This window comes from Castor canadensis, chromosome 2 (genome assembly GCF_047511655.1).
Source record: "Castor canadensis chromosome 2, mCasCan1.hap1v2, whole genome shotgun sequence".
Classification (NCBI taxonomy): Eukaryota; Metazoa; Chordata; class Mammalia; order Rodentia; family Castoridae; genus Castor; species Castor canadensis.
The window spans coordinates 12,998,652-13,070,026 of NC_133387.1; the positions used below are offsets into that span (position 1 = coordinate 12,998,652).

Consider the following 71,375-nt stretch of genomic DNA (forward strand, 5'->3'; position numbering starts at 1 on the left):
GGCCAAGGACCCACTCTGTCTGGACAAGATCTCAGACCGCCCATAAAATCTTCTGGGTGGAGAACTTAGAAAAAAGGTGCTCAGACTTATTTACAGAGTGAGGGAGGTGCCACCATCTATTAGAGTACTCTCAGGGTTGGAACAAATTGTCTTCTGCTGCAGAGGTGGGTGGGAAAAGAGAGGGGTGAGGTTGGGTGGGCAGTGCAGGGAAATGGATAAGCAGAGGAGAGATGCTTCCATTCATATGCCCTTTGTCTTACATATGCCCTTTGGGTACATCCACAAAAGGGTCAGGTCCAGATGCCTATGGATTTCAAAATCTACAGACTACTGCTAGGACACCAGAAAACAGACATGTGCACACATACTCATGATCCTTCTAAAACATTGCTACAGCATATTGATTTATTTGACATGAAATACAACATCCATCAACTCATATCAAGTAACACACACATGTCTATATATGAAGGTAGAAGTAGCTGCATGGAGCTCTTTGTCATGGCCTCTGCCTCCTCTATGCCCCATGTCCTCTACCAATTTAGTCCTTCAAAATCCTTCTGTTGGCTCTCCCCAAGAGTTTTCCAAATAAGCATAGCATGGGATGCTCCATAATGTCCTTCATGATGTGAGACTTGGTAGGATCTGGACAGAGGCTGCAGAAAATGAGGGCTTGGGATAAAGGAATAGAGCTACCACTGCAACTGGATGAGGAAGGCAGAGGAGACACAATGTCACATTTTGAGAAAAGGTGCATGATGATTCTGCCACAAATTAGACCTCCTGACCTGTGAAAGCTTAAGTGACTTTGTGCACACATGAAACCACATGTAGCTCCATTTCTTTAGAATCACAGAATGGTTGAGTTGAAAAGGACTTTGGAGGGTCTCATCACAAAGCATCTTCCAGGCACAAAGGAGTGACAGAGCCAGTATTGGAGCCCCAACTCACTCACTCAGACATCAAAGCCCCTGGGTAGTGTGTATGTGTGTGTGTGTGTGTGTGTGTGAGAGAGAGAGAGAGAGAGAGAGAGAGAGAGAGTGAGAGAGAGAGAGAGAGAGAGAGAGAGAGAGTGACAGAGAGACAGAGAGACTGTGTGCATGCCCACTCATCCCACTCATCTACTGATCCTCTCAGGCTCCTTTGCAAGCTTTATTAGCTGGCACTCATGACTCAGGAACTTAGTGACTAGAACAAACTCTACTCTGATTGAGCACTGATTTTTGACTTCATTGTCCTCACTGCCCTGTACTGGTTCTATCCTTGACCACCTGTCCAGCCTCACTGCTAGTCACAGAGCCTAGAAGACACCCTCTAGGAAGGTCAGAAAGGCCAAGGGCACAGAGAGATGGAGTGGAAGTGGAAAGAGGAAGCCAGAGAGTCAAGGCTGCAGAGACCACTCAGAGTCTTAGACACAGGTACACAGGAACACACACTACACACAACTCACACATTCATGTACTATACCACTATTCCACACACACCACTCATGCACATCATCAAACCACACAACCCATACACACAACACAATGCCACACAACATACACGCTACCACACATACACACACGTGACACAGACACACACATATTTACACAATACACATACACACAATATACACACACACACCACATGCATACACCACACAATGCTACATGTATAGAAAACATACATACCCAAAACCACACCACAGAGGACACGTAACACACAAAACACATCCCATACAAATCACACATACACACATAGCAATGCATGCACACACTTCACAACACTACACACAACACATAGACACATAACAAAACATACACCTCCAACACCACACATACTATATGCACAACAGCTGCTGCATATCACACACACTATGCATCACACACACATCCTTCACACCTCCACACACCTCATTCCCCCCACACATACATACTTCATATGCCATGACACAACACACAGGCATAGACACACAATACACACTATATACATATTATATGTACTTACCAAATATCATACATCAGGCGAGCATGCACTACCACACACACTAGCAGAGATTAAAGTCAAGGGGGCAGAGACCTAATTGCAATGACAGAGGTTGTAAGAGAGAGAAAACTAAGGGAAACTTTGAAAGATACAGAACAAGCAAAAAGAGAGACAAACCAGAAGAAAGAGATATATATATAGATAGATAGATAGATAGATAGATAGATAGATGATAGATAAATAGATAGATAGATAGATAAATGATAGATGATAGACAGATGACAGATAGATAGACTTCTTTGCACTAAATTAGTGCTTCTCAGTAGAGGATGATTTTGCCACTTGGGAGACACTGGTAATATCTAAAGACTTTTTTTTTGTCACAACTGAGGGGAAGGAGAGATGCTGATAAGCATTTGGAGATGCCCATGTCAGGCTCAACAGAGAACTATTTGTGTCAGTATCAGCAGTGCCCAGGTCCATCAACTATGCCTGAAATGCAGAAGCCAGCATCCCAGGCTCCTGTACCCCAAACTAGGCTGTGTCCCAGTCACCCCTGCATAGGCACAGGAACAGGCACACATGTAGACTTTCATAGTCACCTTCAGCCCTTCTGGGTTTGGTTCTCAGAGGAGGACTGCCATGCTCTGGCTGCCTGCTGCCTGCTGAGGCCCCTCTGTTGCCTCTTGAGGCCTTCTCTCTGTTGCTTAGAGTTAGAGGTTCAGCCTTAGGCAGGAAGAACTGGATAGAACAGCCCCTCCTGTGCACTCAACCTGCTGTAGATCCTCAGCAACTCTGTCTCTCCCCAGCATCCTAACCCCTCCAGCTCTCCCCAGAGCTTGACCAGAAGCTCTCTTGCTTTTGGCAGATAGATGTCAGCCACTCCAAGCCACTGTACTCTCTGTGACAGATGAGACTATGGAGAAGACCAGTGTCACAAGTGTCAGTTTTGGAGTCTGGGCAAGGGACTAACAAATCTCACAAGCTAAGACAAGCTGTGATAGCCCTGCCATGAGGTCCAACCTCCCTCTTGCTCCCCTTGCACCAAGGCCTCCTCCATGTGGACACAACTTGCCTCTGGGTTGCAGAATAAATTCCAACCTTGTCTGTGAGAGGTGCTGATCAGAGTGGTGTGGGGACAGGGCCAGGCCATTCTCGGGGTCCTTCCTATCTCCTCAGAACCATCAGTCCAGGAGGCACAGGTGACATGCCTGTCAGAAGTGAGTGAACTGGAGTGGTGGGGGTGTTTTATCAGCTTTTGGGTACTGCCACCAGCCCAGAGCCTTCTTTCCCCCACTGTCTCTGGCACATGACAGATTTTGTCTGACAAGCCACCCCTCCACATTGTTTTGAGTCTAACTTCCATTCTTTCTGTGAGTGACCCATTCAAGGTAACACCAAGCGGAGGAAGCTAGGGTTGGGAAAGACTGTTGAAAAATAATTTCTTCCTCCTGACCTCTGCAGCCTCCCTTCCCAGCATGACATATTATCTCACTGCCCTGTCCCCTCCCCTATCAGAGACAAAAATGGGATCTTTTCCTGGAGCCGAAGAGGACAGAGAAGGTGGGGTGGCTCAGCAGGCAAACACAAGGGCACAAAGGTCCTGGGTTCAAGGTTTGGATTCTTGTACCTTCTCCCCACTCAACCTGAACACCCTGACCCCTGGGTGGGTGGGGAAGGCAGCTAATTGAACTGCACTGTTTACTCAGGGCTGTATAGCCTGCCCTTAGGCCCCACAACAGGAATGAAAGGCAAGTAGTTTTCCATTTGAAGGTGGGTCTTCTATACCCCAACCCTACACTAAGTACCTCCTTCTCCCCACACATGTGCTCATGCTGACCCCTCAGCCCATACAACACATACGACACTCACATACTACACAGCATATGTACATAACCAAACCCAGGCACTGGAAACAAACATCATACTCACACACACCATTAGTACACATATTCCAAACACAACACATACACAAGCACAGTGCATACTATATATCACACACCCTAAACATGCATGAGCAACATAAACACACAGCATATGTAACACACTGCACACACCAAGTATACAGTGCACACACCACATATCACACAAGCACAAACACAACATCCCCCACATAACATATACATGCCACACAGGTCATACACACACATACATACACACATACACCAAACACATCATAGGAACATGATGTACACATAACCTACAATACATCCCAAACACGCCACACATGTACATACATATCACATGCACACAACCATAGGCTACCTGTACCATATATACACACCACCGGCATACCACTTACCACACACACTCACAAACTACCCTCAGTGCATCCTACTGTTCTATGAATGACACACAGGAAAAGCAATCGGAAGCTAAAGAGTGACCCCATACACTGTGACTTCAAACACCCCACTGCCCACTTCAGCTGATCAGGTCTCTGGGTGGCAGTGGGACTTTGGGTAAGCCAGAGCCTCAGTTTCCCACAAGGAGAAGCTCAACCTGTGTTACCTGCAGTAAGCTCCTGCTGAGGTCCTGTGCTATAGGACAGCTGGCTGTGCTTCATTCAGAGTCTTCCCTGTGGCTGTGCAAGTCATCTTGCCTCTCTTGAACTCAGTTCACCTGTTAAAGTGGGCACAGTCAGGGGAGGCTTCAGAGTTGGGTAGGTTTGGACCTCCATTCCACCACTTCAGTGACCTTGTGTAACTTACTTTCCCACTTTGAACTTCATTTTTTTCCATGGGACAAATGCAGATAATAATACCTGCTTCACAGGTTTGTTGCGACTTTATGTGGACACACTCAATTAAAGGGCCCAGCAACCATAACAGGTAGCCAATGTTGCCACTGCTGGAAGGTTGTTGGGTTAAATACACTGGGGCATATTTAAAAAAAAAAAATCTTCGTTGTTTATCTGAAATTCCAGCTTAATTCAGCATCCTGTGTCTTTGTTTGTTTTTTTGGACAAGGCTTTACTATGTAACCCAGACTGGCCTTGAACTCATGATCTTCTTGCCTCAGCCTCCTGAGGACTGAGATTACAGGTACCACAGTATCTGGTCTATCCTGTATCTTATTTATCAACCCACCTACCACATGTATGCAGTGTTGGGGAAGGGCTCCAGAGTTCCAGAGTTGTACCCTGACTGGTCAGCTTTGAATGGATTTTGTATTTTTAAGTGAGTGAAAAACCAAATAAGAATGTATTTCAGAGCTTGTACTGGACTTGCAAAGCCTAAAATATTTACATTTACTACCTACTTCACGGAAACAACTTTCTAAGCTAAAGTTGGTGAGAACCAAGAATCTTTGCTATTTATATAACTTTTCTAGGACAGGCAGGAAGAGAAGAAAACCTTAAGTCTCCAGGACATAACAAAGATGGAGGAAGGCAGAAACAGCAGCTGAAAAAGTGGGCTTCCTTGTGGGGCCCTTCAATCCTGAGAATGGCCTCTTCTAACTCCTCCCCTTCCTCCTCACTACCTTGAGTACCTCAGGTGAGCCTGACCTGTCCAGACCTCCCCTGAAAAGGTCATTAGGTGTCCCAAAGTCCAGGGGAAGCTCTCTAATCTTGAAGACCTCCTTTGCTGTGACTGGCCTGGGGGCAGGGGAAGAGTCCCAGGGGGAAGAAAGAGTTGCAGTTGATGCAAGGCCCCCTGGTAGGCAGGACTTGGGCCCTGTCTCTTTAAATCTCAGGTAATTTGGGAGGAGGGAGGGAGTGTCCATATAGCTCCTGCACACTCCCAACAGGAGCTCCGACAGACTAGCCTGGCAGATTCCCTGCTCTGCCAAGTGTAACAAACCCGGAGCCCTCTGCAGACGGCTGGGCAGCCACAGGGAGCCTCCCAGGGCCTCACAGGAGAAGTAGGAGACGGGACCTCTACAGGGAGAGGGCAGGCCGGCTCTTGGGGGCGCTGATGAGGCCCCAAGGCCGAGCCCAGTCGGGGTCTGGACTCAACCTCAGGCCCACAAGGAGCTGGCCCTCCACCCCATGGGGTGGTCGCTGCCTAAGGAGAAGGGGTTAATTCTCTGCTTATGGAACAAGTTCTGCAGATGGTTCCACAGACAGGATTCCTGGGCTCAGAGACGAGATGAGCAGAACTTACTGCAACAGAAGAGGTAAGCCTCACATCTACTCTGTATCTATCCCTCCCCAGTCCCAGGCTTGTACCCCATCCCCTCCCCTGTAGCCTCTGGTCTTCACTTGGCACCCTGGCTGAACAGATGGTGCTCCTAGGCCTGGACTGGCTACTTGGGAGGGGAGCACTTTGTCTCCAGTGTTGGCCTGTGGGGTTAGCTGCCCAGGATGCTAGGTGGGAGAGGATGGATGCCTGGGCACAGGTGTTTGTTATCTTTAAGATCCCCTTCAATTCTGCATGTCCCTTAGGAGTAACTCCCTGATGGCCAGGCACCTACTTAGACTGTGTAAGGATTGCGGTATTGCGCTCTCTTTATGCAAAATACACTGGCAGCTTGAGACAATGCCCTGTATATCTCTACTAGAGATATACTCTACTGGAACAGTCTCTTTGGAAGAGACACATAGTATATACATACGCATATGTGAGAGTCATGAGGAACTGATCACATGAATAAAGTAGAAAGGGGACTGCAGATAGTAATCACCAGAAAGTAATACAAAATGTGAAAACAGATGTCATTCTTGTGCGTTTGTCTCAATCAGACCTTGACCAAGGCCACACTATATTCCAGGCACTGAGACCAGCAAAGCTCAGATCTGATCCTGAGTCTTTCTCTTTACTGGGTGGGGTGGCTTGGATACCTGGCCAAAATATCAGAGGTGCTAAGGATAAGTGCTCACCCATGCTCCCATTCAGGTTGAATGATCTGAGAGGCTCTAGAGTGTGAGCCCTAAGGAAATCTTCCTTTTGGCTTTCAGCTCCTGAAAACTTCTAAAAACTCACTTGACGCATCCCTTGTGGTAGTCTGGAGTGGGAGTAGGAGAGGAGGAAATCCATGGGCTCTTGAAGCTATCCCATGTGTGGTCTATTCTGTAAGATTTCCCTACCCACCCAGTTGGTGGCATGTTATGATTTCTGGGGCTTTCCCTGGGGCCCTAAAAAGGCAGATAATATGTATATTCATGGAAGGAAGCCTAAAGTTTTTTTTTAGGGTTTCTCTCTATCTCTGAATGCAGGAACCTGACTTAGGCTGACCGGAAGACTGCCTGGGATTTCCTCTTCTTTTGCTCAAGTATTCTAGGCTGGCTAGGGATGTGCCCCTTCCTTGAGCTGTGGCTTTCCTGTTTCTCACACCAGCCACCCACCTCTCCCCCCAGGCCTGTGAGAGTGGGGGCCGTAGCACATGTTTGGCTGATGACATGTTGGGGCAACAGAATGGCATTGTTACTAGAGAATAACTAGTCATTGGTTCTACTCATCCTCTTCCCACTCTTAGGACCCTGGGGCTGGGGGTACCAGGCACAGAGTGCAGAAAAGCCTGGGGGTTCAAAAGGGGTAGGTGAGGTTTTCTGTGTGCTGCTGAGGGAAGGACAGCATGGAGGACTTGGGCAGGATCAGAGAGCCTGACTGAAAATAAACTGTTTTCATGCAAAGGGAAGACATACAGACAGCTAGATTAGCACAGGATGACCATGTAAATAAGAGCAATATGGACAGGTGAAGAGTGAACTAGTGAGAGACAGCAGTAAACAATGAACTGAGAACCCAACACTATATAGTTACCATCACTCAGTTTGTTTCATGTAATCCCATCCCTAGGCTGTGAAGGTTGGCCCTGTTCTCCCCACACGATTGAGGCAGGCTCAGCACACTAGAGGGAGTAAGTGATGAGTGAGAATGTGTGCCAAGGGGCACTCAGAGGGGAGATTTGTGGTGGGTCCAGGCGAGATTCTATGGAGTAGGGGATGGCTCAGTGAGAAGTGATGGCTTTAAGGTCTCTGCAGGACAGTTGGGAACTCAACCTCCCTCTCTATGACAGATTTTTTTCCTGGGCCTTGGACATGCAAACCACCCCCCCACCCCACGATGACTTAAATCCACATCAGTTGAACTCCTAACTTTCTCCCATTCCCTTCTGAGTACCTCTCCCTCTGGCTTGAATTTCCTCATTTCCTGAAATTCAATGCTTTAAGCATTTGGTGAGCATAAGACACTTCCCTAGGTTGGTAGGAAGTGAATATGGCTCATTCTCTATTGTCAAGGAGTTCATGTTCTGATGGGTAAAATGTAGTAGTATGTCCATATAGTGGACTGCATTTGCAGTTTCAAACAACCTCAGGGAGAAAATATTTTTTAAAAAGTTATGTTGTTGCAGACATATACTTCATGGTTAGGTTGTGTCTGTACTGAACATGTACAGCCTTTTTTGGCCATCATTATTCCTAAACAATGGAGTATAACAACTATTGACATAGCACTTAGTATTAGGTATTATAAGTCACCTAGAGATGATTTAAAGTAAACAAGAGGGCCAGGTGTGATAGCACACTCCTGTAATCCCAGCACCCAGGAGGCTGAAGAAGAAGCAGGATCAGGACTTTGAAGCCAGGCTGGCCCTGGCTGAAAAGAGACCCTGACTTGAAAAACTCTAAATAAGTAAACACTACAGGAAACCTGTGTAAATTATATGCAAGTATATGCCACTGTGTAAAAGGGACTTTTACACAGTAAAGGGACTATGAATGTTGGCATGTGTGGGGGTCCTGGAACCAAGCTCCCTCAGATACTTGAGGGATGACTGTACATGGGTTAAAGGTGAGCTTGGGGAAGGTCAAGAGAAGGGTAAAACAAGTGTTAAGGGAGCAGAGGAGGAAGCTGCCATATCTGATTTTGGCTGGTATGGGGTGTGATGGGAGCTTCATGGAGGCTGCCCAACCTGACTCCACACCCCTCCCATGCTGGCACTTTCTCTTCTCAGGTGGAAAGGCAATCATGCTGGAGGTTTTCATTTGGTTCTATACATACCTGAATGATTCTGTGTGAATTGAAGTATCTGTGCAAATGAAGCCCTGGGACTCCTCTGTACACTGTGCACTCTCGTCCTCAGTAAACACATAACACTCATGCACACATCTACTTATGTGCACAACAGGAGTTGCAGCAGTTAAAAAGATAACCCAGTTCCAGATCTCTAAGCAGCCACTTTCCCCAGAGTTTGGCTTCCTCATCCTATTGCCAGGAGCCTCAGCTGGAGGGAGGAGGCCCACAAGTGCCCAGTGTATGCCACCTGCCCACACATGACTACTTTTTCCCATCTGTGGTCACTGCTCCAGGCCTGCCTCCCACCTCCCAGGAAAAATCAGGAGGAGTCATAAAACTAGAAGAACCACATAATTTAGTGGTAAGTGCCTCAGGTTATGTTCTTGGCCAAGCACTTTGTCTTTTAACCCTGTGTGATCTTTTGGCAATAACTTGACCAGGCTGCCTCAGTTTCCTTTTCTGAAAAATGAGAGAATTTCTCAGCTTGTGTTACACAACCATAAAGAACAAAAGTGATGTTAACTGATATGTTGCTGTGGAATCTGAAAGTCACGTCTAACAAAAAGGCAACTCAATAATTTCAAACTGAGAATGTCCTCTTAACAAAACTGAATCCATTGAGATCATGTGCTTAAGACAGCCACAGGCTAGACCACTAGCAAACTCTACCGAAAGGGCACACTTACTGAAGAGGGTACTTGCAAAGAAATCAGTAGGACCCATGTGTGTCCTTCACAGTCCCCTCTGTGGTCTCTAAGCCCTTGTCCAAGTCTGATGAACGTAAAAGCAGGGACAGAGAAATGGCTAACAGGTCACTTGTTCCAGCTTAGCCTCTAACTTGCTTGGGCAAATCATTTCAGAGGTCTAGGCCTTTGTCTTCATCTGATACATGAACAGATTAGAATTCATTCATAGGGACTTTCTACCCTTGAACTTATGATTTGAACTTTCTTCAAGACTCTCAGTAGCCTGCATTGTTTCCCAAGCAAAACTTGTACCTGGTATACACAGATTTCCATACGCATGAGAACTGGGAGAAGCGGGTGGTGGGAGCAGGAGTATGGAGGAAGGAAGTCAAGGACTCTTACTTGGTAACCCAGAGGTGGCCCTGAGCAGAACATTGATTGATTTTCTTAACGAAAATATGCATTTGTTTTTGTGCCAAGAATCCCATAGTTGGGTTTCTACTAAACTAATATTGAACTAGGCTGTTCAGTTTTATAATGAATTGCCCAGTGAAATAAAACATCCTAGAACATGCACAAATACCATTCATATTGTTATAATTTTAGATTTGCTCTATAATTCATTCTTGCTGTTTTATCAGTGGGAGCTTAAAAGGCTTTCTTTACCTTTTTGTTTGTTCCTTAGTTCAGTATTAAATAATCTGTTAATAAACATTTTGTATGTAAAGGGAATTTCTAATTCTTTTTTTGTGTGAAGAATCCTTTTTCGTTAGTGGATGGTGAATAATTGCACCTCTAAATCAGGATTTCTCCACCTTGGCATGGTTGATACATTGGATGGGATAACCCTTTGTGGTTGTCTTGTGTGGGACGTTTAGCATTCTCTCCTGTATTCATTAGATGACAATAGCACACCCTGTTGCTCAGTTGTGATCTAACCTCCCATGACAGGCTGCTACTGGATAATCTACAAGATTCCTTGGTGCCCTTTGCCCTTTCTTTATGGAGCCCAAAGATAGTCAGGTGTTCTGGGGTCTGCATCCTTACTACCAAGAACTCTAGGGCTTCTCTGCTGTCCCCTTCTGGCCCCATTATATTATTGCAAGTAATGGCTCTGATACCACCTGAACTCATCTGCACTCTGTCATACCATTGCACCTCCTTCCATTTTAGTGAATTTTGGAGTTTGCAACTAGAGGAGGCTATTTCTCTACATACCTGCAGGGTTGGGTTATAAGCTGTTTCTTTACCTGGGGTATGGTCTGTCTAGGTTGCTAGATAAAATACAGGAGATCTAGTTCATTTTAAATTTCAGATAAACAATGGATAAATTATTTGTGTAAGCAAAATATTTCATGGGACATACATACATACATACATACATTAAAAAACTAGCTGTGCATCTAAACTTCAAATTAAATGAGCAGCTTATCTTTTTACTTGATAAATATGGCAACCCTAGCTCTTCCCCCAGGTTCCCTAGCATATCAATACAGGCAAGAAAAGGAATACATAGGAAATGGAAACTAGCTTTGCAAGCTTCAGAGATGCATAGGACCAAAGGGAACTGATCAAGTCCCTAGTGTAGAAGAAGAAACATACTAATTACAACACACAGTGCAAGATGCTGGAATAAAAATAAGGAAAGAGAAGAGAGTGAAAAAAGTTCTGGGGAAGGCATGTGTGTCACGTGATTATATGGTAGGGGACAGGAGGAAGCTTTTGTTTTTCTTCCATTCCAGTGCTTTGGACAAATGGTTGGAGTAGTGGTAGTGAAAGGAGTGTAGTAAACTTGTTTTGAAGCTGTGTTTGCATACCAAGCATACTGTTTTTCACTTAGATTGTATGTTTGCTTAAGGTTGACTGATGGAGATAACAAGGAAGGCAGGACAACCAAACCACCTTTTGGCACAGCTGCTGATGCACCCGTTCTCTAACTAGTGTTAGTGGAGTATCCACTGCATGGTAGGCATTTCCCTACAGTATCAGAACGCAAAGTAGGCAATGAACAATTGCTGGGCTGGAAGAGTGGATTCTAGGAAGAAGGAGCCCCATGGGCTGCACGCACAGGGAGAACGGTGTGCTCTGTGGTGCTGAGGTGTGTGGTGTGAAGGAAATGCTGGGTGTAAAGAGTGAAGAGGAGGAGCAGGGGGTTGGAAAAATAGTTGCACAAAGTCTGTAAAGGATCTCTGTGTTCCTTCTCCTTGGGCATTGAAGCACCCAGTGGACTCTTGTAAGCTGTGATTGCATTTGCCATTTAGAAAAATTATTGAGGCAACTTCAGGAAATAGACTAGCAGTAGATAGGGTACAGGGAAACTAGTTAAGAGAAAATTTTGCTAATTTTGGTCTAGAGAATGAGGAAATAAATCAGTGAGCTGTAATATGAACATAAAGGAAGGGACTGATTGGAGACACAACTTTAAAGGTTGGACTGATAGGGCTTGAGGAGTGCCCTAGGCCTGTGGGGAGAGAGTGGAGCTATAATTGGGGAAGATGTTAAGTCCTTCTTTTCTAATCAGCGTCCCACCTCCAGTTTCAAAGCAGGTTTCTTGCCACTGCCAGCACTTCTGTCAATGTTTTTGGATGTTAAATAGGATTATTTTATTCACTCCTCTAGAAAGCTCTCAGCTCTAGGCTGAGAGGGACAATTAAATTAAAGAGATCCCTGGGTCTTATTTGGATTTTATAAGATAGTTTTAGTTCATTCTAGGACTAAGACTAGAGAGATGATCTGGAGAGACAATGAAGAAAATTTTGCTTAAAACAAGTGAAAACAGATAATAAGGAAAGACTAGAATAAAAAAAATTTATGATTCCAAAATTGGGTTAGCCCAAGAATGATTAAACCAAAAGATGGGACCATTCAGATCCACATGAAAGTCGCTGAGTGAAATCTTAAATTGGATTCTCTAGTTCCTCTGCATCTATCATTGTTGGCATCATCATTGTAGCATCTTCACAGGTAATAGTGGAAATAAAGTAGCACCTAAGACCTTATAGATAGCAGGTCTGAGAATGATGGAGAATTTTGCTTCCTAAGCTTTAATGTGTGCTGTTTAGAGACAGTGATTCCTGAGCTTGCCTTGCATTTATTACTTTATTTGTTTTCATGCAGGTACCACACTAAAAATAACTACTGGCTTGAGTAATGCTTCTCAAGTTTTAATATGCACAAAAATCAGTTGGGGGTTTTCTTAAACTTCAGACTGATTTTCCAGATCAAAGGGTAGGCTTCAGAACTGACATTTCTTATGTGCTCATAGAATGCTGATGATCTAGGGCCCATTTTGAGAATGAAGGCTATAGGGATTAAGATATGAAAAGAAAGAGAAAGAGAGAGAGCATATGAATGACCGACCACCTAGGAGGAAAGGAAGCCTGCAGCCAGGCTTTTTCCCAAGGGTCACTGTTGGTTTTGGATTGAGCCCTAAAGATGCTGTCATTGGGAGGAATTTTAATCAAAGGGCTCTGCTAAGATTGAGTAAGCAGAGCATCAAGCAACAGAAGGAAACCTGCTAGCATCTGCCTGCTGACTACCTCCACAAATATGAGAAAGAACTTTTATACCCCTAGTCCATGAAAAACAAGGCTTACCCTAGAGGGCAATCTTAGAGCACCTGTTAAAGACTACAACAAGACCACTCCAGAGGTAAGTGGGTCAGGAGGTGATACATGCTAAAAACTCCTCCCCTCATCACCTGATAAGCAATATTGCACACAATGAACATTCTGATCCCAGCACCAGGAGGATCGGAAACCAGTCACGACACTCTTCTAAACAGGCTAAATAGGCAAAATGTTGGTTGGGGTTAACCAACCAGTCAGAAAAAGAGCTAGGCTGACATTTGTGTGGCAATGAACCCACTTGCCCAGATCTGGAGCTGTAAGGTCCACTGCTGTGAGGCACATATGTCTAAGTGAAGTTAGCATGTGTTTAAAACTAGGCATAGTCACTATCACTTTCTTATCCCATTCCCTGGTAGGATCTGGGAGTCTCCTCTCCTTCTAGCAGCCAAAGAAAATGATGTCCAGGCTCTGAATAAGCTGCTCAAGTATCAGGGCTGTGAGGTACACCAGAGAGGTAAGGAGCAGAGCCCTAGCACTAGTATCTTGGTCAGTCCCCAGCACTAACTAAGAAGGCCTGACACGGGCCTTCTGAGGAGAGTACAGAACCTGGATTCTGTATTGTCCCGTGTCCCTGACCCATAGACGTCATATGACTTTTTTCTCTGAAAATGCTAGGAGCCATGGGGGAGACAGCACTGCACATAGCAGCCCTCTATGACAACCTGGAGGCCGCCATGATGCTGATGGAGGCTGCACCAGAGCTGGTCTTTGAGCCCATGACATCTGAGCTATATGAAGGTGAGGACCCAGGATGGAGAAAAACGGTAGTCTTGATATTTCCAGCAGTATCTGTGGTGGATAATTTGGAGAAACCAAAGAGGACATCTGAGAATCTCTACTCTTCATCTTTGTTACAGAAGTCTTTCTCCTTCCTTGTATATCTAGATTGTATATCACTAGAAAAACTGATCCTAGAAATAACAAAAGCCTAGAGAAGGGGTAGAAATGGGGAGGGGGTGCAGCTGGGTCTCCTGGGAACCCTGAATACTTAAATGTCTCCCTGTCTTCCATCCCAGATTGCCCTAGGGTAACAGAGCATGGGTACCAATGGGAAGGATCTCTATAGGGTCCTAAGAACAGACCTCTGACTCATGGTTCTCTCTGGGCTAGGTCAGACTGCACTGCACATTGCTATCATGAATCAAAATGTGAACCTGGTGCATGCCTTGCTTGCCCATGGGGCCAGTGTCTCTGCCAGAGCTACAGGATCTGCCTTCCACCTTAGCCCCCGCAACCTCATCTACTATGGTAAGAGCCAAGGCCAAGGTGGGAGTAAGGGGAGGTAGAAAGCTGGGCAGAGGCAAAAGAGGGCCTAGCCTTCAGCTTCATCTGTCAGGAAGTTGGGAGGGGAAGCCCTTATAGGACTTAAGGCCAGAGGCCAAATTCCTCCCATGACCCTCTGCATAATCCTTTCCTCCGGTTCTGCTGACTAGTGTCCCCAAACCCCAAGCTGAGATGTGGGAGGAGGAGACAGTCACCTGGGTGAGAATACTCCTCTCTTCTTATAATCCTGCCATGGACCCCTCTGTGTTGGCAGGGGAGCACCCTTTGTCCTTTGCAGCCTGTGTGGGCAGTGAGGAGATTGTGCGGCTGCTCATTGAGCATGGAGCTGACATCCGGGCCCAGGACTCCCTGGGTAAGAGCTGGGATGGGGAGAGGTCACACTGGATGTGACTGGGGTGTGAGGGGAGGAGCTGATTCAGGCCAACCCAGGGTGGGAGTGGGACCATGAAGAACTTTAGACCTGTGTCCACATGGCAGCCCCTGTCCTCCCCCAGGAAACACAGTGCTTCACATCCTCATCCTGCAACCCAACAAAACCTTTGCCTGCCAGATGTACAACCTACTGCTGTCCTATGATGGTGGGGACCATCTGCAGTCCCTGGAGCTTGTGCCCAATCACCAGGGACTCACTCCCTTCAAGCTGGCAGGCGTGGAGGGCAACACTGTGGTGAGGAGCCTTCTCTCCACCCAGGCCTAGAGTGTTTCTCTAATGCCCTTATCCTACCCTGTTGGGAGGAAATTGATATGAACACACATCTTCAACACTTAGGTCCCATTCTCAGCTCAGATTGGGATTTCTGTCATCTCCTGCCTCTGTTTCTTTTCTTGCTCACTTTCACTGAAGTGTTGGTGGCTTATGCAGTCTTCAGCCCATGCTGTGATTTTTTTGTAATGCCTAGACCCACCTGTCCTACCTAGAGCAATGACCCCTCAGCTTCTCTTATCTTCCTTTCCAGGTTCTAGAGGGCATCATGGGGAGGGATGAACCATAAATCAGTGTGAACATTAAGTGAAGGCTGCCACCCTCTACTGAACTATGGTGTCCCCTGCACTGTGACTCCTGACCATTTCCACCTTCTCTCAGATGTTCCAACACCTGATGCAGAAGCGGAAGCACATCCAGTGGACGTATGGGCCACTGACCTCTACCCTCTATGATCTCACCGAGATTGACTCGTCGGGTGATGAACAATCCCTGTTGGAACTTATCATCACCACCAAGAAGCGGGAGGTATGGGGCCTTCACACAGGCCTGGGGAAGGGATTCCAGAGTCTTGGAGTTTCCTATTCTACTTTTTCTGTTGCAGGCTCGTCAGATCCTGGACCAGACACCGGTGAAGGAGCTGGTGAGCCTCAAGTGGAAGAGGTATGGGCGGCCCTACTTCTGCGTGCTGGGTGCCATCTACCTGCTGTACATCATCTGCTTTACTATGTGCTGTGTCTACCGTCCCCTCAAGTCCAGGACCACTAACCACACCAATCCCCGGGACAACACCCTCCTGCAGCAGAAGCTCCTTCAGGTGCTACACTAAGAAGGGCAGCTGGGCAGATTGCTCTGTGCTCTTTCTAAGTTTGGTCTCACTTTGCTATCCTCACACCCAAACCTCTGCTACATGGGCACAGACTAAAAGTGTATACACACAGAAACAAACATACTCTTGAAATGTAGGAACAGAGCTTGAGACTAGCCAGACCTAGTGGTTTAGAAGGAATCTGACAGCGTGGTGGTCCTAGGCACAAGGGCAGGCAGGGCAGAGGTATGGATCAGCTGAGTGTTTTGACCAGCATTTTTCTCGCAGGAGGCCTATGTGACTCCCAAGGATGACATCCGGCTGGTGGGGGAGCTGGTGACTATCATTGGGGCTATAATCATCCTGCTGGTAGAGGTAAGGTGTAGATGGGATCCAGAGTAAGGCTATCTGTCCCAGGGACCCAGCCTGAGTTCTGGCCTACAATGTCTTTGCCTTCCTGACTTTTATCCAGATTCCAGACATCTTCAGGTTGGGGGTCACTCGCTTTTTTGGACAGACGATCCTTGGGGGCCCATTCCATGTCATCATGTGAGTCTCCTCTCTTACTCTCAACTCTTCCTTCACTTGGGCTCCAGTTTCCCTCCCTGGATTCCTGACCTTCAAAGAACCTTAACTTAGAGCTCCCTCTCCTGTAATGCATGCGATCATTAGTCACTTAAATGTGCTAAGGTTGAGTCTGATTGTGTCCTACAGTCCCTACTCTTGCTGTCAGGTCCTCTGGATGCTCCCAGTCCTCCTCTCATCACTGGCTTCCTATTCTCTCTCCAGTATCACCTATGCCTTCTTGGTGCTGGTGACCATGGTGATGCGGCTCACCAATGCAGAGGGGGAGGTGGTACCCATGTCCTTGGCCCTGGTGCTGGGCTGGTGCAATGTCATGTATTTTGCCCGAGGATTCCAGATGCTGGGCCCCTTCACCATCATGATCCAGAAGGTCAGTGCCTTCTCTTATGCTTCCTAGAAAAAAGTCCCAGCCCAAGGCTAAGCAAACAGAAACACTTATGTAGAGGTACAGACAGTAAAGATTTGATGATTTGTGAGCCATATGTAGTCTTTTGTGTGTTTTCTTTCCTTCCTTCCTTCTTTTCCTCCCTCCCTCCCCTCCATTCCTTCCATTCTTAATTAAAATCGCTTAAAATTTTAAAAACCATTCTTACTTTAAGGGCTACAAGATAGGTCAAGTAGATTTGGCCTGCAGACCACACTTGGCAAACCCCTGCTTTGGGGCATGGAGACCTTAGGCTTCTCAGGATTAGATCTGCAAGCATTTAATGAGGCAACTACTCTGAATGTGTGATGTTCTGACTTCCCCTTCCTCTAGATGATTTTTGGTGATCTGATGCGATTCTGCTGGCTGATGGCTGTGGTAATCCTGGGCTTTGCTTCAGGTATATCATCCATCCAAGATAGGGGGCATGGAAAGGTGGGACTGAAGGAACTTACAGGGTGCAGAATGGCTGTGCTTAAACTTGGGGAAGAGTGGAGAGGCATAGTTCAGAGGAGGTGTGCAATATCTGGGGATGGGATATCCCCAGATTCAATATCCAGGGTGAGAGAAAATCAGGAGTGTCAGGGAGAGGTGGCACTTGGGATCAGAGGATGAGTTTTGTTGAAATTAAGGAAGTATAAGACAAAACATGGGGTGATGAGAGGCCGATAAGGTGATACTGGAGATGACAGGAGCAGGATGGGAACGGGCAACAAAGAGCTGGGCTTGGGCTAGTTATGATACAGTTGCCATGGTAACTCTCACCCCTTGGGTGGAGCAGCCTTTTATATCATCTTCCAGACAGAGGACCCTGATGAGCTGGGCCACTTCTACAACTACCCTATGGCTCTGTTCAGCACCTTTGAGCTGTTCCTCACCATCATCGATGGCCCTGCCAACTACGATGTGGATCTGCCCTTCATGTACTGCATCACCTATGCTGCTTTTGGCATCATTGCCACACTGCTCATGCTCAACCTCCTTATTGCCATGATGGGTGACACTCACTGGCGAGTGGCCCACGAACAGGATGAACTCTGGAGGGCCCAGGTGAGCCCCCTGGTGGCTGGGAGGGTCAGTGCAAGTATCCTGTTCCAGCCCAGAAACTGACTGTGCTCAGAAGCAAAATATTTTGACCCTCGGTATGTTTGGATACTACACAGTATGCAAAATAATGCTAAGTGTACATAAAATCTGAATTAACAGAACAAGTTAGCAATACTGGAATTTCTGGAAGGAATTCCTCATAATTGTCTCAACAATTAAAGCCTCTCAGTCTTTGCTAGAACAATAAGAAATAAAGCTGACGGTGTTTAAAACTTCATTTAGTAAATTTTGGACCCAAGTAAGACTGGACATCCCAAGTTTTCTTGATAATATTTATGTTTGCAAAGTCTGACCTAGAAAAATGGAAGTGTTAAAAATAATGTCATAAAATCTTCCAGTAGCAGCAGAAGCAGTCAGATCATCACAATGGGCTAAAAGACAATGAGATGAATCAAATCCTCTTTTTAAAAATGTACTTAGACAAGAGTTTATCTCAAAAATAATTTCAACCAAATAAAAATGGAAGTTCCAAATACTGGAAGGCATTTAACTGTGCTGTATGGTAAATGGACTATGACCTGTGCTGGTTAAATGGGGTTTGCATAGAGAAATATTTTCTCCATGCAAATATACTGATATAGATTTCCAAGTAGAACGTTTACATTTATAAATGGTCTTTATGCATGGTTAAAATCTTCTGAGGCTCATAAGATCCCTTTGTATTTGCTTTGCTCTTATCTTTGTCCTCCTTGGAACAAGGCCTCCCCTTCTTCCAAGAAGCAGCTCCTGTGTTGCATCTGTATCCTGCCTGGCTTTGTCATGGTCATCAAGTCACTGGGTGTATAATTGTGAGGTTCACGTCCTACAGAGATGTTCCACAAAGCTTACACCACCATCTTGGTTCAGAGGTGTTGCTGTCCACCTTTGGGAAGCCATGAGTTCCTTGCAGTCGCTAAACTGTCGTTCCTCTGCCTGGCCACCCCTCCTCCCCCTGCTCCTCAGTTGCATTCCTCAATCTGAGCTCAGTCTTCTCTTTGACACCCCTTCTGTCACCACTTTCAGGTAGTGGCCACCACAGTGATGCTGGAGCGGAAGCTGCCTCGCTGTCTGTGGCCTCGCTCTGGAATCTGTGGGCGCGAGTATGGACTGGGGGACCGCTGGTTCCTGCGGTAAGTGATGGTGCTGGGGTAGATGTTCCCTGAGCAACCATCTTTGCACATTCTCCCTTTGCTCAGACAATCTCCTGCTTCCAAGGGCCTTACCAAGGCCTGTGTGCTCCCTAGGCCCCAAGTCCATTGACTGAGTGCAGCTACTGAGGAAGGAGCCCCATTAGGATCATGGACCCCTAAGCATCCTCAGAGCTGGTGGATCAGAGCCTGCTGCTTCCTAAGGCCTGACTGCCAAGGGGCTGGTGTCCCCTGTGCCCATATCAGCTGCAGAGAAGGAAAAAGGCCAACACTGGTGGGGCTGGATGGCGGGGAGTTGGATAGGAGACCCCAGCATTGTTTTTGTGTTCTTTAATTCCTGGTGTCTCTCAAGTTGTTCTCCTGTACTCTACAGGGTGGAAGACAGGCAGGATCTCAACCGGCAGCGGATCCGGCGCTATGCACAGGTCTTCCAGCAGCAGGAGATCCTCTGCTCTGAGGACTTGGACAAAGACTCGGCTGGAAAACTGGAGCTGGGCTGCTCTTTTGGGCCCTATTTGTCCTTTCCTACGCCCTCAGTGTCTCGAAGTACCTCCCGCAGCAGCACCAATTGGGAAAGGCTTCGGCAAGGAACCTTATGGAAAGACCTGCGGGGGATGATCAACAGGGGCCTGGAAGATGATGAGGGCTGGGAGTACCAGGTCTGAGTGCTCACTCTTGCTGACAGCACCAAAACCAAACCAAACCAATTGAGAAAACCAACAAAAACCTACAGGTCTCATTTCCCAGATCCAAGGGGGAAAGGGATATAAAATGAATGCCAAGGAATGCATGTTGGGAATAACCATTCCAGGTCTCTTCAGCTTGGGACAAAGGGGAGTGGGGACTGTGGTCGTCACCTCACCCCAAACATTCCTCATTCTCTTGTGGAAGTCCCACTGCACATCAGAGCACTTTAAGGGCAGGCTTGCCTTCTCAGGTACCTGTCACACCCCAGTGTCATAAGTGGGAGGGCAGACAGTCCTTCCCAGGGTGCTCCAGACAGTTGATGGGGGAAGCACTGGGCTTGTGGACAGATGTGTGAGGGAGGGAGACAGGCACCATGCTAGGGGTTGGGAAACTGAGTCTTGCCAACCTCCAATAAAGTCATTTCCTCTTCCTTGCCCTGCTGCATTTCTGCCTTAATGCACTGAAACCTGTCCACCCTGCCCACAACTCTGTCCCTCCTCCAAAGCCTCCCTAGCCCCTCCTTGTAGACTGAAGCCTGGACACACCTGAACTTGCAATTTCCCTTCTTTCCCTTTAATGTTGGGGAGACTGGTTGTGGGGAGGGTGGAGGACTGGGGAATGTAGTGTCCACAGCATTGGGTTTAGTGTGGCAGATGTGGAGGGTGAGATGGAGTCTGGCTCACATCTCATGTGTCCCTGTGTCCAGGGCTGGGTCATGGTATCGTTGGCTTACAGCTTTTTGCCCACGCCTCACTCACACCTCCACTGAACCTGGCTGCCTCAGGTGCTGCTGAAGGAGCTGGATATTGTGCATCAGCTTCTTCTGGTGGCCAGCCAGGGTGATGCCCAGGGCTGGCAGGTCTCTGGTGGGAAGGGAATGGATCAGACTAGAATAAAACTTACAGAACTAAGATCCCAGACATTCCCCCTCACCTGATACCCAGAGCGTCCTCCCACCCTCCTCTCCCTGCTTACTCCAGGTTGAGCTGAGCCACATCGCTGAAGGTACAGAGGCCAAACTTGGAGAAGTTGTCCTGATAGCATTCCAGTCCAATGGCCAAAAGCCAGGCCTGGGGTGAGTCCAAGCAAGGAAAGTCCAGGGCCACAGGGTTCAGGAGGGCCTGGGAAGGTCTAAGGCAGGGAGGGGCAAGCAGGTCAAGGCCTCTTCATCTTAGCCTTCTTGCCTCAGTTCTCTTTTTGGTTTGCATCTACCCTCCCTGGCTTTCCCAGGCTCCAGCCCCAAGCTCCAGACCTGTCCCCAGGGCCCCCATCAGCTTGCAGGGTGTCTGGCTTTCGGATCATCTTGTCAAATGCAGCCACCAACTGGTCAAAGTGAGGCCGCCTTGCACGATCCTTCTGCCAAGTGTCCAGCATCAGCAAATGTAGTCCAGGAGGACAACCTGGAGGTGGAGGCAGCCGGAACTCCTGCTCTATTGCATTTAGTACCTGGGGGTCAGGAAGCATATGATAATGGGAAGCTATTGCCAGTAGAGAGGAGTGTAAAGAAAAGGAGATTGGCTAGAATCAGTACAGCATGAGGCTGGACTGGGGAAGGAACCCAAAAGTATGGAATTCAGCCATAAGATCTAGGAATATGAATAGATTAAGGAAGGGAGGGCTTAGAATATGGAAACTTGGGAGTGATGCAGAGAGGATAAGCAATGCGTAGGTCAAGTGCTTACCTCCTGGTCACTCATGTCCCAGTAGGGCCGTTCTCCATAGCTCATCACTTCCCACATAAGTATCCCAAAGCTCCAGACATCACTAGAGATGGTATGCTTTCCATGTGCAATGACCTCAGGGGCTGCCCAGCGAAGCAAACAACTTGAGCCCTGAGGGGTGGAGTCAGAAGCAGCAATAGTACTGATGATAGCAAAAGTCACATTACTGAAAAACTACTCAGTGCTTAGTTGAGTGTTAAGGTCTTCACGTCAAGCATCTCCTTTGATCCCCTGCAGTTGTGTAGGGAGCATGATATCAGGATGCAGAAGCTGAGGCATAAAGAGTATGAACTTGTGCAAGCTCACAGGGCTGGGGAATGGAGTGTTTAGAATTTGTACACAGTTGCGTACAAATCATCCATGGCCTGTTCATCCTCTACATTGGTGGGAGAGGGAAGGAACTGCTACTAGAGTTTTGCAATCCCCTTTCTCTGTCTTGGTTGTGAAACCCCTCAGTCACCTCTTGCCCAGGGTTCTTTCTCCCCATCACCTGGGGAATATACCCATACACGGTGACATCCCACCTGAGGCATCCACCCCAGATTCCAGCTCACCCTCCAGTGCACCTGCTAAAGGATGCTAAGTCCCCTAGGCTCTGCACTCACCTGAGGACTGTGGCCAAGACGGGCCACCTTGCACACTAGGTGGCTATTCACCAGCACACTTCTGGCAGAGAGTGCACGGTGCACAAAGGCAAAGCTGGCAAGGTACTGCATGGCAGCAGCCACTCCCCGCTGCATAGCCACCAGCTGCAGGCTGCTGAACTGGCCCTCGCGCTGCTGAGGGGTGGGAAGTAGAGGTCAACAAGCAGTGAACTTTGACACACTGCACAGCAGTCACTGGTATGAGGGGCAGCTGGGAACAGGGGCATATTTGGGAATCAGAACATGGCCTTGGAAGGAAGAATAAAGCCCGTGATGAGAGGTAAAGTGGGGAGGAACAGAGCTACAAGGCCCTGGAAATGGTGGGCACCCCAAGCTTTCCTGGACCCAAGGACCTTCCCTCCTTTACCCAAGCTGTACTGACCCTGAGGAAGCTGTCCAGGGGACCAAGATCCATGAGCTCTGTGAGCACCATGAGAGGCCGGCTCTTGGTGACCACCCCCTCTAGCCTCAGGATGTTGGGGTGCTGAAACTGGCCCAGCAGTGCAGCCCGGCCTAGGAAGGTCATCTGCAGGCTCTCAGCTCCCCCAGCCCAAAGGGCTTGGATGGCCACAGCCTGTTCCCGCCGTCCCCGGGGCTGCAGTCGGCCCCGGTGCACTTCTCCAAAGGAGCCTGGGAGAACAGGTGTAGACAGAGGTGGGGATCAAGGAAGGACGATGGGCTCAGTGTCACCCTGTGCTGAGAAGGCATGCTGGCCAAGGGAGGCCACAAGGGATCCCCAATCCCTTCCAAGCCTTCCTTGCTGCTGTAGTACCTGAGCCAATGACCTCCTCAATCTTGATGTATGCAGGGTCGACCTCCCGGGCAAGTTCTCGGATGGCCTGGCAGGGGTCCTCATATGTGGAGGGGTCAATGTAATACTTTACCCCAAGCCCTATTGGGTGGAGTATGCTGTAAGGGTGTGCTGCAAGGTTGGGTGCTCACTCACCCAGACATGCCCTCTTACTTCCAGAAGATGGTGTGGAGGAGACCCCTCAACTTTGCCAGGTAGGAACCCAGACCCAAAACCTCCAACTCTAGTCCCTTTCCCTCTCCCCCGCTTCCCACCTGGGCTGCTGTACTGCTGCAGTTGCTCTGTGTAGCCTGTCCCACGCCGTTTCCTGAGGGACAAACCAGCAACCTGGAATGAGGCCCCTGTTTCCACTCTTTTGCTCCTGCCCCTGACCACCCTGCTGGACAGGCTGCTCTCCAGTCACAGACATGAGGAGGGAGTGGAAACTACCAATCCTTTTTCCCCACCACTGCATGGATTCAAGGCAGGAGCTGGGTTCCTGGGAGAAGGGCCTGGGGGGGGGTGGGTGTTGAAGGGGATTCTGGGGCTGCCAGGACTTAGATGCTGCTGGGGCAGGTTGGGCAGGAGTGGCAGGGGCCTCACCGCTGGAAGATGACAGCCAGCACAGTGATGGCTGCCAGCAAGAGGAAGGCCAAGGCCCCCAGGATGGAGCCAATCACCAAGGACAGCTTCTCCGGAAGTTGGGAAGACAGCTCACCTGAGGGACCAGCACTGGGGTCACAGAGGAGCCAGGTCTCACACAAGATCATGTGCACACATCCCACTCTCTAGATATTCACACACTACATGTACACATTTCCTATACATACCCACGTGTGAACATACAACAGGCAGATATACTCTATAACCCTTACACAAATGCATACATACACCCTCTCAATCCTTTACACAAAACAACCTCTATATCCCTACACACATTCCTTCAACACACACACACACACACACACTCTCCAGCCTTCCCCACAGCCCCTAGATCAGGGATTAGCCACATCCTCCTCTCCCAGATTCTCAGGTTTGGAGGATGCTGGATCAAGGTCCATGGCATAGATAGCTCTGAGCCTCGCCCTGTCCATCTAATCTCCCTCTCACCTTGAGGCAGTGTCTGAAAATAGACTTTGCCCCCATAGGGACCGTGGCCAGCTGCTGTCCGAGCCCGCACCTGGAAGCCGTAGATGTGGCCAGGGCTCAGCCGTGTCACAGTGGCAGTGTTGGTCTCACTGGTCAAGGTGAAGGAATGGGATTCGTCTTCTGCCTAGGGGCAACACCCATTCACTTGCCACCAGCCTGGCCCCTCTAACCCCAGCTATTATCCCCGAAGTCCCCCACCCTCCTCATTTGGCAAGGTCCTTAGACATCTCCCTACTGCAGGCCTTCGTTACTTCCCATTTTCCCATCCAACCACCATCCCCAGTTGTAGGGTCTTGGAGCTCCCTCCAGCCCTGCCGCGACATCCCACACTTCCTGCCCACCTGGTCATAGTAGCGGAGCTGATAGTCCAGAATGTTCCCATTTGTCTGGTCGGGCTGTGGCCAGGACACTGTGATGCTATTGGCTGCCCGACTCACCTGGTGTACCACAGGGACTGCAGAGGGGACTGAATTGCAGGGTGGTGGGGTTACTGGGGGGATGGGAGTCTCTGGGAGCAGGTATTCCCTGGGGAAGGAGCTCAGACAATGGGTTCTAGGTTGGCTAGTTGGAGCAAAGGCATGGGGAAGAGGTTTCTGAGGAGTTGGGGCAAAGTGTACTTGAGGTGGAGAAGGGCTCACCTTCGTGACTGGTGCTGACATTGATGGCTGCAACTTGGGGAGGGTCAGGGCTGAGCTCAGACACTCCATTGACAGCCTGCACTTCCAAGATGTAAGGTATGTGTGCTCGGAGCCCCCCGACCAATACTCGACTTTCAGTCAGTCCCCTCTGGCGGGGGTCAAAATGCACCTCATCCCTGCAGCGACGACACATGCCCCCATTGCCGGGCTCCTGGTGACCTCCGCACTCCTTGCATACAACATTGAAAAGCAGGTCCCCTCGGCCCCCCAGCTCTTGTGGCAGGCGCCAGTGCAGCATGAGTGCCGAGCCTTGCACCTCGAACCAAAGCTCCCGGGGAGCTGATGGAGGGCCTAGTGGAACAGGACGATGTGTCAGTGACAGGGAAGAGAAAGTGAGAGCGGTGGGGTGGAGGTAATTGAGGAAGGAAGTCAGAGGGTTCAGTCAAAAGGACATGGAGGAGGTCCAGAAAGCAGAGGAAGGAAATGGGAGTAGAGAGAGAGGGAGGTGTGCAGCAAAGACGAGAAGGGAGAAAACCAAGGAAGGGGAGATAGAGAAGTCACTCCAAATGCAAAGTCCTATCTGCCACCCCCTCCCAGTATTGCAGTAGGCTCCCCACTTCTAGCCTCATTCCCAGGCTCTTTTCTGTGCTGGGCTGGGTGGGGACTCACCAGTGCAGGGGGCCTCAGGTGGGTCAGAACTGGCCCGGTAGAAGCCCTGGAGGCAAGGGCAAACAGGGGCAGCAGGGTCAGGGGCGTGGCTGCGGGCTGGGCATGGTGAGCAGGGGGCATTCCCAGCCAAGGACTTGTAGGACCCCACAGGGCAGGCTAAGGAGGCAGAGAGGAGAATGGGGGTGTCACACTCATCCTATCTGCCCACCCTGGGCCCCCAGTGCACCTGCACACTGGCATCCTCACAGCCTGTTTCCCAGAGCTGGTTATCCTTCTCTCCTGAAACCTATCCCCTACCCCACCCTTCCCTGGCACACAGATTTATTCTGTCAGTCATAGGGGCAGAATTACATTAATAATAAAGCTATGCTGGGAGCTGTAGGTGGGTAAGCCCCAGTGGTAGCTGTCCCAGACTTGGAGGCATAAGTTCCCTCAGCAGAGTCATTCTTCTCCTTAGCTGTATCCACTGCCACCTTCTACCTGTTTCCCAGTCACCTGACCCTGCTGTGGCCCCTCCCTAAAAAGAGTTGACCAAGGTAGCCCAAAAACTTAACAATTCTTGGTCACCATCACATAATGGGCTTGCAGCCCTAGGATCTTTAGAAATTCTGGTAAAACACCAGAAACTTCAGGTGAGTGGGTGTGAACCATTTTGCATGCTTTAGAAAATAAAATTGGGGAAAATGGGTCCTTTCTTAAGATAGCTTATTCCTGATCTTTAGGTGACAAAATGAAGTTTTTGTTCTTTAGGAGAGAAGTTCAAAGTCAGAGGTAGGTGAGAGGTGCTGGGAGTGGGAGGGGAGTGGTTCTCACCTTGGCAGGCTTTGTCTCCACGTGCAGGCTGGTGTCCAGGCTGGCAGCGACAGCTCCCAACGGCCACCATCCATTTTCCCTCCCCATTGCAGTGCAGCCTTGGGGGGCTGCCCCCTGCCTGGCCTCCCACTCCATCCTCCTCTGGTTCTGCATGAACCACACAGGTGCCCACAGCTGCCACCAGGGAGGCCCCCCCAGCCCCACTGGCCTGAGTCTCAGGAAAGGAGGCAAAGGCACGGAGCACAGTGGGGCAGGTGTAGGAGAAGAGCTTGACTGCTACAAGAGCCAAGCAGGCCCCAGTGTCCTGAAAGGCCACATAGAAACCACGCTGGGTAAGAGGGCCAAAGCTGCGCTCCTTGACATTCAGCTGTAGCCCGGCCCGCTGACCAGTCCTGTGGGGTCCTAAAGTCCATGCAGAGGAAGAAGCAGGGAAGCTCTCATCTGCTGCAATTGTGTCCACCTTGGTCCAGCGTTTGAGGTGCCAGGCTGAAATGCTGTCAGGGCTGTCAGGCTCCTCAGCCTGGCGGTAGTAAAGTGTGAAGGTCTCCCGGCAGGTGCCCCCGCTCACACTCAGGCTGGAGCATGCCCGCACAGAGAAGTGTAGTCGGATGTGTGCCCTCTGGGCCCCTCGCCGCTCCACAAAGTGTGTCTGCAGCCAATTGTCCTGTCCGGTGCCTGGAGGGGCCCCTGCAACATGGCATGCTTCGAAGGTCCGAGTCAGACGGCGCTGGTCATCTAAAACACTCACCTCGTCCCACTGCAGGGGGACCAGGAAAAGCATTATTTGCTCGGGGCTTGGGTAGGGAGGTGTGGGGGACAATGAAAGAGATGTATCTGTTCCATTGAGACTTAAAATTATTGACAAGCAAAGCAGGGAGGGGATACCCTGAAATCCTCATCCATTGGGAGTCCATCACACACATTTTACCCTGGGTTTTCTTCCTGAATTACACTCTCTGGGAACAGGGAGGGGCAGGTCATAGGTTTAGAATAAAGAGTGGCACTTACCCCACCTGGTGGGTAGGTGAGCCAGCCAATCTCAGAGGTCTCTCCTGTGGTATCCAGTAACACTTCTGCGCAGAGATAAAGCGGGACGCAGTGCCAACCCTCCAGCTGGCACTGATAATCCCCACTCCATCCCAGTGGAAAACCAAAGAATGTCCTCCTCCCCCCAGCCCCCATTCAGGAACTCTCAGGATCCTGTCTTTTATATAGGTCCCAGGTCACCTTTCTCCTACCAATCCCTCTTTTGATATCTCTATTCTTTTTTGCCTTTGTAGAGTTTTTCCCATTTGCCACCCACACTGGTCTCCACTGGCAGATGGGGATTGGGATCCTAACCTTCCAGAGCCAGAACTGAGGGTCCTAGGACTAGGACCCATAGACTGCACACCATGCCTGCCACTCCACTCCCAAACTGGGCAGCCCCCTCAGTAGCCATGGGGCATCTTCTGGGCTTCTACCACGTCCCCTGCCACCATCCTGCTCCCAGGTGGGGCTGTAGCTTTTCCAGGTCCAAGGGTCTACAGCCAAGTTTGCTTCCTAGAGAGAAACATGGGATCAGAAGAAGCAAGAGGAGAAAATTGCATTTTCATATACAGCCCAGGTACCTACACCCAACAGTGCCATTTCCTACAGCTCTCAAACTGTCTGTCTTGAGTCTGTCGTGCAAATCAACGTTCTTCAGGCCCATGTGCCAAGCCCCTCAACCCTAATTCTTGTCTCAAGGCGTCTGTCTCGTGGCCTTCCTTAGAGGGGGAGCACAGGGTGGTGTTTTTTCTAGTTTTACTCTTTTCTTCTGGAAGGAGTTATTCTAGTTCTTTCTCTTCATTTACTTTCCTCCTTTGCTCCAACAGCTACCCTGCATGGAAATTGATTCTTTTTATTAAACATAGGTGGGTAAGGAGCTTCTCTGTCCTCATGGACAGCACAAATTCTCTGCCTACCCCTGCAATACTGCCTTGCATACTCTAGACATTTTAGAGAAGCAGTGAAGCGAGAGGGACATAGAAAGATGGCTGTGGGGTATAAAGGGAGGGAAGGTAGAAGAACAGATGTAAAAAGAGCACAGGCATAAAGATTCTGAAAGATAAATGAGGTTGTGTAAGGAAAGGATAGCTATGTAGGTCTGGCACACACTCTGAACAAAGGTTTTCTTCCCAAGGGGCACAGTTTTTTTTCCCCCTGTGACTTACAGAAAAATAAGCGTATGAAAAGATGCCTCTTGTTTGCTCACATTTAAAGAAGAAATATTAAAACCACAGTGACATGCCATTTGTTATAGACTGGGTGTTTGTGCTCCTGCCACTTACTCATATGTTGAAATCCTAGCCCCGAGTGTGATGGTATTAGGAGGTGGGGGCCTTTGGGAGGTGATTAGGTCATGAGGATTTACATAAATGAGATGAACACTCATAAAAGACCTTACAGGGCTTTCCAGCTCTTTTCACCTTGTGAGGTCACAAGGTACAGAGAACAGAAATAAATTTCTATCATTTAAAAATCACTCAATCTATAGCGTGTTGTTATTGCAGTCCAGACTGACTAAGACATCATTGTTACCTGTGAGATTGATAACAACCACGCTGGAGCAAGCATGGGTAACAGGGACTCTTCTATTTACTGTGCTTATGAGTACGAATTAGAATACTGGTGTGTGGAGAACAACATGTATATCTAGTGGCTTCATTTCCAAGAATTCCTTCAGGCACTGTGCGTTTGTACTGTATTTGTTTGAACAAAGATATTCATGTGAATTGTTTATAGGGGAAAAGACTGTAAACTAACTGCCTATGAATAAGAAGATGGTTAAGAAATTACGGCACATCCGCAACAAGGAATATGGGCTGTTTATATACTGATATGAAAATGATTTCCAAGTGAAAGCAGAATGTGCAGAACAGCGGAAAGTAAGCTCCCATTTGCTGACTTAAGAAGAACAAACATATACATATGCATGGAAAAATATTTACAGAGGGGTATGTGAAACTTGCGAAGAGGACTGGAGGCTAAGAAGATTTATTTTCACTGTATTCTTTTTAATTTTTACCTAAAATTTTGTATATGTATTATCTTTTTACCTAAGTCATTAAAATTTCCTGTAAAACTGCAGATAATAACTGTTTACTAAAATAAATAAAAATACTGTTTATGTGCTCAGAGTGATTTCTCTGGACTATGCAATTAGCCAACCTTTACAGAAAACTGCCTGAGCCATTAGAAGGCATAGGACGAGGCCAGCAAGCTCACAGAGACACAGCTACGCGGCTACCTCAAGGGCCACGGTGAAGACCAGCAGACTTGGAATCTTCTCTGCTTGTTGATCTAGAGATTGGCGGTACTCTGTCTCTCTCTGCCTCTGTCTCCAAAGTTTGTCTGTTGCATGAACAAGAACAGTAGAATCCATTTATTTCTGTTGAGAAAAATGAGAGGCATGCAGCTCACATTGCTCAAGACAGGACTAAAAGATAAGGAAAAAAAGTGCCAACTGGAAGGGAAGGGGAGATGCAACATGGATATGTGTGACCTTGTGATCCACAGTGAGAGAAGATTACACTGAAATCAAACCACGAAACAATACTTAACTGTGGTCCATATGAAGGTCTTAATTCCTGCTCATCTGATTTTTTTTTCTGAGAATGTTGGCTGTCATAAATGAGACCTTCAGGAGGTATGAGGATAGGTAAAACACCCAAAAAACTAGATAGCATTTGTTGCCCTCCATGCAGAGAAACTAAAGCAGATACTTTAAAGCAACTGAGGCCAATAGGAGAAGGGGACCAGGAACTAGAGAAAAGGTGAGATCAAAAAGAATTAACCTAGAAGGTAACACACACGCACAGGAAAGCAATGCGAGTCAACTCCCTGTACAGCTATCCTTATCTCAACCAGCAAAAAACCCTTGTTCCTTCTTATTATTGCTTATACTCTCTCTTCAACAAAATTAGAAATAAGGGCAAAATAGTTTCTACCGGGTAGTGAGGGAGTAGGGGGGGAGAGGGAGGGGGCCGGGAGGGAAGGGAGGGGGTGGGGAGAAATGACCCAAACACTGTAAAAAAAAAACAAAAAAAAGATGAGACCTTCAGTGTTATCCCCATGAAGCTACCCCAGGGAGATGCCTTTTCTACATATCTATGGGCTGATGTGTATTGGGTATCTGCCAACTAGTCACCAAAACTTACCTCTCATGCCTTTAACACCCTATGTGTGAAAAAGTTCAATCCACAACCTATGGAGGCAATAAGAAACAATTCCATACAGTAAATGGTTTCTAAGAAACAGAGGTTCTCTGCAAATGCTGTCCTAAATGCAGCTAGGATCATTCACAGATTAAATGCTCCAGAATAGAACGGGAAGATCACGAAATAAAGAGCATACTTCTGCAGTGCTGACTCCATCACCAACAGCTGTTTAATAACACATCCTGAAGCGATTCATGTTGTAGGTGCACCCCCTCAACCCCCCCCCAATCTCAGTGCCTGAATGGAGACATTGTTGACACACCAAAGCAAACCAGATTCTGTCTAGAGCCATCAAAGTCTTCAGGAACACTGTTATCAAGAACAGAAAATGCCAGAGGCAAGCTTTTAAACAATGGGCTATTTTACTATTTGCCCAGAAGATATTCTTTAAAATAGCCTCTTTCAGCCAGAACATGAATGTGTTTTGTAATCTATATAAAGAAGAAACAAAAAGCACCCTGCCTTCCTAAACTTACAACTAGATAATCATGGAGTAGGAATCATAAATATTTTGGTAGCATCTTAATGAATTTCTTTTTGTTTGAAAGAGAGCAAAATAAGATAGAAAAAGATACACCACAGATAATATCTGTTGTACAACTGGAACATTTTAGAAGATAAAGATGGACGAGATATTTGCTTTGATGACCCGCAATACAAGTATTTTGTGGCTGCAATAAGGCATGCTGGCATAGCCTTATCATGCATTTTAATGAAAACATGAAGCTGGCTCTCTCCAGAAGATCCAGAAAAGAGCAAAAGCAATTATGAAATATGTTAAAGCCACCCAGCTTCTGTCATCAAGAATCAAAAAGAAAAGAATAAAATGGATACATTGCATGTAGATTGCTACTTGAGTAATATTTTGGAATTCTACTAAGAACAAATTTTGATGTTTGATGATAATCTCTTTCAGATTTAGACCCAGAATATTGAAGGTTAAAAACAAGTGTCTTCAGAAAAAAAAAAAATATTGCTGAGTCAGAGTAGGAAGTTAGGTCAGTTCTTGTTTATCTAACTAACCAAATCTTTTATTTTTAATACAGGAAAATAATCTGAGTATATTGCTACTGCAAGAATAAAAATAAGAGGAAACCTTAAGATATGGAATAAATTGCTGTCAATTAATTCCTACCATTATGGATTCTTTTTAAAGCAAGTTTCAAAGGTAAAAAACAAGTGACAAGAACACGGGTTACTCTAATGCCTGGAATACTGAACAGGCCAGGACTTAGAACCTGACTTTCAACGGTGGCTTCCTTGGTTGTGACATGAAACATTTTCTGTATTTGGTCTAGGAGAGCATCCTGGGCACAGCCAAGTAAATCACTTGACCACATGGGAGAAGAAGCCTCTGCAAGACCAGGGACTTTGCTCCTCTTCTTCCTCCTACCCTGCCTGAGATTCTTCTACCTACTGCAGTTCATGAGAGGAAACTGCCTGGGGTTTAGAAATCCTCTAACAGGAGAAAGTGTGGAAAACGAATCTCAATCAGGAAAACATTCATATTGCAAGCGTGTTCAAGATTTTAAAAATATAAAACATCCGAAGCAGCAGAAATGTGGCTGCAAAGTGATAGCTCAGAAAATGAGCCTGATTAGACAAAGTTTCATGTGACAAAAATGGCATTTTATGACTTTGTATTTTTTTCTTAGTTTCTTTTTTGGCTATAACACTTTCTTTTTGATATAATGGAGACAGGAGATACACAAGCCTGCCACATTTCTTTGATTTACAGACATAAGGCGGGGGGGGGGGGGCATCAAGGTTATATGTTGCTTCCAGAAACTGACAAAAATTAGAGATTTGTAGAATTATAGCTTATGAAGTCTGTTCTCTATGAAAAAGGAAAGATTTAAAAGCAAGTTAAATTATTGAATCTGTAAGAGCTTTAAAAATAAACTGTGCTTAAGTTAAATGCTAACTATGATACTTTTATGAACAAATCCAGCCTATTTGATAGAGTTTATGAATCTCAATCTACAAAATAAATTTTTAAAAAATTAAACAATGTAAGCCAAATTGGCTTGGAACAAGTATGTCGGAAATGTATTGGATCATTAAAATTGGTTACCGTAGGAGGTAGAGATGGAGGATGGTAGTGGAGATAATTTGTCTTACACATATCTGATTTTTTTTAAATGAAAAGCATATCTTGTTTTTATAGTTAAAATCTAAACGAGGAAAGGGAAATGTTTTTAAAGCCTAGACAAATACAGCATATGTTTACATCTAATTCCCTTTTCCTTTTACCTTCTAGGTTTCAAAATATCTAGGAATCTTCAACTATGAGAAGAAAATACAGAGAAAGAGATAGTGGAAGCTCAGAGTGAGTGAGCAAAAGCATGTCAACCACAAAGGCAAAAAAACTTATTCCTGGATGTTCTTTAAGCTTCTTTCCCAAGAAGTTCAAATCGTCATCCTACTTGTCTGCCACAATGTCAAGCTAAGGACTGGGACTACAAGGGGGACAGAGGGTATCATTGGCAACAAAAGTGGCCCATACAGGAACAATTTTGTGAGGCAAGGCCGGCTGCTGTCCAGCTGGGAGAAGGAGCATTGCTAGGACAAAAAGTCCAGCGGTTTTAGGTCTGGGGTGTTGCTGGGTCAGTTCTCACACCTGTTAACTGCAGGGTGAACGTGGGAGGGGTCAGCACCCTGGCCCTGTCCTCTGTCCTGTTCTGCAGCTGTTCAACACCCAGGAAATTCCAGCATAATCCTTGCTCAGTTTACTGCTGCAGCCTCTACTCTTTAATCTGCACCCTGGAGATCCTCTTGGTAGCTCTTTCCGTGCTCTGGCCTTCTGCCTTGAAAAGGATCCCATCAGGCTTTAAGGCGCAGCCAACACAGACAGGGAGGAGGTGGCTGTCCTCTGGCTCTTGATCCCCTGCTGCCCAGCCTGGAGAAGCCAATTTGTGTATTACTTAGCTGAGGACAGTCCTGTGTCCCTTGAGGCCTCCCAGGCTCCGAGAACATTGCTCAAAGCACTCCGCCTTAGACACATGTGCCTCCCACTGCCAGGCTGTGCAGCCGGGGGAGGCTTTTAAGATGCAGGCAGTGTCTTGGTCTAGCCAGACGGCCACAGAGAATGAGCCACTCCGACTGTGTACTGAATGGTGACATGCATGGCTCTGAGAGAGAGCGGGTAAGGGAGGGTTCTGGGCAAGTGGTAGGTGTGCACAAGGGATGAGCAGTGAAAGGTGGTGGGAGAAAGCTATCGGTGCAGAACCTGTGTCAGTGGATGCATTGAGTACATATCTACCTAGCAGAGAGTGTAAGGGAATGGGAACGAGGTGAGGTGGATGATAGCAGTGTGTTGGAAGGTGTGTTTGTGTGTGACAGAGCATGTCATTTGGGACTGGTATTGCAGGGGTCCTGTAAACTCCTGTTCCTTGACATGGTCTGAGTTGATCTCCCTGTAGATGCTTCTGCAGGAACACCCCAGCTGAGAGAGGGAGCCAAACAGGGAGTGGAGAAAGAGAAACCAAGGCTCCCAACTTCTCCAGACACGACCACTCCCCTTCCATCTGGAGTGGGGAATAGGTCATGGCTCAGGACCCAGGTCCAGGAAATGGTGAGGAGCTGGGAGAGCTACTGTCTCAGAGGAGGATTCTGCCTCTCCCAGGCTCAGCCATCATGGTGTGTTGCTCCCAGCATTCTGGAAACTCCATGGTCATTGCCAGCCATCTTCCTGAACCCTGAATGGACCAAAAGGCTCCAAAGGAGTCCTCTTTCCTAGGTCACTAGGTAGGTAGTACATCCCAATCTTCCTTCAAGAAAAAAAAAAGGTCCATTGCCCTGAAAGGTCCACTGATGTACCGAGCGGGACTGAATCCCCCAAATTTCCTGGGCAGCAGGAGGAAGAGTCCCTGAACTATGAACAGTTCCACCACTCCCTCCCACTGGTCTCTCAGCTCAGAACCATCATCTCCCCTTGCGAAGCCTGAGTCAAGCTCCCCTGGAGGGTGAAGGGCCAGGGTTAACCGATTGGGAACAGGCCTGGCAGCTCTTCTCCATGGACACTGCCAGGGACATTACAACATCAGCTATGCTGGGTCCATGCCAGCTCCCCCAGGGATGGGAGGAGAGAGGGTGCCAGACAGCCAAGATCAGTGGGCAGGGGTGGGGGCAGGCAGGCCTTAGCACCCAGATGCAAAGAGGGGGTGGAGACAGGGACAGGAGCAGGCAGGAGATTTGGTTGCAACTTGGGGATGATGACTGGGAAGCAGGAGCCAAGCCTACACCTCCAGGGCTTAAATATGCTGGGGTGGAGGACGGGGTGTGTGGGGGGGAAGACAGACAGGGGATGTTGTGATGAGTGGGCTCAGGTATGGATAAGCCCCCTGCCTCCCAGCTACCAGGGGATTGGAGAGATGTCACTGGAGTTAGAGGAATGGACAATGATTTTCAGAATGCTGACGGCCTGACCTCTGTGAGGAACCTCCATTCCCAGGTCAGGACCCCCAAGCAAGAGCCAGAGGAAGTCTCTGGAAACGTGGTGGAGGGAATTCTAGCAGCAAGGGTAGTGGGGCATCAATGAGGGGTGCTGCTGCTGGTGTTGATAGTGGTGGTGGTGGGGAATTCATCACCCCTCAGTAACCCAGTTCTCACCTTGGGGAGGAATACTCAACACTCCTCCAGAAGGCCCCCCGGGGTGTGCACAGGCCCTGGCTGGAGGGACCCTTTACTTTGCAAACCTCAACCCCTCTGTCCCCAGGCACACTATTCCCTGAACCCCAGTGTCATTAGCGATCCTCAGGCTCACCTACCTGCCGGCCTCAAGCTCCGTAGGTCTGCTCCCCTGAGGCCCCACGGTGGACCTGCGGCTCTGAGATCTTTCCCGGCTTAGTACGCCTCCTCTCCGGTCCAGGGGCCGGTTTCCTCCACGGCCCAGGTACACTCGGCTCCCGTAGTCTCTGGGATTCCGGGGCGGACAGGGAGCTGGTGGCAAGGGCTGCTCGGGAGGGTGATCTCGGGGGACCGTGCAGGGCCAGTGTCGCGATCGCCGTCACCAAGCTCGGTCGCGGGTCCCGCCGCCCGCTGCTTTGGAGCGGTGGCTGGAGCAAGCGCAGCCGGGTCCGCCCCCTCTGCGTCCCTCCCAGCCTGGCCCGCCCCTCTCTGGTCCCTTGGGTAGCCCTCCCTCTCCCCTCTTCCGGGAGCCAAGCCCGCCCTCCTGGCCTAGGCGGCGAGTGTGCGGCGCCCGCTTCTCCGCCCCGCGCGCGGGGGAAACGCGGGGCGCGCCCTGGGCCCGCCGATGCTCTTGGGGAGGGGCGGCCTCCTCCCGCGGGTCCTGGCGGGGCGGGAGGGACGTGGGCCCAAGGATGGCACGCGTGAGGGACCTGAAGGAGGCGGTTAGCCAGAGCGGCTGCGAGGTGTATTTAAAAACCCTCGGGGTCCGGCATCCGCCGAGCCAAGCGCAACTGGCGGCCAGCTGATGCCTAGGGCAGCGCGGAAGCCCAAACACAGCCCCCCTCGCGCCTCCTCTCCGCTTCGGTTTTAACTCCAGGAACTAAAACAGTGGGGCTCCGACTCAGGCTTGAACTAAGGTGGGCGTGAGCTGAGGAAAAGAAGAAAAGAAGGGGGTGGAGTGAAAGCCAAACAGAAATCTCAGGGGTACCGGCGGCGGTGCGGGGAGGGTAGGCAGCCAGAAAGAGGGGGCGTCTAGGGAGGAGAGCGTCCCTGCTCTGTCTTCAAACTCTTCTCGCTTTTCGTGTCTGGATCTGGGTCAGCATTGGGGCTTCCAACTCGAGCCTCCCTCCCTCCACCCTCCGAGGGGCAGGGAAGCCTGGGGCTGAAAAGGGGAAGTCCTGGTGTAGGTGCCTGGCTTAGACGCGGCTCGGGCAAGTCGCTGCACCTCTGGGTGCCTCCTCCCTTGCCCGCGCTCCACAGAGAACCTCCCCCTAGTGTGAGAGGCGGGTGAAGGTGCTCTCAGGTGGTGCCTGAAGGCCGGGTTGGGGAATGGAGGGGGCGCCACCAGGAAAAATGTTTCCGCCCACTCCTAACCAATTCTTAAACCGAAGACTGGATTTGGGGGTCTATTGTTTAGGTCGGACGGACCTAGGCTATGGCATTCCCACGAAATGTTGCTACCACCTGCCGGTTCTTTTAGGGAATACAGGCACTAGGTGGAATTCCCTCTGACCCTTTATTCCTCCCCATATCACCCTATCTATCCCTTCTTATTCTTCTTTCACTTATTTAAAGATATGCTTATGAAAGCACTAGCTGCAAGCAAGCTGATCACGACTGGTACTTAAAAAGCATCCAGAAACCAATGAAAATTGTGAAAGAGATCTATGAGCCAACAGGCAGAAGAAACAAAACAATGAAACTCATTGAGGCACCTGGGAGAGATAAACAGGCTTTAATGAACTGGCTGAATGAGTGATAGAAAAATAAAGGCAAGTGAACGAGTCTCCACTTGGCCAGGGGGTTGTTGCCTCTTAGAGTCGGGAGTCAGTTAATAAGCCTGATGGACTGTAATGATTCTGCATTTGTACCTCATTAATAACTCCAATTGCACTGGTATGTCTAACTGTGTCTTATTTTTTCCATTCTGTCTGAAGCTCCGTGGAAAAGCACGTCTTCATTTTCTAGTCAGCTCTTTCCAAAGCCCTCAAAGAGTTTGCGAAAAAAATTTTTAACTTTACTTGTATCCAGTATTACATAACTAGGGATTTTATGTATTTATATCTGTATGCAATCCATATTTATCTATCTAATTTGGTGCTGAGGATTGAACCCAAGGCGGGCACATGTTAAGCAGGCATGTGTAGCCCCTTCTACATATATTAACAATATTCCTGATTGCTAAAAATATATGAGTATCTTGGAAACTTTAAAAAGTAATAAAGTGCGTAATTAAATTATGTTGAACTAGAAGAATCTATGAAACCAAAACATAAATATTTATTTATAAACACCACAAATTCCAGTAGAAATTTTCAAGATGTCATATATTGATACTACAGTAAAACAAACAAAAAATACCTATATTCCTTTCTATTGTATGGCATGTCTCATATTAGGTGCCTATAATATGAAACTAAATTTTTTTCTATCTAAGGCTTATATGGGTTATTTTTCTCTTGTTAATAAAATTTGAGAGGTATCTACTTTCAAAGAAAATATCATTGTACTCGGGATGCAAAGAAGTTTAAATTTGTGATTACAATTGGCCTTGCATCCTAGTCTATGTGTTTTCAAACCACGTTTTTATGGTGGGTGGGAAGTACAGAATGCACCTGTTAAATTATGCTGCAATTTGCAGCTCTGAAAAAGCAAAGTAATGAATTCCTTTTTAAAGTTGTGCATAAATCTTTGCTGTAATTTGCTCAGTGCCTGGCACATACTAGGTGCTTAAAAAATTAATAAAAATAATAGTGGTTGAACTTTTTTGGTGCCGAAAAGCAGGACTTAATAAAGTTTGTGCCTGAAGAATTCATTATTTCCAGCACACACAATGTATAATGTAAATATGGAGCCATATTCCAGGTGGGATCAGATGGCTTATTGATTGTTTCTGCCTCTTTTTTTGCCTCTTTCTTGGGCTTTTCTGTCTTCAATATCTATCAGTCCTGGAGGATATGTAATTTTCTACTTCCTTATTTCCCCTTAGGACAGCTGAAGCAAGTTGATGTTATTATAAACAAACAGCTTTGCAAGTAATTTCAGTAATAAGAAATCGAGCAAAAAGCAATAAAAAATTTCCTAAGCTTCCAGATTTCTTATTTCAAAACAGAGGTTATAGCTCCCAATGCATGGCCTTACACAGCCCACACCCTTTATTTAACTGTCTTAGGGAGCTGGGGCCCCTAGGAGCAAGTCTCAGTTCCTCAAAGCTGCAGTCTGATCCTCCCAAACATTTTCCCAATTAAAGTGCCAAGTACCCATTTATACCAAAAAAAAAAAAGTTCCTGTTCTGAAACTCCAAGAGCAGGTCTCCTATGGTACAGGTTTGTTTGAAAGACAACCTAGAATTGCAACTGATTTGTAGACTGATGGTGATTGATACATTTACCCAGCATAGTCTTACACCGTGATATTACTTTACCCAAATAATATAAAAAAGTATTCAGAGGTTTTCATGCTCAGAGAGAAGGGGGACGGCTCTCCTCTCATAATTGAATGTTAGCACAGTTAAGGGTTGACTTCAGCTGCATATACCAGAAAAGTAGTCTACTAGCAGTTTAAACAAGTTAAATAACCCCTGAATGCTACAAAGGCTCCAGGTCAACAAGACTCATCTTTATGGTGAAACCTTGCTCTCAGGTGCTCAACATGTTATACAGAGTTGCAGTTATAATAGTTACTAATTTCAGACAAGAAAAAGAAGGAAACTGGATTAAAGAGATGCAACAGTGTTGACTGAGTCAAGTCAACACTGTTCAACGAACTTTTCCAGAAGCTCTACCCAGTGACTCCTCCTAATATATTATTAGCTAGGACTACATCACAAGGCCACCACAATCTTTAAGAAACTGGGATATCTATGCTGCACCAAATAAAATTCATTATAACTTGGCTAGTAAGAGAAGAGGAAAGAGAGAATATTGGATGGGCACCCAGCAGCCTCTGCCACAAAAGAGAGAAAATGATCAGTTATCCTCATCTCTCACAACCAAGAAACTTTTTGAAGCACATCTTTGCTGATATTTTCCCCCCAAACCATCATCTTTAATATATAATTTGATTCTCTGGAAGTTAGTAGAGTGTATGGAAATGCTAGGAGTCTCACTAAAATAAATATGTCACCATCTCAAAAGAAAATAACAAATCTGCTGCAGTTCCTCTATATAAGCAACAAAATTAGAAAGCATTATAGAATTTAACACTATTTTGGGCAGGCCTCACGTGCAGTCAGAATCCATAAATGCTCCACAACTCATTCTGCTCCTTTCCTTGTCTTTGTCTTCTCCCACTAGGTCCACACAAGCGATGCTCTTCCACTCAGATGCGGTCTTTCCCCCTAGCTCTGGTCCAGATAGTGCCCTCTGAACATGTGCACATCACACAGCAAGAGCCTGCAGTTCTTTGGGATCTACCTTCAGGCTCTGGGTGGGATGGGAATTTTACCCAGTGCTCAGGCTCCTGGATAATGCTTGTCTTAGATTATGTCTCTCTCTACATCCAAATGGGGTTCTAAGAATCTGTTCCATCTGAGCTTTAGGCACCAATAACTAAGTGGAAAAAGTCACAATGAGGAACAGCAGCAGGACTTGGAATCTTCTAAACATCTGGCATGTATCAGAAAATGAGCAAAGATACATTGGTTAAAATGTCATAATTTCATATTCTTGAGAGCTTGTTTGGAGGTTCTATCAGGGGATTTCAGCTACTTCTATACCCTTGACCAAAGAACAGTCCTCCTGTATTGGTCATGGTCGTCCTCCTCCATTGAGCTGCAGCTTTGTGGGGGGGACACACATGGAGTGGTGAGGGAGGAAGGGGACACACGCCTAGCCAGCCAGATCAGCCAAATCAACCCTGGTTATCAATGGGGTGACAGATGTCGCAGCCAGATCACCCTCACAACTGCAAATTCATATTCTTAATGAATTAAAAGCAGGTATGGAAGGTGTCTTCTAAGATTGGGCAAAAATTGAGTGACAAAAGCAAAAAGAATGAGAGAGAGAGGTCTTTTAGGGGACATTAATGAATGGGAAAGTAAAGGAATAATACCTTCAAATCATGTAGAGAAAAAGGTAACCTCACACTATTGAGCTGCTTTTAAAAATTTTTTAATGATTTTATTAGCATATAATAGTTGTGCAGGGGGATACATTGTGACATTTACATATGTGCTTACAATGTCTTAGTTGGATTTACCTCCTCCATCATTTTCCCTCTCCCCCCCTTCTTAGACCAATTTCAATTTTCACATATGGATACAAAACACATCCACCATATACTCCCTCATTCCCCCTTTCCTTGTGCCTCCTTCCCTCTTATTAGTACCCACCCCCAGAAAAGATTTATTTTTCCCTCCTGCCCTTCATTTTTGAAAAATTAAGTATATATTGATAGTGCAAGGGAGGGAGAGCTCACCTTGGTTCTTCCAGTCTCTATATATCATTCTTTTTATCAAATTAACCCCCTCACCTCACCTACTCTCTATCACCATGCTCCCCTAATATTCAACAGCTTACTGTACAGTGCATTATATTATATTCAATATAATTCAATATATTCAATATTTCAATAAATATTGAAACAACATTTTCTTTCTCTCTTCCACCTCCAATGGCTCCCTCAGACAGACTCACTAATACAATTTTATGTTCTGTCACTATATATGTATATATGCTTCTATAAATATACTTAACTTATAGGTCTAGCTTTCACATATGAGAGAAAACATGCAACCTTTGATGTTTTTGAGCTTGGCTTACTTCACTTAACATGAAGTTCTCCAGTTCCATCCATTTACCTGCAAACAACATAGTTTCCTTCTTCTTTATGGCTGAATAAAACTCCATTGCATATATATACCACATTTTCTTAATCCATTCACCAGCTATGGGGCATCTAGGTTGCTTCCAAAGCTTGGTTATTGTAAATAGTGCTGTTGAGCAGTTCTTCGAAAGCCATTCCCAACTCTTCTAGGCTACCTCAATGCTAATGATAAAGAGCTAAATAATTGAACTAACCATCTTTCTTACAATTAAGAGTAAACATAGACCTAACTCTGGTTCATGAGATGAAAACAGAATTTTGCTGGGGGCCTTTCTTAGAAAGGTTTTGGGACACTGATACAAGGACACATTTTGATGTGTATGGTCCTTTCTCTTTGTCTTGCTTTTACATAATCACTTCAACATTCCATTGGTTTCTATCAAGGCTACAATGAAATTATGAGTTAAAAATAACATAAATCCATTGTTTCACAGTTTGGAAGTCAGAACGCTGAAGTAGATCTCACAGCACTGAAATCAAGGCGTAAGCAGGGCTGGGTTCCTTTGGAGTCTCTAGGGAAAATTTTTCCTTGCATTTCCTAGTATGGCTTCTAGAATCCATCATATTACTTACCTTGTGGTCCTCTCCTCTATATTCAAAGCTAGCAGCATTGGGCTGAATCCTTCACTGACTCTCTCACTTTTCCTCTTTCAAGGACCCTTGTGATTATAATTGGTCCATCTGGATAATCCAGAAAAATCTCCCTATTTTAATTTAGCTGGTTAGCAGCCTTCAATCCATTTTCTATGTGAACTCCATAGCAGGCCCAAGGGTTAGAATGCCCACTCTTTGAGGACCATTATTCTGTCTACCATGACCTGATGGTGGGGGTTGTGGCACCATATTGGTATCTGAGTCTCATCCAGCAAGCACATACCATCAGACTTCTTGTTTCATGAGAAAAGTAAACACATGCAATTGTGATTCTTTGTAACTTGCAGCTCCATACAGCTAATGGAAGAAGACTCAAATATTGTACTTCTAGCTAAGGGCCTATTATTTTCATTAGCAAGATAAGGTCATTTTTAGATCTTCAGTTCTTAGAAAATTTGCCACTCAAGTCTATTTTCCAGCAAGGCACACAATGAATGTACTCTGAAAAATTAAGAGATGAATAAGCAATTCATTCTTCATTAGCAAAGTTGTGATTGAGAAAAAGTGGTTATAATCAGTTAAACTGTCTAAAATTGTAGTATAAATAAAACACAAAACAAAATATAGACCTGAAAATCACTATCCTATAATAAGAGGAAAATTAAGTAATCAAGAGTAATTATGGCAACAAAAGTGATATATGAAATGTAAATATAAAAAGCAAGTATTTTTCTTAAAGAAGACTTCAAACTCTAGGTTAATGTAATGCAAAATATGAAAGAGAAATAAAAAAGATGGAGATGTCACCAGTGCTAAATTCTTTGACATCTATCAGAGGAAGTCAATAATTATTGTTGGCATAATTAGGTAAAAAAGAATTTTGATGCTCTAAGATAATCATGTAAGATTATCTCTCAAATAGGTGTTAACCTTGCAAGTCATAGATAAAAGATAAAAGCAAATGGACATAATTCATTCAACTAAAGGCAAAATAGATAAGAGGTAACAAAGGAGCATTAAAATATAGAAAGTATAATTAAAGTGACAGATGTCAAATGAAGTACAATGTTCTAAGCGCAATATTCTAAAACAATTTTTATGGTAAGTCCATGAAATACCTTCACATAACAAGTAATAAAAAAATCTCTTTCCAATTTTATAGTATGCCTAAATAAACCATTGCTGTCTTGCATTTTTTGAAATATTTATATAGATAAGAAAATATTTTTTGAGTGCTTGGCTCTTCAGTTTCTCAAATAACAATGGAACCATGAGTGACAGTACAAATCAGTGCTTGTCAACATTAAGTGTATAATTTTGAAATATTTAAACTGTAGAATTTAGATACACGCATACATACAGAGAGAAAATTGTCACCTCTTCCCCGTTTCTCACCTCTTCTCTTCTGTTCTTCATCTCTTTCCTGCCCATTCACAACCCCAGGAGAGACAGGAAGATGATGTTTCCTTGTCTACAAAACTGATGAGGCTGTAATAAGCAATCATTTTAAAGACTCATCTGAGTGTTGTGTAGCTAAATCAACAAACATGAAAAAGTATAACTCAGAAATTAGCCAGCTTCTTCTTTATTATAAAACCTAAGAGAATGCAGTATGAAACTGGAAGATGATTTTTAAAAATCATGGTAAACACACATTCAAATTTAATAAAAATATAGACTTAAATCCTTTAACCACTTTAAATAAAGACATGAAATTGTTTATTTCCATATTGGAAAACAGAGTACATTTCTTAAGTAGATATATTCATTTTTTTCTGTTTGAAACAGATTAGTGGAGAGGAGGCATTTGACAGATAATATAAAAATTTAAATATAATTAGCATGAATTATAGAAATTTCCCATGTCACTACTCATTAAATTCCTGCAGACACCACCACTCTGCCTTGCCCTCCACTACTCTAAATCTTCTAGTTGTCTGGAAGGAGCTTTTCTAATACTGCTCTTCATAGTAGCATAAATTATTAACTTTATTATGGGCAAAGTGAGTTTATTATTGTTAGATAGACTCTTCTTCCTTGCAACTTTGTTCTGTATTTTCTAAGCAGAGTTAATCAGAGATCTTGGGAGTTGTGCTTTTCTGAGTCACTACTACCTGTTGTATACTAAAAGGAAATGAGTGGCATGTTTATTACACAGTGTTTGGGAGTCAAAAAAGGAGAACAGATTTAGTGCCACCCTGTATTATTCTGCAAAGGCTCCAAAGTAAAGTAAATAACTCAGAATCTATCCCCAAACAGACTTCAAATACCAGACTAAATTAATGAATTGACGTGAGTGAGAGGAATGGGCAAATGAGATATCAATGCTACATTTCTTGACTTTTTAAAAATGAGGCCAAGACTTCATTTTATTGTTAAGACCAATCTTTTTCCTTAGAGAGAAAAATTTCTCTTTTGTCAGTTACTTAGTTTCCATTCATCTCAAAATATTCACTCACAGTCCAGAAATAATCTCTTACAGACATGATCAATTCACTCTCAACAAGTGCATGAAGTCTCTTTAATGGAGAAAAGACAATATTTTCAACAAGTGGTACACAGATATTGATATGTCAAAGTCTGAAAATGGGCCTCCATATACAAAAATTAACTCAAAATGGGCCAAATGTCTATCTTAATAGCTAAAACTATAAAACTCTTAGAAGAAATCTTTTTAGAAAAATTTCATGACTATGACACTAAAATCACAGATTAAGTTGGACTTCATCAAAATTAAGAATTTTTGAGGTCCAAGTGTGGTGGTGCATACCTCTAACCTAGCTATTCAGGAGGCAGAGATAGGAGAATCATGGTTTGAGGCCAACTCAGGAAAATGTTAGCGAGAGCCTATCTCAAAAACAAGCTGGGTGTCAGTAATCCCACCCACTCAACAGAAGAAGGTAGCAGTATTGTGGTTTGAGGCCAGTCTGGCTAAAGTTAGCCTGAGACCTTATCTGAAAAACAAACTAGAAGTAAAAGGACTGGGGACATGGTTCAAGTGTTAGTGATTACAAGGTCCTGAGTTGCATCCCCAGTACCGGGGGAAAAAAAAATCAAGAACATTTGTGGAAGCAAAGGTCCCACACCCTCAAAGCTGAGTGCCTGGACCCACCCTGTGTCTTGGATCTGCTAAAACATAGAAACACTAGTAATATGAAAAATCGGTGCAATATGATTTCTCAAAAAGCTCATAACAACACAAAAACTGAATAAAAAAAATACAGAAATGTTAGCAAATAATTCGAAGGTTTATCTTTAAAAATGATCAATTGCAGGCTGGATATGTGGTTCAAGCACATATCATCTGCCTTGCAAGTGGGAGTCCAAATCCCAGTATTGCCCCCTGCCAAAAAAAAAAAAAAAAAAAAAGCCAGTGGATGAGCATGGTGGCTCACATCTGTCATTCCAGCCACCCAGGAGGCAGAGATTGAGAGGATCACTGTTGAAGTTTAACCCAGGCAAAACCTCAGTTTGACACCCATTTTAATCAATAGAAATCTGGACATGGTGGTTTATGCCAGTAATCCCAGGTACTCAAGAAGTGAAAATAGGAAGACTGTGGTCCAAGTCAGCCCAGGCAAAAACACAAGACCCTATTTGAAAAATAAGTAAAACAAAAAGGAATAGACACATGGCCCAAGTGGAAGAGTGCTTACCTAGTAAGTGTGAAGCTGAGTTCAAACCCTTCTACCACCCCTCCAAATCCATAACCTTAAAGGGGATTCAAACAAATGAATAACGACATCTACTCAAGACCTTGGCAAGAAAGTCAACAACATGGATGAGATATTCAGTAAGGATGTTGAGATTTTGAAAGAAATGGAAATGTTGGAGATGAAAAGTTCAACAAATCATTTAAAAATGCAGCAGAGCATTGTCAATAGACAAGATCAAGCACAAAAAAGAGTATCAGGGACTGATTATACAATTGAGGAAATATTGCACTCGAAGGGAGAGAGGGAGGGAGGAAGGAAGGGAGGAAGGAAGGAAGGAAGGAAGGAAGGAAGAAAAACAAACATGAGCACACTCTTGAAGATCTCTGACACACAATCAAGAGACCAAACCTAAAAGTCCATGGGGTAGAGAAGGAGCTAAGATACAAACTAAAGGCATTGAAAACTTATTTAAAGAAATTATAGCAAAAAATTTTCCAAATTTTGGAAAGATAAGGACAGTCAAGTACAGAAGACGTTAGAACCCCAAGTAGAGATGACTAGAAAAGACCATGCCCATGGCACACTATGGTTAAACTGCCAAGTCTACAGAAGGAAGAGGGGACATTGAAAGCTACAACAGAAAAATACCAATGTATGTACAAAGGCAAACATATCAAAATTACCTCAGACTTCTCAGCAGAAATGCGGACAGCCATGAAAGCACAGAATGATATATTTCAAGATCTGAAAGAAAATAACTGCCAGCCAAGATTACTATATCGAGCAAAGTTATTCTTTAAAATAGATGGAAAAATAGAGAATTTCCAAGAAAAGTATAATCTAAAGAAATACGTGTCCACTAAACCTGCACTGCAGAAAATACTTATAGGAATATCACACACAGAAGAGGAAGAAAGGCAGTCAAAAATATGAGAGCTCGGAAAATGATAAATTTCATGAAAAGAATATGTAATCCCATGAGAATTAGGAAATAATCAAAGACATATTGGGATATGAAATCAACATACAAAATTCAGTAACTTTCTATACATCAATATAACATGTTGAGAAAGAAATGAAAAAACAATTCTATTTGCAATATCTTCAAAATTTACCCAGGAATAAACTGAGTTAAAGAGGTGAAAGACTTCTGTAATGAAAAACATAAAACACTGAAGAAAGAAATTGAAGAACTCCCAAGAAGATTAACAGACTTCCCGTGTTCATGGATCAGTAGATTAATAGTGTGAACATGGACACACTACTGAAAGTGATCTACAGATTCGCTGCAATCCCCATCAAAATTCCAATGATGTTCTTCACAGAAATATTAAAATCAACCCCAAAATTCATATGAAAGCACAAGAGTCCCCTAATAGCCAAGGCAATCCTGAATAAGAAGCAATGCTGGACTTCAAATTATACTGCAGAACCATAGTAACAAAAAGGGCATGGTGCTGGAAAAAAATGGGCACATATACCAATGAAATAGAATAGAAGACCCAGGAATAAATCCACACAGACAAAGCCATATGATTTTTGACAATAGTGCCAAGCCAAAAACATCTACTGGAGAAAAGACAGCTTCTTCAACAAATGGTGCTAGAAAACTGGATATTCATACATAGATCACTGAAACTTGATCTCTGTTTCTCATCCTGTACAAATGCCAATTCAAAATGAACCAAAGACCTCAATGTAAGATCTGAAACTGTGAAACTACTATAGGAAAACATAGGGAAAATACTTATGGAAATACAGGTAATGGCAATAATTTTCTGAATAGGACTCCAATTGCAACAATTGACAAATGGGATTGTATGAAATTATAAGGCATCTACACAGCAAACTGGGAGAAAATATTTGCCAGATATTCATCTGACAAGGGATTAATACTGAAATTATGTTTTAAAAGCTCAGAAAACTAAACATCAATAGAATAATCCAATTATTGAATGGGAAAATGAATTGAACAGGCAGTTCTCTAAGAAGTACAAATGGACAAGGAATATGTGAAGGAATGTTATGCTCAACATCTTTAGCTATAAAAGAACTGAAAATAAAAATGACATTGAAATTCTATCTCACCCCAGTCAGTATGGCGATCATCAAGAAAACATACAACAATAAGTGTTCACAAGTATATAAGGGAAAAAGGTACACTTAAACACTTTTGGTGGGAAGGTAAATTAGTGCAGTCACAAGGGAAATCAGTATAGAAGTTCTTCATAAACCTAAAAATAGAACTACCATATGATCGTGTTATTCCGTTCTTGGGTATTATCCAAAGGAATGTAAGTCAACATATAATAGAGATACCTGTACACCCATGTTTATTGCAGCAGTATTCATAATAGCCAAGCTGTGGAACTAGCCTAAGTGCTCATCAACTGATAAATGGATAAAGAAAATGTGTATCTGCTGGGTGCCATGACTCATTCTTGTAATCTTAGCTACTCAGGAGGTAGAGATTAGAAGGATCACATTTTGGGTCATCCCAAGCAAAAAGTTTGTGAGACCCCCCCCCTTCAACCAATAAAAGCTGACCAAAAAACACAATCTAGACAATGAGAGAAAATTTTAGCAAATTATATATCTGCTAAGGATTAATATCCAGAATACATAAAGAGCTCAAAAAATAAAAACATAATTCAAAGTGGGCAAAAGACTCGAATAGGCATTTCTCCAAAGCAGATGTTATGATTTGAATATGAAGTCTCCTCCAACAAGTGCATGTATTGAAGACTTGTCCCCAAGATCATAGATTGAATCATTGAAGAGTGATTGGATCATGAATTCTCTGACCTAATCATGGCTAAATCCATTGGTCGATTCATAGTTTGTTGGCATTGTTGGGAGGTGGTGAGAGGTGGGACCTGCTGCATGGAGGAAGGGAGTCTCTGGATGCATGACTTTGAAAGGTATCTTGTCCCTGCCACCGTCTCTGCTTCCTGACTGCTATGAGGTGAGCAGCTCTGCTCCACTGTGCTCCCTATGCCATGATGTCTGCTTCACCTGACTCTGAAAGCAATGGAGTCAGCCAAATCATGGACTGAGCCCTCTGAAACTATGAGCCAAAATAAATCTTTTCTCCCTTTTGATTTTTTCCTTGGGTATTTGTCAAATAGATGAAAAACTGAGAACTACACCAGATTTACAAATGTCCTTGCTGGGCAGGGTGGCCTAAGCCAGTAAACTGCACTAGCACTTCGAAGCCTGAAGCAGGAGGATCATGAGTTAGAGGCCAACCTGGGCTTCATAGGGAAATTCTGTTTCAAAAAAATCCCAAGAAAATCAAAAAACACACGTCCAATAAACACGTTAAAAGATATCCAGTGTCATTAGTCATTAGGAGAATGTAAATGGAAACTCTATGAAATTCTACTTCACATCTAGGACGGTTATTATTTAAAATAAACAAAAACCAGAAAGTAACACATGTTGGTGAAGATGTGGAGCAATTGGAACCCTTATGAATTTCTGGAAGAAATATAAAATGGTGAAGCCCACTGCGAAAGACTGTATGACATTTCCTCAAAAAAGCTAAATGTAGAATTTCCATATCATCTAGCAATTCCACTTCTATGTATAAACCCCCCCAAAATTGAAAGCAAACAGCAGAATAGATATTTGTACAACAATGTTCATAGCAGTATTATTCACAGTAATTGACAAAAGATAGAAATAAAGTGACCATTAACAGATGAATGATTAAAAATATGGCATGTACACACAATGAAATATTATCCAACCATAGGAAGGAATGAAAATTTGATATATGCTGTAAAACTAATGGACCTTGAAAGTATTGTGCTTAGTGAAGACTAGGAACACACTGACAATCAAATACTACATGAATCCATCTGCACCATCTTTGTCTGTATGAGGAGCTTTAACAAAACACCACTAACTGGGTGGGTTATAAACAATAGACATGTTTCTCACAGTTCTGGAGGCTGGAAGTCTAAGATCAAAGCACCAGTCATATTTGGTCTGGTCAGGGCCTGCTTCCTGGCTCACAGATATTATTTTCTGCTGTGTCCTCAAATGGGAGAAAGTGTAAGGTCTCTTTCTCAGGACTCTTCTTTTATAAGTACACTAATCTTGTCCGTGATTACTCTGTCTCCCAAAGACTTCATCTCCTAATACTACCATCTTGCAATAGGATTTCAACATAGCAAGTGTGGGGAAATCCAAACATTCAGGCCATAGCCAGAAGGTACCAAGAAAAAGCAAATTCATAGACACAGAAAATAGAATCAAGGCTACCAGGGGCTGGGGGCGGGGTTATCATTTAATGGCTTAGAATTTTTGCAGTGGGTGATGAAAAAGTATGGGGTATAGATAGCAGTAATGGTTATACAGCAAGGTGAATTTATTTAATGACACTGAATTGTGACTAAAATGATAAATTTTTTATTACTATTTTAGCTTAATGAAAAAATATTCCAGCTTAGAGGTTGCTATTTCAAGGAAACCTTCTGAAACCATATATTTGAGGAGGCTGTGTCTTTTCTTTCATAACATTTATCCTTTGTAGACATGTATTTATTTGTGTGTTTTTTTTTTTGAGGCAGAGTTTCAATAAGTAGTGCAGGCTGCTCTAGAACTCACTATATAACTCAGGCTGCCTTAAACTCTCGTGATTCTCTGGCTTCAGCTTCCCCTGTGCTGGTATTATAGGCATGTATCATAATGCCTGTCCTTACTCCACGATGACTTCCAGATCAGATTGGCTTACTTATCCTAGCAATGTCTGGTCTTTGGAATAATTCACTATACTATTTTTTTATTGAATTTACTTTTCTGCTATTAAGAAAGGAAAAGAAAATGCAACACGCATTGCAATTACCTAAATCTTTCCTATCCATGACATTTATAGAGTTGACCAATTTTAATAAGGCATTTTAAAATATAATTTAGCAAATGTGGCATGACTAGGCCACACACAAACATAGATAGAGAAACAAGTCTAATTATTCTATTGTTACATCACATAATTATCCATGATCAAATTACAGATTGTGACAGGGATAATTATTCCTAATGGTCTCCAAGAGCTATCATTTTCTTTAATTTGAATTTGGTAGGAGCTGAGTGAGGTAGCTGATTGCAAAGAAGCTTAGCAACACATTCTGATTTTAGGTAATTCATTCTGAACGCTAATAATGATGGTAAATTAACTAAGTTCCTGTAATAATCTACATTCCTCGAAATGGGCTTCAAATAAGCTAGCACAGTGGAAAGTATCATGGACTTTTCTATCTTATAATTTGAAATAACTTTTCATGTAAACACTCAGAGTTTAAAGCATAAACAACAATAAAAAAGGAGTGAGATTTTTTCCTGTTTTCTTTTTTCTTTTCTCATGTCACACTAGAAAATTTAAGATTTTACAATAGCCTATTTGGCAAATGTTTTAAATTCTGAACACCCAAGTGACTACCGACAAAGTTTAATTCTGCATATATCTTTATAAAACAATTTCCTTTAAGTACTTTTTCTCTTTTTAGTAACAGTGATGGTGATAGAGATGGTAGATTTAATACTCTTGAAAGTGAAGAAATTCTGTTATTTAAGTTAATTATATTGAAATAATTTTACCATGTGTCTAGTGTTTATTCATGTTTAATCTGCTTTATTAGTAATAAGTATATTTTCTAGTTATGTCATTTAGCCTATTTTTTTCTCAAGGAGAAATAATTTTATATCTTTGTGTACAAGTAATTAGATTCTTTAAGATCTTTTTGGTACTCAAAGAAGTTTGTGTATCATTACGATGTATGCCTTTCTCAGTGATCTAAGGCTTTTCCATCTGCTAAATGCTATTGAATAATTTCAAAAAAAAAAAAAAGAAAGTCTGCTAAGAAGTTCGTTGGCAGAGAGTCAAGCCAATTCGTGAAATATTCAAGCAGTAGAGTTAGTATAATGTGATAGAGAATGTTGTCAGATTTTTTTCCCTTTTAGCAGCTGGTTTTAAAATTCTCTTTAGGGAGAGTTATGTGGATTTGTTTTGTTTGGTTTGGAAGAAATGCATTGGTAAGGTATTTGAGGCAAGAAAGATTGCAATATGCATGTTAAAGCACTATAGGATTCTCTCAAACTGCCCTTGAAGTCCACTGTGAAGTCAAGTTGGCTGCCACATTTCTTATTTTTGGCTGACTGTGGAATGCATATATATATTTCTGTATTGGATCTCAGGTAGACCTGAATTTCTTCACATAATAAAGTGGTGAGTATTTCAGGCTTTATATTTATTTTTCAAATAGCAATTATGATGTAAACTTTAGGACATCAAAAGCAAAAACAAAAAGTAGAGCAGTCAAAGACTGAGAAATCAAAGATCACACTTTCTTCCTTCTCAATCAAATGAACTCATCAATGGATACCCACATGTCATCCACACTACTTCAGGCCTCCTCAGTGACAATAGAGATGTCGCTAATGGTCTCAGAACTGGACCTCCACAAGTTCTTATTCTACCAACAAACAGAAGGTGCATCTTGGTCATAATGATTCCATGCTTCCCAGAGTCCTGTGGGGAATTCAGTAACAATTATTTTTGTCAGCCATGCGTGATGGCACACACCTCTGATCCCAGCACTGTGGAGACTGAGATAGGAGACTCATGTGTTCATGGCCAATCTGGGTACACAGCATACCCTGCCTCAAAAAAATAAATAAGAAAGAAAGAAAAAATTATTTTTGCCTTATCTGAGGTATTAAGGGATCACTTTCTTTGTAATGTAGTAATTAAGAAAACATGTAAATACAAGTTAATGAGATTTCTGAACTCATTGGTGTTGAATATTGGTGGCTTCAGCTCATTTTCCCTTGAGACATGGATGTTTAAGGAAGGTTTCAGTGATCCTGGCTATCTTTCTCTAGCTAATGGTCATCATAGATCATAATCAGTCATAAGTATGTATCTCTGTTCTGCTTTCTTAAGATGTCAAAAATAACTATATGGCTTTGCCTGAGGGCCATTTGGAGATTTCATGTAGGATCTGAGGTAGAGGGAAGAGGATATATGAAAGTAGAAAAGACATAGGGAAGCTGGAAGAACTGGAGAGGTGTGGGGGCAGAATTTCCCCTAGTTCTCTCCAGTGTTTTCAGTCAGAGATAATCTATGATACATCCAGGCCAAGAAACAAAACCAAAAGGTATGCTTTATCTGGATTCTATTTGCTTTTTACTGAGGATGCAGGTAAGTAAAAAGATTAATGGAAGTCAAAATTTTTAATTGCAGATAAGGGAACAATAGTATCAATGCCTCAGTCTCTGAATTACTCCTTGGAAAGAGAACTCCTGTAAACTAGGACATTTAGGACTTTACACGATCAAGAAATAAACTTCCCCCAGACTTGTGCTATCATGCAGTGGGGTTTGCTTGCTACAGCAGCTAATATTATCTTAAAGACTATATTTTTCATGCAGACCACTACGTGAAATAAACAGAGACTGTTTGTGTAGGATCAGGAGAAGCAGGAATCTTCAGAGACCAGGATATTGACAGAGGTTTGATCTGAAACCTAAAGTGTTAGTCATTGTCCCAGATATCTTTCCATAATGTGTAGATGTTGAAAGGCAGGGAAGAAAAGAAAGCATTAAACAACACAATACCTGGCTGCCTCAGTCCCTGCTTCTGTCGGTCATAGACACCTTCTTTAACCTTCCATTCCACTTTTCCACTCTTCTACTAGTACTTCAGATGGACAGACTTCTTTGTTAGGATGAACTACATTTTCATTTTCAGAGGATCTAAGGCCTTGGCTCCTGAGCTTTTGTCTTCATCGGGTTGCTGCCATTTTCAGTATGTAGGAATATTGAGCAAGTGGGTGCTAGAGAGGAATGCTCTCCTTATCTCCTTTCTTAGGAGCCACCAAGTTTCTCATGGATGTCATGAGGATCATTCATTCAAGGCAGTGTCTACATTTGCTATCTGCTGTTTTGGCTCTCTACAAATGATACAGGAATATCAGCTTTCCATAGAAGAAAATCATAACTTTATATCTTGGTGGAAAGATTTCTCCTTTAGTCAGAAAGGAGAACAAATTATGAGAAAGGAAGCAAAACTCCTTAAGTGATCTATAAAGTGTGATAGTGAAGGCTTCACTCCTATCTCTATTTTTTGATATGCTATAGTAGGACCAGAAAATAAGCAGTTCAAATTAGAACAAGAAATAAAAACACTCCAGTAGAATGTCTTAAGAAAGAAAAGGATTTTGTTTTGCAAAAAATAGCATGCTAAAGAAGATAAATGGCCTTTCTCTTTTATGCTGCTCTATTCATAAGAGTAATTAAAAGGACAATTCCAAAATCTTCATAGTTCCTTAACCTAATAGAAGTTGTTTGGGGTTGGTGTGGTTTTTAACACTTAGAGGTCAGTACATGTCTTCATGGGCAAGACTCCTGGGTAAGAGTTCCCCTGGAAGGTGATTCGGCTTCTTATTTTGCCCTAAGAAGTGACAAAGTTTCTACTCCCATTTCCTGCATCGGGGGGCAGGAAATGTTTCTTTTACCCCCCATTTCTCCTGACTTTTATCCTGTTATACTAGCTGTTCTTTCTAATAAACTTTACTATCACTTTTACTTCAAAAAAAGTGACAAAGAGAAGGATAACATGGAGGAGATTTTTGTTTGCGTTCAACCTTGGAGGTAGTGTATATTTCTACTCACATCTCACTATTCAGAAATTGTCATCTGGCCCTCTCTAGATGCAACATGTTTTTCTTGTACTCTCAAGAGGATGATAAAATGGTTCTATAAATCTATAGAATTATCTTTATCACAGTCTTTAAAAATCAAATGTCTGTTGATAGTTGCACAATGTTTATGAATAAACAGCTGTTAGGTATTACTTGTAATTGACTAATATTTCCTCTGACAATTGTGCCCACCTCCCTGCGGAAAAGGCTGACTGCAAGTTTTCTGTTTGTGGGTGAGTTATGTGGATTTGCAGGCTTCCCGCTAAGATAAGCAGCCTCTACCCAGGATGCCTTTGCCTCTCTCAGAATGACGGTTTAATTCAGCCTCACTAAAAGGGGGTTTCCTTAGTCATAGTCACATGTGGGATGGTCTCTGCAGCCACATGAAGGGCACATAGCTCTTCAGTCTATTATTATGCTGTAAGTCCTTTCCCATTGTCTCACCACAATGTGCAGATGGTCCTGCCTTACCTGCTGCTCTTTCCTCTACCTGTTTTGACCTGTGGCTCTCACCATACTGATTTATATATCACACTGGTCATAATCATCCTTGACTCTCAAGAGCTCATAGTATTTTGTTTTGCTGATATTTACCTTGCAGCATTTGCAATCACACTCATTTTTTCTTTTACACTTCTGAAGTTATAACTTGGATTTCAATAGTTTGCTATTTTATGGAGTGAGTAGAGGAAAATTATTTTTTCATCTATTATCTTAAATGAAAAGATGTTTTTCACTTAGCAATATATTAATTTCCATGGTAGTATAAATAACTCTTTCCTTTGTATTAAATAATCTCCTAAGACAAGTTTTTAAATGCAAAAATATTCTGTTTTATGATATATCATAATTTCTACTGCTTGAATATTTATGTTGTTTCAGTATTGCTTTTCATAATTATAAACAACTGTGTTACGGGCATTCTTGTACTTGCAATGTAAAATGTTTGATGATTTTTCTTAGATCAAATTCCTTACAGTGAAATTGTTGACTCCAAAGGTATTTGCTATTTATTATTTTGTATGTATAGTAAATTGCCCTCCAGAAGTGCCACACTGTCTTACAGGCCCATCAGTAGTAGGTAGTAACATTTTTAAAATTCCTTGCCAATGTGTTGACACTACTAGTGTAACTAACTGGGTATCTTGTTTCCTTAACTGTGAAAGATGGTTTAGGTATAAATATATATTATAACTATATTTATAATATTTTATATATTTAGGTATAAATGTATCTTAGATATCTCAGGGCCTGGGGGCATAGCTCACGTGGTGGGCACTTGCCTAGAGAGCACAAGCACCTGAGTTCAGACCTCAGACCTCAGTATTGCAAAAGAAAAAACAAAAACCATATGCCTCATAAATTCCTGTTGTACACTAAATATTAAAATTCCATTTTTAGATAATAAATTATCTTTTAGAAACGAGCCAGTTGGTTGTTTCTCAGGGTTGTTGTGACGATTAAATGAGACAAAATATGTAAAACTGTGGAGCAGAGTTTTCTGAGTATATGTGTTAAGTATTATCTTCTCTCCTTTTAATACAAACCTCTTGAATGCATGAGTTACTTAAATTCCAAGGTCCTAGCAAGGATACAAGGACAGCAAGCAAATCACGTGCACAGCATCTGAGCTTCAAGCAGGTGGTACAATGGACCATTTTGAGGAAGATCAAAGAGACCAACAAAAGATTGACCCTAGGGAATTAAGCTCTTCTTGGGCTTATAGATTCCTTTTGAGTGTCTGTGTGTAAGCAATTTATCCTGAAGACTGTTGGCATCTTCCTGTCCACATTCTTGTGGCTAAGTAGTTTTCTGCTCCTCCTATACCACTATCACTATGTCTGTATGTGAATACGGCCATGGTACATAAAGGAAATATAGTAAATATACCCAATGAACGTAGAAAACACATTTCTGGATTTCAGGACCTCTGGGGGTTGTGACAAGCTGATAAGAAGGAAGAGACAATATTTTGACAAGAATAAAGAGAAAAGAGCTAGGATAATATATGTTGTGGGTAACTAAAGAAATAATCTTGGATATAGAAGAGTGAATTTAAAACTATTGGGAAGGCATGTTCTGAAATTATAGGATGAGAGAACTTGATTTACCAGGTAGACTGACTTTCCAGATTCATTTCTTTCTTTCTTTTTTTTATTGTTTTATTATTCATATGTGCATACAACACTTGGGTCATTTCTCCCCCCTGCCCCCACCCCCTCCTTTACCACTCACTCCGCCCCCTCCCTCTCCCCCCCACTCCCTCAATACCTGGCAGAAACTATTTTGCCCTTATCTCTAATTTTGTTGAAGAGAGAGTATAAGCAATAATAGGAAGGAACAAGGGTTTTTGCTAGTTGAGATAAGGATAGCTATACAGGGAGTTGACTCCCATTAATTTCCTGTGTGTGTGTGTTACCTTCTAGGTTAATTCTTTTTGATCTCACCTTTTCTCTAGTTCCTGGTCCCCTTTTCCTATTGGCCTCAGTTGCTTTTAAGGTATCCAGATTCATTTCTGCCTTGGTCTTTTCTGTGGCCTTAAGATCTCTGAGATGAAAAATGTTTACAAGGAGAATTTTACAATCAGAGCCTTATTTTCTTCTGCCTCTTCTCATCTTTCTCCCTCTGATTTTCATGTCCTGGATTACATTCCAGCCAGTTAAATGAAGACATTGTTTAACACAGATCTTTGACTAAAATACATTTGATTAGGGAAAAGTGTCCTTAGACCCACTGAAATAGTCTTTGTGTCATACTTTGTTTCCTACATATATGCCCTGAAATCAACTCTGAGCATCCTCTGTGTATTGCTTTATGAAGAAAGTAGACTAGAACGTATCCCAGACAATTTGTATCCCTTCTAAGTTTGCATCAGGTTATCTGTTTCACTGCTGCTAAGAAATGTTATATAATCATTGCTCAAACAAGCCACACACACACACACACAAAGTCCAGAGTGAGGCAGTCTTGAGCTTCTAAGAAGATTGTGGGTTTTGGCAAGGTGGAAGTTTCTTTTTTACAGAAATCTGAATGCAAGTAACTCAGAGCAGTTGTGTAGCAGCAACACAGTAATCTGAGACCAAGAACAATTTCTGCTTTGCTTCTATTAGCATGCTAAAATTGTGTACCAAGAAGCAGAATAGAGACACGCAGATTAAAAAAAATAAATTATTAGGATATACTTAAATGTACATACCAAGGAGTTTCATCATGACATTTTCATTCTTGCATATAATGTAGTTTTTAGGACACTGAAAGTTATACACAACATTGAACTAAGCCATACAATAATTCCTAGCTATAAGCAAATCTGAATAAAGTGTTTTTGATTTTATTTTTATTCCAAGTGTCCACGTGTCTAACCGAATTCTATTTTGGCTTATTATAGAAGAAGGGGAGAAAAGATATGGGAAAACAGCTATCATTTTCTGTCACAATAGAATATTTTACTTGGTAGAGAACATGAAAAATAATTTGAGAATATGATAAAGTAATCTACTTTAAGGAAAACATAAAAAATCAAGAAAAAGTTATACAAAAGAATAACTATAATTATCTGTATGATTTTACAGCAAACAATTACTTATTTAGTTATGATAATATAAACACTACTTTAATCTTAAAATTTTGGAGTAAACTTATAAACAAGGCAAAATATTTGATTATTATATAGGATAGAATGCAAATTTTATGATCCTTGACAATGTGAAGGTAAAATTGTAGATAATCAGTTTATTGTGTGTAAGGAAGAAAAAGAAACACAGGGAAAGTTGAAGATACCAATAACATCATACTATGATGTGAGGAGACAAGAGACAATGGATATTTAAGGGATCAAAGAATAAGGTGTAAGGATGTAAGGAGTGTGGACGTTGCTTAGAGGTACTAACAAAGTAATTGAGAATTTTATAAATAGTGACACAACTTTGGGAGTTTTGGGACTTTGTTAAGAGAAAGAAGAAAGGAACTAGATTCTTAAGTCTATACCACCATATTTTGTTTAGGTCCCTTTCCTAATAGGGCAGCATCCTCTGTATTCAGTACTGGGGGTGGAAGGGCAACCTCTGTGCATTGAGGAGATCTTAAGAGAATGTCACTGTGATCTGAGTAGGTTATATAAAAGATACACAGTAGAGGAATAGGTTGATGGACGGAGGATGTATATATGTATGTATGGATGGATAAGTGGATAGATGAAGAGTCCTTAATGCAGGAGAATTCCTCTTCTTCAAATAGGAGTATCGGGTGAATTGAGGCTAGCAAACTGCTTGAACCACCTGTACTCACCAAATGACCTTCCAATTTTCACTTGGCTTCTTACATGCCTTCTCTTCAGAAAAATCGCGTGCTGGATGGAGAGCGTGTCCCTAGAGTCTATGGCAATTGCATTTTCATTATGAAAACTTTAACTGATAAATTTTAATTCTACAACCTCGCTGCTGTTTATACCACAACTTTTCCTTGAATGGACCATGAGAGATGGATTCACCTTTTCTGTGATGGTACAGATTTATGAGCATGGAAACCTGAGGATTGTGGCTTGGATTATAATGACTTCACTCAGGTGTGTGATGCTGGCATGGAGAAATCTTCTAGAGGTCCAAAAAGCAGATGCCCTGGATGTCCCTATCTTTTTACTTGCCTTCCTCTCATCTCTAAAGCATAGTTTTAAGAAAGTAAAACCATCACTCTCAATTTTACTCTCAAAGAAGCTAGACTTTGTTGAAGCTGTCTTCTTCCATTGGCCACACAACCCTTTCTTTGTGTTCTTTGGACATCGTGTGATACCCTTAGGTGATTCTTTGTGCCCGAAACTTCCTTCCAAAGATGAATATATTTCTTCATTTTCATTTGCTCCAACGCCTCACTTTAGGCTCTCTCAGGTCTTGTTTTCTAACTCAGTCCATGAACACTAGGGTCCATGGCTCTACTACTGCCAGGCTATTAGTATCTAGTGAGAAAATTAATTAACAAGTCTAGGACTCACTATTTCATCCATAAATACAATGGGTTGCCCTTAATGAACATGAGGATCTTCCATGGGGAGAAAAATAAATTTGTGAACTCAGTGCACCAGAAAGATTTACCAGACCAATAGTTCCCAATATATGCAAGTGATGATTTTATTTTTACAAGTATATAGTTCAAGGGCTCCAAAATGGTAATATTGTTTTATTTATCCAGGCTAGAAACAATACCTACTTCTTTGTCATAATTTCCTTTGTTAAGAGCCAAGTGTCCTCCCTCTTGCAGGTCCTGTTGAGCAGTGCCACTCCTGAAGTGATTCTCATGCTCACTCATTGTCCTGTGTCTACCTCCTAGACTGCAGTGGGAACCTGCTCCCCAGCCTGACTCTCTGCTCCCTCAGTCTGGATCCCCCTCCCCCAACCTGGCTTCCTTCTCTCCAGCCTGGCTCTTTGTGCTCCCCTACCCTGGCTGTCTCTCTTCCAGCCAGGCTCCCTGCTGTCTAACCTAGCTCTCTGTGCTATGCTGATGTGGTCAGTCAGACTTGCAACAGTTGCTTCCTATTTTCCCCACCTCTTTCCATCTATAGCTGGCACATCTGGGCTATTTTTTATCTTACCGTCTGTGCTTTAGAGGTTACTAGCTTATTTATTTGTACTTAGACCATCTTATGAATTCTGCTCCTGTTTCATAAACTACTTGCTTCTACACTGTTTCTTTATCCTATTTGCTTTCTCTTCTCTACAACTGACCTTTCTCAGATAATATAACAGATTTACAAGACAAGTATTTTTTAATTCCCACTCCCTTGATTTTTCATTGCATTGATTTTTTTTTTGAAGACTCTGTGCCAACTATTATGTACCTGCTCTTTTCTTCACCCTTTATCTTCTGATCACTTACTTTGCTCAGACTTGAGGCACTTTTAAGGAGGGAGGATGGGCATTCATTTGTCTTCAACTTTATAACTCTTTCTGTTAAGTCTCTGCTGTTAGTTAATATACTTCTTCTTCTTAATGTTTTACTTTCTTAATGATAGTTTCCTTCAGCCTGGAGGTAGTGGCCACACCTAGAGTTTTTATGAATCATGCAGAAGCTCACTATCTCCTTCTCCCCTATTTGTGTGACTGTTCCGCAAAGTGACACAGCTCCCTATAGTAGAGCCTGTTCACTTTGGACCTGATTGATTGGTTAGAAGAGAATCACAAGGAGGGGTCTGATTGCTGACATTGTATTGATGTCCTTATGCATCTATTGGAGGGACTCTACACCTCTGCATCCTGCCTTCCTTGAAACTCCCTAGGAACGCATAGAGACCACTCTTTCCCAGAGCATGCCCAGCCTTGTGGGAACTGCTAGGTTACTCATTGATCTTCCTTTTGCTTCCATCAGCATTGGGTCATAGGAATGGAATACTTATGAGTAGAGAGACATTACTTTTCACTATGTCAAAGATAAAGAGATATTTTAAAACATAAGGCTTACAGACATACTTAAACACTACGCCCATAACACTGTGGTCCAATGAAGTAATGGTGTCATGGGGTAACATTCATCTTGAAGAAAGACTACAGGCAGTTCTTTATCAAAGTCCTTCCCTTGGACCCTATTTGAGCACTAAGTCATCTTTCACGAGCTATCTTATAGCTTGTTAAATCAGCTTTTATTCCTTGGACGGTGTTCTCAGAAATTTTGTTTTCTCTCCTTGGTGAGTTCCTGATAGCCTTTTCCTAGCTCTTACATTCTGCATAAGCATATCATGCATATCCTCTATCTATCTCTCTATCTAGATCTCTTTCTTTCTCTGTCTCCCTCTATCTTTGTCTCTCTCTCTCTCTCTCTCTCTCTCTCTCTCTCTCCCTTGTATGTGTGTGTGCTTGTTATGTTGCATCATAATACGGTCTTCAAGCAACAACTTATTTGTTTGTCTATGTTCTTAGAAATCCTGTCCTATTTCTAGAATCTAGAATTCTAGAGCTCAAAGAATAGGTACTGTTTACTTAATAACATTTTTAAATGAAATGTATCTGATGAGATCTTACTGGACACTGAATCCAGCCTTCTATCAACTGATTGCCACCTCCATCTCTGGAAAAGGTTCTGGTTTTCCTAACACAGTGTTAATATAATAATGATTGGCCCGTAATAAATACTTGATAAATGTTTATTATTGTTTTGCACTTTAATTCAATTTACCTATATATTCTCTTCCCTATATTCCCTGCTGTCTTCACAAATTTTCTTTTGAGAATTATTTGCTTAAGATAGAGGCCTTCAGTTCCAAGAGCATTTTGAGAATCCTTAAATACTCAATTTCAGTGACATGCCCATTGCTTTCCAAATATTTAAAATTTGAAGTAAGAAAAGCCAGCTTTGTTGTTCTTCTGTCTCTTTAACAAAAAGTGAAGAGAAAAATTCAAAATAATATTTTATCTCCTGTCTCTGATCCAAGGCTTTTCTTGTTTCTCTACCAATGGAGAAACAAAAATAAACGTCTACCTTGACACACAGCACCATCAGTGAACACTTTGGAGTCAGACTTCCTGGGTTGGTATCTTGTCTCAACAACTTGCTAATCTGTGACTGTTGGTAGAATTATATAACCCTGTGCTCCTCAGCTTTCTTATCTGTGGCATGGTGGTGATAAGAAAAGCACTTGCAGCACAGAGCTCTTGTGAGGATAAAGTCATTAAGAACCAGTGTGCTCACCCAAGGAACAATAAGCTCTAATAGTGATGAAGAAACTGCAAGGCCTCTGCAGAGCAGCAGTGGGAATCCCTGCTGCTCTCACTCTGTGATAAAATATAGTACAATCTTTAGATTGAACACTGGAGCTGTGTAGCCAGTTGGCATTAAATTAGATCCAGATGCTGCCTGTGTGGTGTGACCCTGGGCAAGTAATTCAGTCTCTCCAAACCTCAGTGCTCTTACTCCTTATATGGGACAATTCTGAATATCTCCTAGTATCATGCAACATGACTTTAGGGGTGACAAGGTATAAAAACAACTGGAGTATGGCACCTGGACATAGCAAGTACTCAAAAGATGTTTCCTATTAGGAAAAAGAATGGTCCATTTCTTATATGTCATCACGCCAGTAATTTTAAAACTTATTTGTGTGCATTTTTGTCACTTACATTCAATTTGCTTATGAAGTTTAAAAAAATGTTTTTAAAGACACTTCCTTTGGTAACTCCCAAAATTTTTCCAACTTCTTTCTGTGTCAACTTCCTTTAGTAAGAGACAATTCAATTAGAATCTAGTATATAACTTTGAACAGAGCACAATAAGATTTTAAATGGAGATAGAAAATTAAAGTTTCTCACATCTTCACTGCTCTTACTGCCGCAGTCAAGAATAAACATACCTGACAGGTCAAGTAATTGTCGCTATTGGCATGACTCATTAAGTGACGACATTTGAATCTTAGGGTGTGTGCATGAGAGAAAGTGTGTGTTCACATGTTGTGTGTGCACTGGCCTCTCCCTCCTAAGCTTGATTTTCCTGCTTTGATGTACTGTGCTCTGGGAGTAACAGCAACTGGACACCCCGGTTCTCACTCTGGCTTTCCTCAAAATGGCTCTCATTTTTGCATCCTGCCCAAATGTTTCCATTATCCCAATTAACCACACCTGGCGCTCAGTGGCCAGCCCCTCACCCTGGCTCTTGTGACCTGGTTCTTATTAGTCATTCTGTCCGTAGCACACAATTTCATCTACTACCATTGTGCAGCTAGCATTTGTTCTGTTGTATGTACTGTTCTTTTCTCTCAACTTTTTCCTAGAGTCACATCCTTGCTCTATTTAAAACATGGTTCTCTTCTTCTGATGCTGCACATCCTACTTTTCTCCTCCATTAGGAGTTCTCCAAAACCAACACCACAGGCAGGACCATGGTGCATGGCAGACTGAGCATACCTTTGGTCACCTCTACTCCCCTTCCACTGCTCGGCATACTTTGAAGTCTTTGCCTTTTATGACTACAGCCACTTGAATTTAATGGCTTAACATCCTCTGTTGACCCATTTTTCACATCCAAAGATGATTCAGAGACTGTTTCATGTTCTTTTCTCTGTTTTTCCCCTCTGTATTTCATTTATAAGAATAATCTATCTACTGAGCAGCTCCTCAGGATCTTAGATCTTATATCACTCAAAAATAAACACTGAAATGAAACAAAGTCTACCTTGACACTCCTCTTTCCTACTATTTTCCCCAGAAATAAACCATTATCATATTATTAGTCAGGTGTGCATTTTGCTAGACTTTCTTCTTTATGTATATTTGTATTCCATAATAAAATAAGCTACAAGTAAATGCATAGTAAGGACCCAGTTACTATTGATTGAATGAAAGTGCACACCTGCACACAGAGACATATAACCTGCTTTGCATATGTGTCTGTGAGGGTATTTTGAGAGAAATCACGTTTCTTTATGCATATTATTTGGCATTTTGCCGTTTCAACTGAACATTACCTTGGAAATTTTTCCATCTTACCACATATTGCTCTATTTTATTCATTTTAATTGCTGGATTTTTATTTTATCATTTATTTGCCAATAGAAATTTACATGTTTCATATACATTGCTATTTATAAACAATGCTAAAGTCTTGGCAAAATCAATTGCCCACATATACATTATTTTTTTGATTGGACTGGGGTTTGAACTCAGAGCTTCATACTTGCAAAGCAGGAGCTCTACCACTGAGCCATACATGCAGTCCATTTTGCTCAATGAAATCTCTTGAACTATTTGTCTGGGCTGGCCTTGAGTTGTGATTCTCCTGATCTCAGCCTCCCAAGTAGCTAGGATTACAGGTGTGAGCCACCAGCACCTGGCTGTACATGTATTTCTTATGAAATTGTTTCTTTGGATTGTAGAGTGAAATGTTTTATAAATTTTTAATGAGCATTGCTACATTCCCTTCACAAAGATTGTAACCGTTTGCTTTCTTGCCCTGTGAGAATATTTCCCCATGTGCTTACCGACATCAGATGTTATTGATTCTTTTAATTTTGCCAATCTTGGTATGTTTTTCTTAATTTTCATTTCACTGATCATTAGTTAGAGTAAGCATTTTTCTGTAAGTTTATTCTTCATTGCAAGTCTATCCTTCACATATTTTTTCTTGTTTACCTCTTATTTCAGAGGAAGAAATTTCTCTCTTGGTATGCAAGAATTAATTTCTTTGTGCTTCTTTTGTTTCTCAATTACATTCTCTTGTTAGCATCTTCAAATATCTTGTACACATAGATATCTTTCTCTTGTCTTTCAAATATATCCGGATTGCCATTATCTTGGCATAAAGGACTGTATTAAATTCTGCCATTCTATCTCCTCCCTTTCCCTGTACCTCCAGACTTTTCAATGTGCACTCCATGTCTACTACTCTCAGCCGTGATTATACTCAGGCCTACTTTTGCTGTCCTTGGCATATCCTTTCAAAACCTGTTGTTGTCTCTTTTTAATCTTAACTTTCAAGGCACCAGTCCATTTGTCTTCTTGTCTCTAGAACTACCTTCTTCATTTCTCAAGCTTTTTTCCTTCTTTGCTCTAAGGTGTGAATGGTCAGCAATTCTGTGTTTTAGATATTTGTTCTTCCTTCATTTGTTTCTTTGAAGGGCTCATCCATTAAAAACACTTTAATTATTACCTCTATCTACACAATTCTCAAATAGCTATCATTAGACCTGATGTCTCATTATAAATCTGATCTTTGACTTTTTCACATTCAATTGGACCACTATAAATTCAAGGTCAAAACACTAAATGACACTTACCTGCTTATTCCTCAAAACAATTGCTATGATTTTATCATATTTTGTGTGTGTAATGAGAGGGAGAACATCTAATTTTCTTTTTTTGCTTGTTTGTGTGTTTGAGGCAGGATCTCACTAACTTTGTTGCCCAGGCTAGTCTCAAACCTACAGTTCTTTCTCATCTTCCTAAATGCTGGGATTACAGAGGTGAGCTGCCATGCTTGTAAAAGTTTTTTTTTTTTCCCTGGTTTCTTTGGTTTGGTCATAGTGTTCAGGATCAAACCTAGGGCCTCTCTACTATTTAACAATTATGCCAGCCCTCTTATTTTCTAAGTAGAGAATTCTTCCTGGATACAGACTTACTTTGTCTACCAAATTCTTCAATGGGTTGTTTTTGGTGAAGAGGGATGGGTAAGAGGGAAACTTTGGTAAGGGTTAAGCTTGCATAAAAACAGCTGCTCGTGTAACTGCTTTGCAAGTGGGGCTGACCTGCTATTACACTTTTGTTTTGATGGATATACTTTTCAAGAGCTGAATTGTCTGGTGTAATAATAAGGATGGGAGTGGTCATGGAAAGTGAGAAGACAAAGGTAGCTGGCATCCAGAATGGAAATTTGGCAAAAGCATGGGCATGTTTAAGAGGGATTTTATGAAGCTCTACCATACAAATTCTCTTACTTGTGTCTGGAAAACTTTCAATATGAAAGCTATTTTTCACCGATTGATTATGATTAATTAATTAAAATACTATTATTTCATGACACTCTCCTGCTTGAATGTTCATCACACCACTGAGATACATCCTAGCCCCCAGTAATTTCATATTATTTAAACACTAAATTAAATATAATTCTTTCTATTACAATTTTATTAAGATGCAATTGAAAAATCATGAACATTTTAAGATGAATAATTTGAAAAATTTTGACCCTTTAAACACCTGGGAAATCATAAAAAAAATCAATACAATGAACTTTGATAATCTCTTCCAAAAGTTTCCCATGCCCCATTAAAATCTCTCTGCTCCTCCACGTTGTCCTCAGATGGATAGTGACATGCTTCTTTCTGTTACTGTGGATTCCCCTGCATTTACTAGAAGTTCCTATAATGGAATAAAAAGCATGCAGTCCTTTGTTGTCTCTCTTCTTTCACTTATCATTTTATGGGCCTTCCATTTTGTTGTGAATATAATATGTGGCTAGACCACAATTTCTTCATTCATTCACTCATTGATAGACAAGTGGATCATTCCTATGTTTTGGCTCTTACAAATGAAGTTGTTATGATCATTTGTGTGACTTTGTGTAGGTCTGTGCCTTCATTTCTTTTGTTTGTATGCCTAAGAGTGGAGTGATGGGATCATATGAGTGGATAGTCAATGCTTTTAAAAAATGTAAAATTGTTTTTATAAGTGTACAATTTAACGTTTCCATAACTAGTCTGTAAGAATTTCAGTTGCTCTATATCCTCACAAAACAAGTCTAAAAACACGGTGATCAGTGCTTTGTAGAGTACCTCATTGTGATTTTAATCTGCACAGCCCCAGTGGTTCACAGTGTTGGACATCTTTTCATGTGATTATTTACCATCCATAAATTATCCAGGGTGAAGTGTCTAGTCCAATATTTTGTGTACTTTTTCATCAGGTTGTCTCTTTTCTGATTGAGTTAAAGAATTCTGTATATATCCTAAATACAAGTATTTTTATTTAGATGTACTTTTCCCAGTCTGTGGTCTGTTTTTTCATTCCCTTAGCAGTGTTGTTTCAATAAGTTTTAAGTGTTGATGAAATTAAATATTTCTCTTTTTTAATTCAATCGTTCAAGTTCTGCTCAAGGATTATGTTCAAGGCCAAGGTCACTCAGGCTTTCTCTCCTGTATTCTTCTCTTGTGTTTTAGATGTGTAATCTATTTTTAGTGAATTTGCACGGGTGGTATGAGGTAAGGATTGATATTTATTATTGGTTTTATTTTGCGTACAGCTAGTCAATTGACCCATAAATACTTACTGAAAAAGCTATCAGTCCTGCCATGAACTACTTTTCCAGTATTTTTTTTTTTGGCAGTACTGGGGTTTGAACTCAGGGCCTGACACATTTGTCAGACAGGTGTTCTAGTACTTAAGCCATATTTTTTGGATAGGGTCTCATGTTTTTTATTTTGCCTGGGTCAGTCTCAGACCATTATCTTTCTACCTACATGTCCTGTGTAGGTAAGATTACGTATGTGAATCACCATAATAGGCTTATTTGTTAAAATGGGTTTTTGGTAAGTTGCTATGTGTCTCTGTGTTTGCACTTGGATTTATTAGATCTGTAAGTTTAGAGGGTTTTCATTCGGAAATTTTAACTCATGATTAAAAATTTTATTTTTCTTTCTTTCTGTTTCTTTCTTTGTGTGTGGGGACCACAGTTGCAAGTGTATCAAACCACTTGCAGCTGTTCTATAACTCATTGATTATCTGTTTGCTTTCAAACATTATTTTCTCTCTGAATTTCATTTTTATTTTTTACTATTTATTAATATTTTCTCCTATATGGTATAATCATACCAAGCATATTTTTCATGTCATATAGTTTTTATCTCCATAAGTTTGAGTTGAGGACTTTTTTTTACACTTCTGTATCTGTACTTAACTCATTCAGTTTTTCATCTCTCTTCTTGAGCATATGTGATGCAGTTATAACAACTGTCTTAATCTTCTAATTCTAACATCTATGTTAGTTCTGGGTCAGTTTGATTCATTCATCTTTCTCTTTCTAAATTATATTTTTCTACCTCTTTACATGCTGGTAATTTTTATTACAAGCTACATGTTGAGTTGTATTTTTGTGATGGAATTTTTATATTCTTATAAATATTGTTGAGCTCTGTTTTTGAGTAGTTAAATTTCAGAATGATCTTATTCTTTTCAGTCTGGCTTTATAGATTTGTTAAATGGGAACAGAACAGCAGTGTGTAATTATTTGCTACTTGCAAGTCAAAATACTTCTGAATTCTCTACCCAATGCCCTGTGGATTTTAAGATCTTCCAGTCTGGCTGATGAACATATATACTACTTCTGGTCCTATGTGAAATCCAGTTACTCTTCTCTTTAATCCTTTTGTGTGATTATTTTCCCAATTTCAGATTTTCAGATAGCTTTCCACATCTATGCTCTGATCAATATTCTGCTGAAAACTGAAGGAGGGCCCTCTGAAGGTCTCTCACATTCTCTCTTTGTGCAGCTCTTTCTTTTCTATACTCAGCTCTCTGTGAATTCCACCTGTCTTATTCTCCCTGGACTCTTAGTCATGTCACCTCAACTCAAGAAGTTTTCTGGTCTCTCCCTGGATTTCACTTCTGTTACATGACCTGAAAATTCTCTCAGGAAAAGCATGGGCAATTGAAAAGCTCATCTCTTTTTTTTTTTCCTGTCCTTTATTGCCTGGTGTCTAATGTCTTGAAAATTATTGATTTATATATTTTGTCCCTTACTTCTTTTTGGTTGGAAGTAGAAGACCAATTACTTTTAGAGAGATTTTGAAAGTGTTATAAAATGTTTTTATATTTATCGGATATTTGCTATTGATTTTTACCAAGTAATATTCTGTAGCTAGCTCATACTAGCTCATGAGAACTAGTTATTAAATATTAAGGAATTTTTGAGCTATTCGTTAAACTGTGGACAGCATGATTTTGGCCATGGTTATAATATGAAATTTGACAAAGCTATAAATCCATTTTTTTTCTTTTTCTTTTGTGATTCTTCCACAGATCTGGTCTACCAATTTCATCTGGACTTTTTTTCATTTTGCCTCAAAGATGTCCTTTAACATTTCTTACTGTGTATGTCTCCTGTTGATGCTTTACCTTAAAAAGATTTACCTTTTAAATTTTGCATGTCTGAGAAAGTTTATTGTGCCACTGCTTTTGAAAGACATTTTCACTTGATGTAGAATTCTAGGTTGGTAAGTTTTTTCCTTACTTTAAAGTTGTATCTTTTATTTGAAGATTTCTGCCATCCCTTTGTTCATTTGCACATAGAATGCCTTCTGTTGTCTGGTTGCTTTTAAAATTTAAAATATTATTATTATTAACTTTTTCTCAAACAAGGTTTTGCAATGTTGCTTGTGCTGGCCTGAAATTTGCTATGTAGCTCAAGATGGCCCCTAACTCACCATCTTCCTCCACAGTCTCCCAAGTACCATCATGTCCAGCATTTTTGAATTTTTATTTATTATTATTTATTTATCTATCCATTTGTTTATTTTTAGTGCTTGAGATTGAACTCTGCCACTGAGCTTCATCTTCAGCACAAGAGTTTTTAAATTTATCATTGGTTTTAAGTAATGTAATGATAATGTGTCTTATTGAATTGCTCTTCATGTTACTTTTGCTTGGTGTTCATTGAGCCTCTTGAATCTGTGGCTTTTTATTTTCATCAAATTAGGAAGTATGTTTTTTTCCTGTTTATCCTTTGTGTTAGTCAGACTTTTTGTTGCTGTAACAAATACCTGAGAAAAACAATTTTAAGCGAAAAGATTTATTTTATTTCAAAGTTTTAAAGGCTTCGGTCCATGTTGGGCTGGCTTCATTCATGGAGGAGGAGTATTGCAGAAGAAAGCTGTCCACCTCCCGGCAACCAGGAAGCAAAGAAGAAAACCATGAAGGGGCCAGAGTCAATACGTACCCTTTAAAGGCATGCTCCCCAGTGACCTATTTCACAACCAGGCTCTACCTTCAGCACTTCCACCACCTCCCAATAGTCTATGCAACTTTTGAATCCATCAATGGATTAATGCATTCATTGGGTCAGAACCCTCATGATCTAATTCTCTCTGGAAATGCCCTCACAGATATACACAGACTGTGCTTCACTAATCTTCTAGGTATCTCTCATTCCAATCCAATTGACAATTCAGATTAACCATCGCAGCCTCCAATTTTGAGGGAACTCTCAATATTAGTGTGGTTGATGTTCTACAACTCACTGATAGTCTGTTCATTTTTAAAGCAGGTTTCTTTCCAGTTTCATCTTAGATGACACCTATTACTTTGTCTTTGCCTTTAGTCTGAAATGTCTAATCTGCTGTTAATCTCATCCAATGATTTTAAAATCACATTCATTGCACTTTTCCTCTGTATACACTTTACTTCAGTCTTTCTTTTATTTTCCATGTCTCAGCAACAGTCCATTCTCCTTTACCCTGATAAATAAATAGAATATACATATTAGATCTTTTAGTGCCTTTGCTAATAATTTTATCTTGTGTATCATTTCTAAATGTGTTTCTACTAAGTGACTTTTTTCCCTCTCTATTGCCAATATTTTTGTGCTTCTTTGCATATTTTATTTTTTATTGGAAGGAAGACATTTGAATTTCATGTTGGAGTATCTGAAGACCTTAAAATATTTTGTATTTTGTTTTGTGGCAGTGTTAAATTATATGGAAACAATTTGATATTTTCAAGTATTGCTTTGAAGCTTTGTACATTATGTCTGGAACAGCCTTCAGTTTATAGCTAATTTATTCCATGACTAAGGTAATACACATCTTAGAATTCTGCTCAGTGCCTGTTCTGTTATGAGGTCTCTTCCCTCTGGATGATGATGTTATCATTTATCCCCAGCCCTGTGTAAACCCTGAGATGATTCTGCCTGATCACTTCCAGTGGCCATTCTCTGGCTTTGGGCAGTGTCCCATGGCATGTTCTTTTCAGAACAGCTGACAACTCATTGAGGGTCTCCTGCAGATTTGAGACCTCGTGTTTGGAGCTCACTGTTCTGTGCTCTTCCTGGAATTTTAGCCACTTCGGTTTCCTTGAACTCTAGGTTCAACTCTCCTCAACTCAGAACTACTTCTGTGCTCAGATTGGGTTTCACTTCATGCATGACTGTGGGAATAGTCCACAAGGCTTGTAGCTGGGGTACATTAGAAGGCTTCTTCATTTGTTTCACTTTTGCTAAAGATCACTGTCTGCAATTCCTGTTGCCTAAAGTCTAAACAACATTGTGTTATGTGTTTTGTACACTTTAGTTGTTTCATTTTGGAGGGTCAATTCATTCTCTGTTATTTTATCATAAAATTTCTTGATATTTGAGATTTGCTAAATTTGACTGTACCTTATCTTCATGAGTTACTTCTATTCTTTCCAAATGAAATTTAACACTATTCTTTACCTATGCCCTGTACTTTTTACCCTCTGTACATTTGTTCACTTCATTGCTTCCTTACTGCATTTTTTTCTATCTCATTTTATTCAGCCTAAAACTCTATGCCTTTTTTAAGAACCAACTTGAGTCTGTTCTTTAAATGAAAGTTACGATGAGCATTATAACTGAAAGTAATCTCTTTTTTGGTCATGTATTTTTGGTCTTAGCCTGCTTGGGTTTTTATAAGCTTCTTGGATCTATAGGTTGGTATTATTTACCATTTTGGTCATGATTTAAATTACGATGGGCCTATCTCTTCTCCACATTGAGGACTACAATGATGTTTGTTAGGCTGCTAATTTCCAGAGGCCTTGAAGACCCTCTGGAAAGTATTCGCTCTCTTTCTCTCTCTCTCTCTCTCTCTCTCTCTCTCTCTGTCTCAGTGCTGCTCTATCTATTGT

The 71,375-nt window shown here is 42.6% G+C and overlaps 2 protein-coding genes and 1 long non-coding RNA gene across 13 annotated transcripts; 2 read left to right on the forward strand and 1 right to left on the reverse strand.

Annotated features, from left to right (window-relative positions):
* Window positions 1–5,402: 5,402 nt before the first annotated feature.
* On the forward strand, window positions 5,403–20,404 carry Trpv6 (transient receptor potential cation channel subfamily V member 6). 5 transcript variants are annotated; one of them, XM_074061651.1, is made up of 16 exons: window positions 5,403–5,465; window positions 6,014–6,087; window positions 13,602–13,699; window positions 13,861–13,983; window positions 14,356–14,493; window positions 14,783–14,881; window positions 15,024–15,196; window positions 15,614–15,760; window positions 15,837–16,049; window positions 16,329–16,415; window positions 16,513–16,589; window positions 16,830–16,995; window positions 17,383–17,449; window positions 17,831–18,099; window positions 19,159–19,265; window positions 19,657–20,404. In XM_074061651.1, the coding sequence occupies exons 4-16, from the start codon at window positions 13,866–13,868 to the stop codon at window positions 19,946–19,948; spliced, it is 1,953 nt and encodes a 650-aa protein (XP_073917752.1). In that variant the 5' UTR covers window positions 5,403–5,465; window positions 6,014–6,087; window positions 13,602–13,699; window positions 13,861–13,865; the 3' UTR covers window positions 19,949–20,404. The 5 variants fall into 5 exon arrangements, with proteins under 5 accessions (XP_073917752.1, XP_073917734.1, XP_073917742.1 ...); XM_074061633.1 differs by lacking the exon at window positions 5,403–5,465 and adding an exon at window positions 5,507–5,627; XM_074061641.1 differs by lacking the exon at window positions 5,403–5,465 and adding an exon at window positions 5,517–5,664.
* On the reverse strand, window positions 18,415–35,706 carry Ephb6 (EPH receptor B6). 7 transcript variants are annotated; one of them, XM_074061621.1, is made up of 19 exons: window positions 35,405–35,706; window positions 30,576–30,622; window positions 29,666–29,769; window positions 27,736–27,936; window positions 27,403–27,467; window positions 26,395–27,151; window positions 25,582–25,737; window positions 24,913–25,263; window positions 24,616–24,740; window positions 24,236–24,398; window positions 23,729–23,843; window positions 23,401–23,453; window positions 23,108–23,227; window positions 22,718–22,965; window positions 22,297–22,467; window positions 21,653–21,802; window positions 21,223–21,416; window positions 20,946–21,101; window positions 18,415–20,833 (listed from the first exon to the last, which is right to left on the reverse strand). In XM_074061621.1, exons 4-19 carry the CDS (start codon window positions 27,833–27,835, stop codon window positions 20,725–20,727), a joined length of 3,033 nt encoding a protein of 1,010 aa, XP_073917722.1. In that variant the 5' UTR covers window positions 27,836–27,936; window positions 29,666–29,769; window positions 30,576–30,622; window positions 35,405–35,706; the 3' UTR covers window positions 18,415–20,724. The 7 variants fall into 7 exon arrangements, with proteins under 7 accessions (XP_073917722.1, XP_073917695.1, XP_073917698.1 ...); XM_074061594.1 differs by having other exon boundaries at window positions 22,297–22,470; XM_074061597.1 differs by having other exon boundaries at window positions 22,297–22,470; window positions 29,666–29,806.
* Window positions 35,707–35,824: 118 nt separating this feature from the next.
* LOC141419207 (uncharacterized) lies at window positions 35,825–38,354 on the forward strand. Its single transcript, XR_012443870.1, has 2 exons — window positions 35,825–36,181; window positions 36,840–38,354. It is a non-coding gene; the product is annotated as an uncharacterized lncRNA (long non-coding RNA).
* Window positions 38,355–71,375: the final 33,021 nt, after the last annotated feature.

Coding starts and splice junctions, on each gene's coding strand:
- Trpv6 (XM_020184645.2), top strand. CDS start 5,960: ATGGGGTGGTCGCTGCCTAAGGAGAAGGGGTTAATTCTCTGCTTATGG. Junction 14,494..14,782: donor CCGCAACCTCATCTACTATG/GTAAGAGCCAAG, acceptor CTGTGTTGGCAG/GGGAGCACCCTTTGTCCTTT. Junction 16,050..16,328: donor TGCAGCAGAAGCTCCTTCAG/GTGCTACACTAA, acceptor TTTTTCTCGCAG/GAGGCCTATGTGACTCCCAA.
- Ephb6 (XM_074061616.1), bottom strand. CDS start 27,835: ATGGCTACTGAGGGGGCTGCCCAGTTTGGGAGTGGAGTGGCAGGCATG. Junction 23,844..24,235: donor TTTTCAGACACTGCCTCAAG/GTGAGAGGGAGA, acceptor CTGGTCCCTCAG/GTGAGCTGTCTTCCCAACTT. Junction 23,228..23,400: donor GCAGCAGTACAGCAGCCCAG/GTGGGAAGCGGG, acceptor TCCACCCAATAG/GGCTTGGGGTAAAGTATTAC.